The 72,089-nt window shown below is 46.0% G+C and overlaps 1 protein-coding gene across 1 annotated transcript; it reads left to right on the top strand.

Moving 5' to 3' along the window:
* The first annotated feature begins 48,946 nt into the window (after positions 1 to 48,946).
* Positions 48,947 to 53,115, top strand: LOC142768340 (uncharacterized). Its single transcript, XM_075870310.1, has 4 exons — positions 48,947 to 49,038; positions 49,815 to 49,965; positions 50,294 to 50,485; positions 53,101 to 53,115. The coding sequence occupies exons 1-4, from the start codon at positions 48,998 to 49,000 to the stop codon at positions 53,113 to 53,115; spliced, it is 399 nt and encodes a 132-aa protein (XP_075726425.1). The 5' UTR covers positions 48,947 to 48,997.
* Positions 53,116 to 72,089: the final 18,974 nt, after the last annotated feature.

Here is a 72,089-nt window from a genome sequence, read left to right as displayed (position 1 = left end):
AAAGAGCTCACCCATGGTGAAATACTTGGTATTGATGTAGTCCGTGCGGTTTTATGCGTCGACTTGCACAAAAAGGCGCTCACAAACGCACAAAAAACTGTACAAAAACATTTTCGAACGCGGAGCCGTAGTTTTCACATCCACACGAGACGGCGTTCCCCTGGTGAACCACCTCGAGGTAAAGGTTCAGAAAATTATTTACAAGTTTTTATCGACTAATGCAATCATCCTCTTGAGCCTCATTGCTCATCAGGGCAAAAGCATTGTCTATGTTCTGTGCCACAAGAAGAGGGGAATGTCAAGTTCGCGTTCTGTATGCAAAGCATCTCTTGTTCGGGCCTAAGTCCCACGGCGTCGGCGGTATCTGCACTAGCACTACGCATGCGCAAGTCTCCTCGTTCCTTCGCTCCTGCAGGTGCGCGTTGCTCTCTCCACTTATTTCCTCTCGTCTGCTTGCGTTCGATCCTGCTCTCTCTCATTGAGGCATCCCTCGCAGCGTCTTTAACACTCCTAATGCGCAGGTGCGTCCCCTCCCCCCTATCTTACAACCTACGCTCGCTCCCCGCTCTGCTGTAGACGTTCCTCCCCACGGAGTTACACCGCCATTTCATATGCTGGTCCCCTGATTCTCTCTTACCTCGCCACACAAACACCGGCAGCGTCTGCTAGCAAGTTTCGTTATTGAAAAACCGACTGCTCGCGCTGTACAACCGTTCACTGGCCAGCCCTCATATATTGGCATTGAACCTTGATCTCCGAAGTAGTGCCGGTGGGAGGTTTCTCCTGTGCATTGTCGAGCAATAAGAATTCGCATCGTGCGCATTAACTGAAGTCGCACTATGGCTCTCTGTGTCAAATCGGAGTCTTCTGTCTCTCACTGCGCATTAGCAGCGATTGCACGTTTCAGTAGGTTCATTACCGCGTGCTTTGTGCCTCCCGAGGTTTCTCTCTTGCGCAACGCCGCGAGGAGAGCCAGCGCCAACGACACCATCAGTGTAAACGTTAGCGTCCACTGCTTCACGTCTACACATCATTCCCTTCAGCGATAAATGGCGTAATTATTACGCAAGTATGATACTCTTGAGTTGTACACTACGATCACCCTTATTTCTTGACAAGTGTACTCCACTAAAAGACGGCAACAAAATTGGTATTTAAAATGATAAATAACAGTGCAGTTGGTCGCTTACTGTTCGGTATTTTACCCACTTGGGCTTATCAGAACTTATTTTTTATGAAATATGCACGCAGAATCCTTCATTATGAGGCCTCACGCTGACTTTGTGTGATACCTTTAGTACGGTTCAAGCCATTGATGTGCATGATGGACTTGACTATCACCGCAAGCCCATTCCCGACCACCTCCATGCTTCTTATAAAGTCTCTCCTATTCCCCAAAATATGGAACACCAACCGCATCAAGGCGGGCAGGAAGCCATAATGTAAGCCACACCGAAAACTCAAAAAATAGGAATCCGTCAGCTGAAAGCATATTCAAACCGGCGCGTTTCCAAATTTGAACACCCTGAGTAGAATGCATCCCACGGTACACTTTTTCTGCATACCGTGGTGCTCAGCTAAAGCTGCTTTGCGCTACGTCACGTTGGAATGCCTGGCCACTACAGTTTTATCACCAATACCGCATACCAAAGCGGACCGATGGAAAGAGCTGCTGGCCAGCCAGAACACGGAATACCAGCCGAGTCTGATCGACCAAACCTGAAGAGCGGCTGCTGCAAACCGAACTCTAAACTGAGCCTCCCCTTCACCACCGGCTAAGAAACTCCGACTACTCGAAGCTTTTCTGCAGAAAACGTGCCCTAACTAAACAAGTTGTCACCAGTACCAACTCTGTTTTCGAACACCGGCCCCCACACAAAATTGCTTCTTTTTGAATAGTTCTTCGTCAGAGAATTATCGTGGCCTACCGTGGGAATGAATATTTCAATTGACAGACTTGCTGGCTGATGACGGCCAAAAATTTAAATATTAAAAGCTTTGTTACCTTTGAAAACTATTTCGTTTTCTCAAGGATTCCAAATATTACCTTCTTTTTCTTTTTGCTTGGGATCCTTTCTTTCTTGCAAGCACCTGCATTTCGCGCGTAAGCTAAAACTTGAAAACCACAGTGATTGTTACTTGAAAACAATCTCAAACTATGCATTGATTACATTTAGGTGTTAAAATTGGTCTTCTACTACACGCGAAGCTTTCTTCAGAGTTCTGCTAATAGGAATCTATCTATCTATCTATCTATCTATCTATCTATCTATCTATCTATCTATCTATCTATCTATCTATCTATCTATCTATCTATCTATCTATCTATCTATCGATCTATCTATCTATCTATCTATCTATCTATCGATCTATCTATCTATCTATCTATCTATCTATCTATCTATCTATCTATCTATCCATCTATCTATCATTTTTTTATGTACGTACTTCACGTCATTATATGCATATGTCTTTCTTGGAGTGCCAGTAGTCGTTTCATCAACACGGCGAACATGAGCTTCATGTGATGACTTATATAAAGGAATATACATGCTTCGACGTCATGACCTTCACTAATAGGCCCCATAACGATGGCAAGGTTATCATTTCGTTACTTTACTGCACAATTAAATGTGCACAACACGACGTTAGTGGATGTCTACCGTGAGGAATAGATGAAGTCTGGAATTTTCATGTCATTCATGTCAGTCACAACTTAACACAAATAAATTTAAATCACGAAGTTGTCACAATCGTTTCATTAGCAAGGCATACGCATGACATAATGTGCATCTATGACGGTCATCATAAAGTCAATGAGTTGCCATACAGAAAATACATTCATCTGACTTAAAAGCAAATTGTTCTATGATGAGACTTTTCACTGGTTACTTCACATATCAGCAATCCCTCAGTGAGTGAGATCTTTTGTTATTTTTTAGCTTCATTGTTTTTTTTTAAATTTCAGAGGTTCATTGGTCCCGCTACACTGCCTCACAATCAGCGTCTGCTTCGTCCTCTGTTTTCTCATCGGCATTACCACCATCATACTCGTGACGGAAAGAAGTAAGAATTGTGTTTGTGTCCTTTTCTTAATTCAGGGCTCGACTGAGGCTTCATTTTTTCAACAGCAATACAAAATAAAATAGCCGCTGGAAATTTTGTTGTAAATTTTTCAGTTTGATACAATGCTCAACAATTGTGTACCTCATATTCAGAGCAGAATTCTTCAAACTACTCATTACTAATTATTTCGACAGATGCTGGAGTACAACTGTATTTTCTGGGACGCCTTCTTATGATGCAACAAAGCTTGGGGATGCAATGGCAAACTATCTGGTCTCTTCATCACAAATAGCGTACACTCAATAGCCAAATAAACTGATAAGGTACAATGATGTTCAATCAATTGGGAGCACGTCAGAGAAACTACTGCTCTATTTTTCTGAGTTTCTAAAACTGTCACTCAAATCGGCAATGCATGGCAAAACAGATCATGGCGAGAACTGTTCACCAACGTCTCGAAAGTGCTTTAACCTCCAACTTTCTGCTTAATAAGGCATAAAAATACTTTTCTTATCCGTGCACCATGCCTGACAGGAATAAGTTGCCCTAGCAAGGTCGCACTTTTTCGATGTCGCAGGTTCGGCTTCCGCCAGGTCCAAGTTATCTTTTCTTACACATTTATTTCTTAGCATTTACAGCACAATTACTCCTGACATCCCAAGTTGTTTCATTGGCGTGTTAGTACTCAATATTATTCTGTGTAACAAAAAAGCACCCTTTAAAATACAAATAATTCCATAAGTCATAGTGGTATCACGTTATGGCAGACCAGGAGCCTTTATGTAGTATACGAAGGATTATTGGGCTGCTGCCAGCACGTATACCAACACATTCTTCGTTACGCTAACAGGCAGAAAAAAGTGTTTCGCGCTCGTCGTCACGTTTACTAGCGGCACTCACTGACACTTCCTCGACTACGTAGACATATGTACCCTATAAACTGAATAGAGGGATGACTGCCGCCTTATGACGGTTGGTAGAGCATCGGACGCGTTATTCGAAGGTCATAAGTTTGGTCCTTGCCAGCGGCAATTTATCTTACAGTCCGCTATGCTTTCTTCACATTTACAGAACAATTACTAATAACAAAGATTTTTGTAATCTTCTTAGCATTGTTGTCTGGTGATTCTCATTTACACATCGTCTAACAAAAAAAATGCGCCATTAAATGTTCCCTTCCTCTCTGAATAAGTGTTGTACATTTAGTCTGTATTGTTTATTGTTCCGGTGTAGCTTCCACCACTGTTTTGCTTTTTTGATCGAATGCTGCGTCTTTGTGTATGCAGAATGCATATATTTAATGCCAGCGTATACAGGCGCTGGTGTGACAGCTCTCGAATACTTGCCAAAGATATCACATCACAATCAACAATAGTTTTCTTCCGTTTTACTTGCGACATTTTGATACCCTGGCTGCCGCTGGCTACTTGCCTACCTGCAACGAATGTATTGGTCTTGGTCACAGCACGAATGATGCCTTGTATACTGGATCCTTGCGCACGTACAGCCATTTAGTAGAGTACACAATCCTGCTAACCCGCAAGTCACGGGATTGAATCCCGTCTGCGGCGGCTGAATTTTCGATGGAGGCAAAAATGCTGTGGCCCGTGTGCTTAGATCTGGGTGCTCGGTAAAGAACCCCAGGTAGTGTAAATTTCCGGAGCCCTCCACTACGGCGTTTCCCATATTCACATGGTTATTTCAGGACGCTCAACCCCACATAAAAATCAATCAACAGAGTACACAATCGTCGTCGTAACAATCCTCAACCTATACTGTTCTCGCTGTGTTTGGCCGCACTCTCTCCTTTGACACGGTCAAGCTGTGGCTTCCGTTGGCATCTTTTGTTGATGATGCCTCTAGCAGGCCCACCACCTTTAGTTTATCGCCCTAGTCTACTTCATGTTGCAGCAGCCTGACGTTGGCCTAATACGCCTTCACAAGCAACACCGTCGCGTTCATTCGCCGTATTTCCCACAGCTATATTTGTTCCTGTAGACGCGCTGGGTCCCCGTCATGGCTAATACAGGCACGAGCCGCCGAGCGTGCATTGTGTGCGAACGCACATAGGAGATTCATAGTGAGGACAGCGCAATTCAAGTAGGGTCCAATATATTTCAGTGATATTAACACTTAGTAATTTTTTAACGTATCGTTCATACTTCTGGTCGGTCACCAGTTATCTCCGCCTTGGATCAATTTTACCATGACGCTGCTTTCTACCGCCGTAAAATCCTTGCGAACATTGCATACTGCGTCAGTATATATGATAAATGTGAATAATTTTTATTTGGTTGTGTCCTTCTTGAACTTCACTCATGAACGGGTAAGCTTTCTCCGAACTGTGATCTTAAAAATAGCTCTCCAACTGTTACTGTTTCATGAATACACAATATAAAGCGGCAGGGATATTATTATCTTCGTTCATAAGTATGATTTCTTCATGTGGCTTGCTTCGGTTTCTCTGACAGAAGGCTGCCACCTTTCTACTTGTTTTATGTAAACATTTTCACGAAGTTTCATACTGGTTATACTATCAGATGCAATACTTCAACAGGGACAATTTCAGCCTTTGAGGCTATCACTCTTGTCATTATTTTTTGTGTTATTTTTCTCTCTCAATGTCTCAGTGTTTTATGTAAGCACATTATTTGCCCTGTTACATTACCTATAATTCTCATTACTGCATACAAATTCACTCTATTGCTTTTTCTGTCATTAGCTTTATGTCCTTAGCTTCTACATAATTTAATTTATCCCATTCTTTTATAAAGGCATTCGTATATTTATCTGTATACTTGTGGAAGTTGTGTTGTTCAAGCTGGTTATTTTGCTCTATAACAATTGATGTTGGGAGACATCGTTGTTCTTATGAATCAATACTCGGTTAAATTTACCGTGGCCTGTGTTTCTCATGCAATTATTTTTGTCCCATAGTGTACATTTTACCTAAACTGTTTGCTTTGTTCTGTATCGTTTGGGCCTTTTCAATGATCTAGCCGGCCATGCTTTGATTGTTCAAAAGAACAACCTTCTCAATTCTAATCCCACCCCTTCATCACACTGTTTTTTTTTTCGTTAACCCGTCTGGATGTCGGACAGTGCTACGCCGCTTTAAGTTAACTTATTTTTACTTAGTATCGCTCACGTCTCGTTAAACTGTTTAGCACATCGATCAGCTTCCACAAAGTTTGTGGTGCCCGCACGAATAAGAGCCACCATGTTCGGCTTTGTTTGTTTTTTTTCTCGCGGGGCATGTTGTAGCGGGCAAGCAGACATTAATTAGTCAGTAATATATGTATCCGCCTTGTATGCTGACCACGCTAAGATCAATCACATCTTCAGCAATGTAATCTTACTTTTAAAGTAATTGCGCTAGTCAGTATTCACCGGACAAGGGCAACGCGCTCTACCAACATATAAAATACGTCAAGTTGCGTTGTTTAGACCCGCCACGGTGGTATAGTGGCTATTGCACACGGCTGCTCGCCGCTGGTCGAGGTATTGAATCCCTGCTGCGGCGGCTGCATTTTAATCGCACACGAAATTTCTTGACGCCAGTGTGCTTAGATTTAGGAGAACGTTAAGGAACACCAGAAAATTGAAAAATCTCAAGCCCTTCACTACGGCGTCTCTTTATTCATGAACTTGTCGAAACTGGCATTTTTTTATGGTTATGTATAATTCATTGGTTCCTATTTATGATTGTTTTATTTCTTTTCGTTCAATTTTTGTACTCTTATGTTTTCTCTTTAAACTGGCTGCGCCTCCTGCAAAGTTTATTTTTCATGTTCTCTTCAATCTGTTTTAATTGTACAAGCGCTGAACTAGTCTTGTGCGTCTTCTCTACAATATTAGTCACTATATTACTGTGCCGTGAAGTTATGTGCGTACATATATTCATTTCGTTCTCTTTGTTAATAAGTATTCACTGTGTATGAAAATTTATTTCGGGATGCCCCCCTTACCCATTGCCTCTAAGGAAATCTTAAGGGCTTTTTAAATAAATAAGTACCTCTGCGAAAAACTGTGATAAAGTTTGGTTGTTTAGAGGCAGTATTACGCACGTCGGGCTATAGTTCTCGTCTGAGTGTTCACAAATCTTTTAGAGCGAAAAAGTAAGAAAGAGACATTGCTGTCATTTGTGCTCAAACAAGTTCATTGAACTGAGTGTTATCAGAAAACGCGCCATAACTCGTTTTCCTTGTGCAGGTCCCGATGGGGCCTAATCGATGCTTGTATATATTTTTTTTTCATTAGGTTTTGAAGAGGTTCCCGAGAGAACCGAAGGCTACAGTCGAAGTGGTGGAAGTGGAGGAGGAGGTGGTGATCCAATGCATTTGCCAATTCCAATCGCCCCTGTGCCTAATGCTGTAACTGGCACAGCTATACCTGCAACCAGCGTAAAGCCTGATCCTCACCGAATGAGCTCGCACACCACGCACCAACCGATACCCACTGTTACTCCGAGGGCACCGGCTACCATACCACGAGTGACTCCGTCCCCTTGGAGTCCTACTCCGTATATCACAGATGCTACGACGACTACTACTACCAGGCGCCCGATACCGACTACACCAACTACGAGACCACCTGTGATTACCACACGTGTGACTCCAAGCAGAACGCCTCGGTCGACTATTCACCGCACGACTCCGAGTAGACTACCCATCAAAACCCGGTTGACGCGGAGTACACCAAGTGCCAAATCGCTGACAACCACAAACAAGCCGACTTCGATACCAACAACTCGCACGTCACGGCCAACTACCACAAGGATGACAACCAGACCAACGACAACCATGACTTGGCGAACTACCAGCAGGCCGACAACCAGACGAGCGACTTCAAGGCCATCTACTCCCAAACCACCAACTACGGTCACACGAGGTAAGTTTATCAGATTGAATGATATGTGAAGTATAACTTCCCGAAACTTTGATATGTATATGAGAGACGACGTAATGGAAAGCTCCTGAAGTTCTGACCACCCGGGGTTCTTTTACGTGCACCCAAATGTGAGCACACGGGCCCACAGCGTTTCCGCTTGCATCGGAAATGCAGCCACCATAGCCGGGATCAAATCCTATAACTGCAGGTCAGCAGCCGAGTACCTTAGCTACTAGACCACGGCGGCGGGGCCACGAGCATCAGGGCTTCATTATCTGGAATTGAAATATCACATTAGAGTATGCCATAACGAGGGGTTATGCATTATTTTTACACTTTAGAGAGTGCAACGGGGATGTTTAGCGAATATATGTACACGGGTTGTATTGTTTTCATACCGAGTAATGGGCTACTACTGATGCCATGATTACATCAGCCAACTTAAGGCCGTTAGAGCGAGTGCGAAGAGCACAACCGCAGCCATGAGTAGAATACGAACACTTCGGTCAAAGACGCAGCTGCGTTAGCCATCGTTACAATTTCGAGCCTTCATTCGAAGGTAGTGACCACCACTATAAGAGTGATCACTTCATCCGCAACAACAATTTTTCGGACATCTCGGGTGACACATGTGCAAATACCGGGCCTGTGTATGCCCTCCAAAATGATACAAAGACATAGAAATCTAAAAGAGCCTAATGCAGAAGTATTCTGTGAAAGGTGGCGCAATGATTATATAAGGAAGGCAAATTAGCGGTAAGTACCCACTTGTGAGACTATGGCACAATGAAACCTGTGAAGTTTTTGAAAGCTTGGTTGATGCGGAAAACTTCAACCTAGTTCGGTGATGCAACCCTTGACCAGCGCCTGTACCAACACCTGTAGGTCTGCCCACCCCCCCCCCCCCCCGGCTGCGGCCGCTGCATTTGTGATGGGGGCGAAGTTGCTGTAGGCCCGTGTGCTTAAATTGGGGTGCACGTTAAAGAACCCCTGATAGTCGAAATTTCCGGAGCCCTCCACAACGGCGTCTAATATAATCATATGGTCATTTTGGGCCGCTAAAGCCTCAATATGATCATATTATGAGGTCTGGTCGCCCTGCCGTTTGAGCTAACCAGGAAGGTAGGAATCGGCAGGGAGGGGGTGAATTAACAAACTCGAAGCGCATCGACATAACTTATTGTAAATTAGTTTTGCTGAATCTTTCAGCACGGTGAAAAGGCTAAAAAAGGATTAGAGAGGACGACCCATTTGTTGGACGAAGCAATTTTTTTTCTTGTCCCTTCCTCAATTTAGACTAACTCTCCAAGCTAATTTGCAGTATTCTGAGTCAACGAACTTCTCACGTTACCTATTCCTAGCTTCCTAATAAGAAAGAAAAACGACCACCCAGGTGCGTTGGTCCTGGTTTTGAACCACGAAATCGGACAAGTTTTTAAATAAATATGTTGCCTTCGTCTGAAAAATCTGTATTTACTTGTGCACTTGGCTTCAAACGAAAACTTGAAAATTTTCCTTTTGTAATAGGGGTAGTATACGATCTTCGAAAAGAACAAGCCCTTAGAACACACGCGACGCCTTGTTTGCCTTCTTCAATTATCCGCTCTGAGCTTTGTCTCACTCCGCTCTTTTGACGCTCAAACCAACCAAGTCGAGCACACTAAAACAGAAGTGTAATACGTTGCTTAAGTCTTCTGTATTTTTTTTTCTAACAGTCGCGGTGTCTATCCCTTAGAGCTTTACTCGTTCGAATGGTAATATTGATTCATTTTCTAACCACTGGCTGTAGCCAATGTGGACTGATAGTCGGTTCATGAATCAACCTTTAGCGGTGATCTTAATTTGACCCGATCACAAAGGATCTTAGAGCAGTCAGGTCAATGAGAATCGAAAAATGGTGGGAGTCGTCAACTTGTTCAATTGTTGTACTAACGCAGCAGCTGATGAATAAGCATGACAAGCACGTCACAAATATAGCTTAGTTCTAACTCCAATACAAAAAAATGATTGTGCCGCCTTCTTAAGACAACATCGTTCAAGTTTAGTCGCAAATACATAACCCGTCATGTGGATAGAAGGATAGCCGCCGTGGTTGCTCAACGGCATAGGAAACGCCATTCGAAGATCAGAGATTGGGCTCTGCCCACGGCAAATAATTTTTTCGGCAACTTTTATTTCCTCACAATTACAGTACAGATGCTTCAGTCAACATCTCCTATACTTTGAATGGCATAATTGTCTAAAATTTTATAAAGGTTGTGCCTCCCAAAGAAAAGATGCGCTTAAGTTTACCCCTCTGTTCTTCATTCAATATGTTCAGAAATACGCGATTATGCCAAACTCCCAAAACTTTGACCCAAATAGATCCGCTAATTGAATTTAAAATTTCGTTATGCTTGAATTGAATAGTGAAAACCCGTAATTTCCAATTTTGTTACACAAAGTCGGCCAAATTAAAACTTCCGAATGTGACTGCGCCTTTGTACAAGAAGGCATATACCACCTCTGCCTAGAATGACCAGAACACGATACACCGAGCTGCCGACTTAGATTATCCTTAATGACATTAGATCATTGACCACTCAGTTAAGGAATGTTTTGGGCGTGTGGCTAACAAGAGGTTTGCAGGAATGCGCAGCAAAGGTATTAAAACATTTCTTTAAAACAGTGGTGTTCAGGGCTAGTACTAGTTCATTTCAGTTTTTTTTAACATCACAACGTATATTTATGTTACTGTTATGCGTTATACTGACTTGCATGTTGACAAATATGTGACAGTGGAGTTTATGTAACGGCTGCTCTTCAACTCGTATACCGTCACCGTATGTGCACATATATGTGATCACTAACTACAAATGAATTTTCATGTCGTAAGTGTTATGATAATTAGTCCATGGTATGTTATGTGGACTTGTTACGCTTAGAGTCATGAATCCTACGTGCTCCAAGTTAAACACCTCTAAGTTATAAGCACTAGCCGGTGCTCTATTTGTGCGCCAACATCTCCTCATAATACGTCAATAAAAGAAAAAAAGGTACGCAGACGAGAGCGGTAAACGGCAGTAAATATGTGTAGGTGGTTATCAGTTTCACGGAAGCAAAAGTCTATCAATAATACGCATATAAAATGGAATGAGGCTAAGCAGCAGTGTAGCACTATTTATAGATTGATTGATATGTGGGGTTTAACGTCCCACAATCCCCATATGATAATGACAGACGCCGTAGTGGAGGGCTCCGGAAATTTCTACCACCTGGGGTTCTTGAACGTGCACCCAAATCTGAGCACACGGGCCTACAACATTTCCTCCTCCATCTGAAACGCAGCCGCCGCAGCCGGGATTTGCTCCCGCGACATTATGCATCACAAGAAGGAAGTGTAAGACGTCATATGACACAGCGCCAGCTACAACGACGAAAAAACTATCCCGCTTTTCAATATATATCGACGAAAGACGAGCTCAAATTTGCAATAAATAACTCACAATTAGGGTGAATTTTTTTCATCCTGATTGCGGATGTGGACATAATGTGGCGGCGACACAGGGGATGTTCTTTTTGTGCATCAGTGCATGAACAATATATCCAGCTTAAGGTGTCACCCCATGCCCCTAAACAAAGGAAAACTCGTGTCTGGGCGTACGGTTGAAAACCTAGAACGGGTACCGAGCGAGAATAGCCGTCCAATCAAGCGATTGCAGATGGTAAGTGTGTTATGGGGTAGTAGGACACGTGAACCGTGTACATCTCTTCGTGAGGTTACGGGCGCTCTTCCAGCCTTGGTTCACAAGCAGTCAAACAGACCCAGATGCGAAGGCTTCCTCATATAGGAACCCATTATTAGCATTACATTCCCCATGCCAACTACAATACCCTACATATGATAAGACATTTCAACATTGTGGAAGAGCATGGTAACAGATGATGGCCTAGTTTTCAATAGAGTTTATATGTCTGGTTTGCAAAAATATCTAGTGTGCTCACTATCACTCTGAATTTCTGGGATGATGAGACTCTTGGTCAATGAGTGAACGAGTGAACAGTAGCCTCTTGATATCAATGTTCGATGTACTGTTGTTTGATCGCGACATTATAGTGGTATTAATCCCCGAGAAAAAAGAACACCTTGAGAATTTCTTGATATCCTTTAAATTGGATACCTGCGCAAGTCTGTTAGCAATCCTAAAAATGCACACACATTACTTACAAAAACGTGATTGATTGATATGTGAAATTTAACGTTCCAAAACCGCCATATGATCAGGAGAGACGCCGTAGTGGAGGGGTCCGGAAATTACGACCATCTGGGGTTCTTTACCGTGCACCTAAATCTGAGCACACGGGCCTACAACATTTCCGCCTCCATTGGAAATGCAGCCACCGAAGCGGGAATTCGAACCCGCCACCTGCGGGTCAGCAGCCGAGTACCTTAGCCACTAGACCACCGCGGCGGGGCTTACTTACGAAAACGTGAAACCTATTGTTATCCTGATTGGCCGCTGATAATTAAAGCAGCATCAAGGGTTCTGACGTCTTTATGTTTTTTTTTCGCCTCGCTGTTTGACGACGAGCACAGAACTGGCAGAACTGACAGCTTGATATGAAAGAGTTATTTTCCAGCAACCCGTGTTTAGAACAAGAAACAAAACAAATTTTTATGATTTATTAGAGAGCAAAGATTTTCAGTTGTATCTAAGTTTGTCGAAATCTGGCTACTGAACCCGGGAGCAACACCTTTGCAATTTTTTATTGTTTCATTCCCGCAATATGTAGATTTTTTTCAGCTTGTCTGCGAAATTCGTATATATTTTTTTTTGGTTTCGTTACAGAAAGATATGATTTATTCATTTATTTATTTAGTACCATTGGGTATCAATACATTGCTTACGGGTGGTATACACAGCGAAAACAAGGAACAAACCATCATAGATATTAACTGTGAAATGGCACGGTTAATGTCTTGGGAAAGACATTATGCTTTTCTGGCACTTCCGTCACCTTCTAGATTCCGCAGGACCCACTTGTAGACCTTTCGTTTGGTTACGTTATGTGATTGAGAGAGGGTCTTCAGTGTGAAAGATTACACCCCTGCCGATTGCTTTCGGTTTCTTTGATTATATTCCACTGACAAACCGAATTTCTTGTTGGCATGTACCAGTGCATCAAAAGTCACAGGTGTGACACAGTAAATAGTAAAAACATGATGTAGTTCCCGCACTGAAATGTTTGAAAACCTCTTTCAGCTGCAAGAATGTGTGTGTCATTCAGTGAGAATTTCGTTGCCGTGGTGACGTGAGGCTGGTGGTACTGCAGATAGATGTGGGTGAATGTCTTTCATCCCTTTTGAAAGGAAAGTGGAAGATTTGTTTTATAACGAAAATAACGTTTCAATAATTGCATTCTTTGTGTGCATTCCAAGAAGAACTGGAGCACTTTTTAACACAATCTTCCAGTCGGTTGTTAAGTTGGTTGGAACATGTGAGCCAAACGTGTTTTTAGCTCACTTGCGACACTGAAGGCCGTACGTGAGCTTCCGAAGACAGCTTTTAATCAGTTGCTCTTCTCTCGAATAACTTATCTCGACAAGATAGACGGCCCCAAATACGTTAGATGCGGGGAATGAAAGTTCACAAATTTTACTGAGCCGCTGCACGCGACTTTCCCAACCCGGCTGCCTTGGGCAACGCAGGGTGTCCACGTCTCAGTCTGTGCTACAAGACTAGGTCTAATTTCGCGCTTGTTATTGCAACACTCCTGCAATCGGTAAAAAAATATTTGACGTGATACTGCACTCTGCTGTTGATTTTAGCCCTTTGCAATGTCTGCTGTGTGCCTTTAAGCCCTTTTGTTGAAACGAGAGGGAGAGTAAAGCTAGAGACAAATCTTTCTTAATACGCTGGCACTTGACAGATTCAGAAGCGTTTTACACCATTCCATTGATATGATTACTGCTGAAGGATGCAGGGCTTTTTTAGAGCAGCCAAGGGATCTCTTTGTGCACTACTGATCTTGCTTGTTCTTCTTTTGGTCGTAGATGTCCTGACGACCAGCCGGCCATTTGAAGGTAACTAAGAACTACGGTTATCTGAATTCTCAACTTTGTGGTTTAGGATATCAGAGCTGCATGAGGCAGTTCTTTCTGTGTGCGGTAACTGCCGCTTATAATAGGATGTGCCTCAACGAGCTCCAAATGTCATTTTACTGTTCAATTTTGCATGCTGAAACGGGAGAATCCATTCTTGCCTAAATGAAATTCTCAACAATGCATAAAAATAAAATTAACGTGGAGTGGAAGCAACAGAACACAACATTCAATATACACGAAGTTAGGATGAGAAAGAGAGCAATACATATTCGTGGAATACATGTAAAAGTTTTATACAAGGGTAGTTTCTCTAGGTAATGTGTATTGTGACAAATGGTGGTGTCTTCCTCGAAGCAACAATGGCCTATTGAAGTGCGTGTATGTGCAAGGTTCGCACCTTATCCTAGGCAGAAAAGTTCAAAGAATATGGCAAGTGAAAAAAAAAACAGTGCCGATTAAGGAAGGAAGCTTGGCGACCAGTTTTGTTCTCACGCTTGGCGGTGGTGGGAATGCCACCCATCTCTTCGCTTCGGCGACCTCCACTTTCCACTGATCACCCTCCGCAACTATTTAAACCCTTGAAAGTCGTTCACCAGGAGCTAAAAAGAGGCAAATGTGTGCTCAATGCTCGTGAGGCAGTCCTACAGCCATGCGATGGAAAAATAAAAAAAACACCAGGCTTGCGCAATAAAAAACCACCAGCACTGTTGAAGTGAAAGCTGAAGCACCTTCGGTTATTTATCATGCAAGTAATCTTAGCTGATGAGACCTTCAGTATGTCGGACTTCATCGAAAGCCCGGCCACCGGCATTCGATCGCGCGACCTTCACCTAGCATTCGAGTGCCATACACACTCGATGTGTTATTTCTCATGTGTTATTTCAAACGGAATTTCCACAGGAGGCTCTGTTGTTTTAAAATCGTCAACTCAAGTGTCAGCGCTAGAACACAAGCGCCCTTTCTTCCGTTTCCTATGTGGGTTGTAGATGCCAGAAATGTCCAGCTAGAAAAAAATTGAGTTTCCGGTGGAAGATGCAGTCTGAAAAGTTGAAATTCCTAACTTTAGTACCTTTCCGCCGGCACTCTCATCATAAAAACGTCGTTCACACCTAAAAGAAATAAACATATAAAGCGCACACTACCAGTGACACACAACCTGTTGGCTGATCTGGGCAAACTCAAGCCAAACAAATTGACGTCAATGTCGGCACAGGTGTAATTTTCAGTATTTGAACAAGGTCAATAAAGAGAGGTGACGCAATCGACAAAAAATATTGTTCCTGGTGTGAAGCACTACGAATGGTAATGGTTTCAAATAACCATATGCTATTACTGAATGCGGATGTGCTAATTGTGAGTTGACATGTTTGCTCGATTACCTGGCTCTTCTCAACAGCGGCCAAACCCATGCCCATGCATACCTTCGTGTGCACGGTGAGCGAGCCGGTGCGCAATGCGCTACGCGTCCCGCTTCCCGATGGAGTATGCGACTTCATTTTCTTCGACTCGCTCTACAAGAACGGCAAGAACCGCCTTCTCGGTGGCCTCGGTGCCCTTGAGCTGGGTGCTCAGGATTTCATCGGACAAGCCAGGAAACGCAGAAGCAAATTCGGCTTTTCATTTGCGCCAGAGTGAGTAAATTTGACAAATTCTACATTTGTCAAGTGTTTAGAACTAACGATACTCGCGTGGCCGAAACAAACCAATATTTCCTTTATTAAGTGACTTACGATGATGATGATACATGGGGTTTAACGTCGCAAAAGCACCATTTGATTATTAGAGGCGCCGTAGTGGAGCACTCCGGAAATTTCGACCACCTGGGGTTACTTAACGTGCACTCAAATGTGTGCACATAGTCCTAAGGCTTTCTCGCCTCCATTGAAAACGCAGCTGCTGCAGCCGGGATTCTATCCCGCTGTCCCACGACCTCATGGACATAAACCTAAAGCAGGGTAATACGCAATGCAGTGTGGGCAGCTGCAGTGAGCACAAGTTTTATTGTTCACTTCGCCAACAGCACCTTTCCTCCTTATCATGCCAATCAATAGGGCTGATTTAGCACCCCCCTCCCAAATATATTAGGTATAGGGTCGACTTTCCACCCCCCCTTCAGTGACAGGGAGAGGGCGCCTCTGCCCCCACGTGTGCATGCCTATGAATCAATGCGTCATAGGACATAGCCAACGATGTTTGCAGGATCGCCAATACTGGCGCGATTGCCTTGTTGACGCCCGTTGACAGCCTCGCTAACAGTGCTGAACAGGAATATCATTAGGCGCCTTTAAACTGACCGTAGTTCGCCTACCACCCTGCTCAGCCTGTCGATGGTTGCGCCAGTGCGCATGCACAGACGGTCAGACGCTGGGCGCGTGAGCACACCGCCACTGTCGGTGTGGACTGTGGCGAGCAAGGAGAAACGTCTAAAAAGGCAGGCTGTTGCACCTCACAAAGCAGATGTTGTGAGCAAAAAATGCAAGTTCCGACAGCAATAAGGGATACACGAGCATATTCACCCTCTCTGAAAAATAGTCGCGGCCAATCTCTTTGAAAACGCGCGCGTGTGGGGTGACGTTCTAAGAAAATGCGACATCGAGAACTGACACTTTGGGCCTTAAGAGAGCGTCTCGATCTGCTTGTCTGGTACTTCCGCCAGTTGGACTCCGCAAACTTTCGTTTGTGAGCGATGTCGTGTACAATAGTAAGAATGTAGTTCTTAGCAGCAGTAGCTGTTCCATTTATTCACAAACGCTGTTTAGTTTGACTTGCCACAAGGCAAAGCGCAGAACGTGCTTCATCTGGGCAGCGCGTTGGGAAGGCGTTAGTGCTACCTTGAAGGCTTAGAGTGTAGCACAGCTCCAAATCAAGCTGACAACAAAATAAAAAAAAACACAGAATATCCACCGAGTGAATGATGATAAGTGGGGCCAAGCATCTGTTCAATAGCACGTGCATCCATCCATCTGTGTGTTCGTCCATCCGTCCATACACTCATTTGCCTATACTACCATCCGTCCGCCCCTACGTCCATCTATGCGTCCGTCCGTCCACGCGTGCGTAAATCCGTGCGTCCGTCTGTGAGTCTGTGTGTGTCTCTGTCTGTATGTGAACCTGCCTGACTGCCTGTCTGTCGGTCCGGCTGTCTATCCATCTGTTCGTTCATCCATCCTCCTTTCTGTCTGTTCGTCCATCCGTCCGTTTGCTCCTATCACACTAGAACGTGCATCGTATGGACGGACGACCGACCAGGCGATATTGTAAGGAGTTTTACCCCTAATAAGTGGTCATGCATCTGCCACTACCGCAACGCAAACCGATTCACTGTTTGAAAGCAGATTTTGCTTTCTTATTGCAAGATAAGAACAGTTTTATTGTCCTTTTCAACATACTTTTGACATCCATGCACCGGTGGCGTTGCGATTGAGCTAACCGAAAGACGCTTGGCTAAAATCAACAACGCATGTTGCGCTTCTGTAACGGTGAGCGTATGAGCGGAACAAGGAACAAACTGCAGAGTCGGTAAGGAGAAAGCGCCTAATATTTGTTCATGGAAATGAATCAAGTTCTGTTGCTGCTAAACAAATGTGGACGGTATCAGTGTACCACGCTCCGTCGATGGGCTCTGCGTTGTCTCCTGGTGCATACTTTAGTTGCGAAGAAGATTAGGAACAAGGAAAACAGAATTATCAGTTTCTGCGCAGTCTAAAACAGGTGCCCAAACATTCTGTCGCATAGCAACTAATACTTTCTACATTAGGAAAAAACAGCTTTCCGTACCTAAGGTGCTGTAATTTATTAAACGGACCAACATTGTGAAGGTCGAATCCTAGAAGATGTATACATAAGAACTCTTTTTTAATAGCATGAACACAAAAAAGAAAGAATACTGAAAACTTTAGCTTATGGCTCGCAAACGACAAAATGCAGTTGAAATGTGGCACTTCAACTAGGGCCCGACTTCCATGTTTTCTCATAATCGAACATGCCCAGTTCAGCACAATGAAAGTACTCATCAAATGAACAGTCTTTTCGCGAGCTCTATATAGTTCGAGGCAGCACACAAGACGCAACTGCTGATTGATTTCTTGCAGAGTGTGATGTTTTAGGACAGAAATTAAAGCCTGTAAAACAGTATTTATAATATAGACTGGTTTATAGCATTCATGTAGTGTGAAAGTGCCAATTTCTCTCAAATAAATTGAGGGGTGCAATGGTATGAGCACAGAAAGTAACAATACAAGGAATGGCTTAGAGAGTGAATTTTTGAGCAGTTTTTTGTCCCACCTGCTACAAAAGCCTTTAACAGCAAAAACAGATTTCGGAAAATATGAAAAAAAATCAAAGTACCATGAAGACTTAAAAAAAAACAGATTCAAATGCCTTCACTACAAAATTTGTAATAATATCGTGATTATGCTGGTACTGTTTCTGTTCATGTTTACACTTCATACTTTGCAGCACTCAATAATTGATTAAGTCATCCCTGAAATCTCATGATGTGAGCGATTTAGGTCATAGGACTGCAACTAAACCTTGTGTAGAAGGTTTTAGGGTAATGTTTGTGGCATAAATATTCTGCATCAAACCACACCTGGCTCTTCAATATGCAACCAATATTCGTTACAAGGTAGGAACAAAGCTCCGCTTGGAATGCTTTTTAACATTTTCTTTAGTTTAAATACAATTTAACGAAGAGAACCGAACCTGGCACTTCATTATATGATAGATATTAGTCATAAGACAGCAATTGCATCCTGTATGGATACCTTGGGCGTTGTCTGTAGTGAAAATACTCTCTAAAGTGTCTAACCAAGCTCAACACTTCATGAAGTCACATATATCGGTCTTAAGATTGCAACTGGATCCTGTATACAATGCTTTAATGCTGTCTGTAGCCTAAATACCCTATAGCGCAACAAACCGCATCCAACACTTCATTATGTCACAAATATTTGTCATAGGATTCCAACAAAACCCTATAAGAAGGGCCGTTAGACTTTTTGTCTATAGCCAAATTATCCCCTAATGCCAAGAAACACACCAAACTCTTCATGATGTGACAGATATCAGTCATAAAGTGTGAACTGAGAACTGCGTAGAACGCTTTTGGACGTTATCTTTATTATTTTCGAATACTACAGCCCAATGCAGGACTCCTGCTGTATGTTAACATGAAAATAATATGACATATAGAAACATCAATATCAAATAAGTGCACCAATGAAGACAAATGTTGCTACCGCCTGAGTGTGGCCCGGTGAAAAAGTTAGAGGAAAAAATTATATAATAAAATAATTATATAATACAAGTGCCTTCGAAAACTAAGACGCCCTCATTTCATGAGCCGAACTAGGTAAACCATTTCAGTGTTCGATTGTTTTAGCAGATTAAAAACTACTTGAACGTGTCAACCAGCACAAAAAATGGCTCTAAGTTAGATTGTGTTTGCATGTGAGTGTTGGGTTGAAGGCTTTTGCACTTTTTTGGCAGTTTAATTATTCTTTCACAGTTTCGAACCCATCTGAAACACCTTGACGCGAGAGATATTGCTTTTAAGATTGCAGTGAAGCGATGAGTTGAAAGCTTTCGCATGTAGTCAGTAGTCAAAATACCCTCTAACCTTATCAAGCGTGCTCGAAACCTCATGATGCTACACAAATCGAGCACGGGATAACACAAGGGCACTGTACAGAAGTCTCTGGCAAGTTTTTTAGGATCGCTTAACTGAATATCTTGATATTTCCAATAACCAAGTCTATCCCCCTTACATTGGAGAAAGTGACATCGTTCGATATGAACCCAAGTCATAATCCCTTCAAGCTGCCCAAAGATCAAGTCTCCATTCCTTCAGTATTTTCCTTCAGTATCACAAATTCTGCAGATAGGGAAGGCGTCGTCGAAAGATATCAGCGTTTTCTGCTGCGCAGTTGCAAAGGAAAAAGAAGCGTGATATGTTGACGTTTATTCAAGAATAGCGACACCACAGCAAGGGCACCATAATAGTACACAACAAAGAATGCTTTGTCGTCAGCGAAGGGCTTACTTTTTTATATATAGACCAAATTGCAATAAGAGTAACATACCTCAAGCTTCTTTTGATTTAAAACCAAGTATTCCCGCTCGCCAACAGTGACAAGTATAATGGCTCCTGCAGCAATCAAAGGATTGTTTCATAGTAACCGCTGCCTTGACGAACTCCACGTGCCAAGCACAACATCATAATGGGTGAAACCGCGCGACTAATTCATCGAAGTCCGTAAAGAGGTTTGACTCGAGAACTTAAGGTCGTAAAGAAACAAGTCAACGAAATCGTATGCGACATCACCCCTGCCTTGCAAGAATCTATGGCTGTCTCAAGGGATTCTGGTCATGTACTGGACACTACATTGCTGCATCGATTATTGCAACCCGAACAAAGAAAGGCGTGTATTAGCTTCCACAAACAGGCGACGCTCTCAATCGATTGCGCAATGTGAAGTATTTTCATCAATAGACCTGAAAACCAGCTACTGTGACAAAGAAGTAGACCATAGGTACTGAAAGAAGATGGGCTTTATATTCATATTAGACAGCCTCATGAAGCTAAAGTCCCACTTTTTGGTCATTGCATGGCACCTTCCACTTACCGACGAGTAGGCGATGAAATACTGGCAGTATTCTGGAGTTCACTCAAAGCCATAGAAAGCAGCTGCCACCGTTGCTTTTTTGCCACCCATCGACAAGAAAGCTGTACGCCAATTTCTTGGTTTGTGCGCTTAATAGAGAATCATTGTCAAGGAATTCGCGCAGATCTCCGAGTGAAAAACTCATCCTATGAAAGCCGACGTTGAATTCAAATGTGAAACAGCACAACATGAACCATTTGAATCACTGAAACAATACCTGTAGACGCATCTGATACTTCCACATTCCAACGAATACGCCACGGCTGAAATTTACACCGACGCAAGCAGCATATGGCTCGGAGCCGCTTATGTGCACTCGACTGATTGACTATAAATGATTATCACTAGCCCGTCGCTAAAGCGCAAGCATATTATTATGCTACAAACAACTGTCTTGCCTTCATCATGGCTCCATGAAAGTTACGCCCGTATTTTTACGGTAGGCCCTTCAAAGTTCTGAGTGATTGCTACGCCTTCTGTTGGGCAGCTAAATTCAGGAACAGTTCAGGCCACCTTGCACCATCAATTATGCGACTTCATGAAACTGACAACATGGTCGTTTACAAGTCCCGATGATTGCACTCTGGCTCCAGTGCCTGTCTTGCGTCTGCGTTGGGCCACCACCGTAGGATGAGCAGTAAGGGGACTCATTCTTGGTGATCTTAAATGTCGACAACTAGGACTGAACGGAATAGGCTATAATGTTCGAGGTATAGTGCATCCAGGACGGGACGGAGAAAACACATACACGGCGCTAACAATCCCGCCGTGCAACCTTAGTGGAATAAGCTATAGAAGTTAGGAATTGTCCCGAAAACATAACAGAAGTTTCTCCTCGACACCAATAACCAAGCTTGAGAGACAGGCATTATTCCCACACAGTGAAAAAATGTCACGCTTATTTTCATTCCTAAGCGCCATAACGGACAAAATGAAATTGGGAATCTTCGTCCGATTTTCCTGACGTGCTGTCGAAGTTATGTAGTGCATTGCACTTACTTCGATACTCTGGCAGGAGAACACGAACATTCTGGTTGACTCAAGCTTCATCAGTTTTCGAAAACACATGTCTTTGGAAAATGCGATACTTGCTGTGTGGTACACGTACTGAATGCAGCCCGTCCCTACGGCGAACCTTAGTATACATTGATATCAAGGCTCCTTTTGACCACTTTTTCCAGGCAGCGCTGCTAGAGGACCTCAGACTGATCTGCCAGGTATACAACTACATCAAACATTTTCTTACTGACCTGGTTGCGGTAACAGTAGACAAACTAAAAGCACGGGTGATTCTGTAAAGAAAATGCCCAATCAACTAAAATTGAGGCTGAAACTTCCAACGAGGCTTGACGTAAGGGTCCATTCTGTCATCAACACTCTTCTCTCGCACTCCAGATGGTCTGACGCGTCATCTTAGAGCTACACTGTACCTTCAGTTTACAATATATGTGGATGACGTTGCTACCTGGGCCGAAAAGAGTTCCCCATGAGAAATACAACACACGCTACAGTCCTCCATGGACCCGACTGCTCTATACCTTGAAGGGTGCTCATTCCATGCAGTGCGAAATTCGATTATGTTGTCGAAAACCGGAAACTTCCAAACGCTCAAGAAGACCATCAATCCGTGCCACTCTCCAAACAGAAGGACCCCATCCAAACAAGCCCAGCATAAAGGCTCTATGTTTTCGGTTGCAAGACGATGGGAAGTCGAAGAAGCGGTTTGGACATTCAACTGCTGCAGCAAGGTCATCGTCTTTTGAAACACACAAAACGCAAGCTGACAGCCATCAAAGCACACAAACTGAGGCACATCACCCTTGTTCTTGCCATTACTTCCGTCGTGTATCAATACCGATATATTGAAATCACCAAGACCCGAAATCCAAGCTCAAGGCTCTGATTCGTCAGATTTAACGCACTATATTAGGTACCCTCAATACACCAAGTTTATTGGGGATCGAAGAACGGCTATCTTTTCAAACCCCAACCACTCCACAAAGGGATACGCCCTGCTTCGTGAATGAATCTACAATATGACTCTACCTATGGCATTTGAAACAACCCGGCCTCTATGGGCAATTGTTGGCCAGATCAAGGTCCAACCTGTTGCGCTGCACGTGGATATTCAAACAGAACACCGCAAAGCGCGATCACATCAGGAGAGCGGATCTTCTGCAAAGATGTATATCCGTCTCAGACAAGGCAAGGTCTTTTAAACTGGAAAAGTTTTCGATGAACTGCCACTGTCATTGGGCTTCCATTATAACTGTAGTCGTCAGCGCAAGGCGGAAAACACGGCCTTAGAAGAGATAGTTACTCTGTGAAACCTTAATGCCCGTTGTTTACATTAACTAATTATTTCAAATATAGAAAACACTTTTCCAAACTTCAAAATATTTCTTGTCCATGTTTATAGAGTCACTGCGAGTACAAGTATTCAATAAAACACTTGAAGGTGTAGTAAGTAAATCAATAATGGCATGTTCTATATGTGCAACAATGGGAAGTAGTGTAATAAAAGTGGCCAAGCCAAGTGAAAAAACCTTTTTATCGGCCCTATTAATCTTACACATTATTGAATTGAACATCAATCAAGCATGGCTGTTTTCCACCTACTGATAGAAATTTACAAAACAGTTACGGTCTTTGTTCAAACATAAGATCACCTTACACTTTGAGCAGAAAACATTGGTGTAACCTCCTGGACATGCCTTGCAGAGGTTCTGTTTGGCATTCTTAAGGGCCAGTGCACCCTGCTGTCTCTTCTCACGTCATGAGGGACAATTAGGCACACTTTCTTGAGCGGCGTGACATTCTGAATTGAAGGGCTCCCCGGTGGTTGTTTGTTGAGCAAGATGAGACTTGTTGCAAGCCCGGAGAGAAATTTTCTGAAAGGCGTGGGCAGCAATTTGTGCTGCTAGAAGATTCTCTTGTGCAGGAACCATGCATTAACAGCAGCAGTTTTGAGCGTGTGCCAAAACAAATACATATATCAGCGTTTAGACCTGATAGAAAAACAATACGAGAAGCACATTTTGTCAAGGCCGGAATGATTCTGGACAACCGGAAAAAATTTGCTTCTTTTGCTTACTGTCCCACCTAGTGACTGATGTAAGCGCGTCAGCACCAACGCAGTTCGAAAGGAGAGTAACAGTGTGGTTGTCGTGCCACTTCACTGCCACCATTGTATTTTTTTCACACGAAGTGACTGAAGTATCACAGGTGCCCCGACTTCGCTTTTCGACCAATTTTTCGTCCATGAACTTGCTGCAGGCTAGTCTGTTTTCACGGATGGTGCCGATAAAGAAAATCCTCATCTGTGAACGCTCTCTACAAGCTGAGGCTCTCTGAAGAAGTCATCAGTGACGACTAGATTGTCGTCTCACTTTGGAAGTTTGGTAATCAACTGAAGCACGACATCAGCTCCCAACCCAAGCTGGTAGCCATCCTGGCTGCCATAAATACCTTTGTTGCAGCGCTGGTAGACATTGAAATCATAACACAGACCTGATTCCGCAGAACGTACCAAAGTTTCAGACCCCATTTACAAATTAGTTTATAAGGCTTGTACTAATGAAGTAACACCGCCATGTAACACAGCCCACGCTAGTGGATCAATATTTTGTCCTCTGCAGATTTCTTTCTTGGGGCAAGACAAACATGTTGCTGTGCAAGGATATGAGCCATTGGTGCACTTTCTAGCACTTGTCTTTTTTACTTTGTCAATGGCCGCTTCATTATTGAAAAACGCAGATGGCTTGTTATCTTTTTGAATCAGTTACGGGACATTATCTGAGCTACTAATTCATACCTACTTGCATTTTTTCAGTAAGCACAACCCTTGTGCATGTTTACGAGTCCCATCTTGAAAAACATACGCAGCACACATGTAATTTCTTCCAAAATAAGGTTCGATGTTTTTGGGAAGTAGTATTTGTTGCTTTCATCGACGACAGCCTGTAGCATGGATCGAGAAACAAACATGTCAAAGTATTCCAGGGCACTCAGCGGCTCTGCAGGTGGCAGTGGAAAGTTTTTCTCGAAAATCCCTGCTTTGATATCAAAATCTCTTTTCACACATGTGTACCGCCTTTTCACGTTCCGCGATTTCCAATCGCCCAGAAGCACATCTGTCGAGGTAGCAACTTCTTCCTCAGCTTCTTCAAACTAAGTTTGGATGGCCTCTTCTTCATCACTGCTGTCTCTAGACACATCGTTGTCACTTTTTTCATCAGCAGAAAATCGATCTCATTAGTGTCGATAACGTCAAGCAGGTTTGCATGAAGAAGACGTTTTGGCCTTCGTTTGGAACAGAATAGAATTTTGAGGTTTAAATGGTAGTATGTCACTGAAAAGTCTTTGAAAGAGCAAAATTAGCAAAAAATATTGGCTCAGACACTCTACATGAATACGCGTCACGATATGTAGGACGAGTTTCAAGAAGAAAAGATAAGTTGCATGTCTGCAACAAAGAAACTTCTGGCGTTTAGTGCCCACTGTTGCATATGTGCAAACCACCACGTGCAAAAATATTCTACGAAACGGAGCAAGCACAAAGGCACCTTTTTTGGATTCTAGATTACTGCTTACGGGATTTTCAACACATGTTCAGTGAAATAGGCAGCACAGGTAAACTTGAGAACTCACCAAAATTGTTTACATTACCTTATTTGCGGAGCTCTACCACCTGCCATGCCTTGTGTAAGTAACCTAGCCCTTCTAATTTGGTGGCCGAATCACTGAAGCGAACACTGTCACTTCGCGCTGTGCGTTCAGAGAGCTGCGAACTATTAGAAGATATGCGCAAGAACCACATGGTTTATTCTGATGCATCTCACTCATGACGAGACGTGACGCTGCTCTTATGAGGCATGTCGGAACTCGCACTTTAATGACACCTCCCCCAATGCAACACTACATACAAAATAAAGACGGGCCTGCTGCCCGTGGTAGCTTTCCAGTTAACTATAAGTGTTCAAATACGGGCTTGTTGGTAAATCATTTAAACTGTTTTTTTTTTGTAGCGTGTAAATTCATGGGGACACGAGAATACACAAAGAGACACCGCAAGCACTACTACCAGCAAGAAATTTACTTTCAAAAATACAAGCGGTCTGTTTTTTTTGAAAATAAACTTGTTATTGCTAGTATTATTGGTGGAGTATCTTCGTGCCACATTTTGTCCGTGTGTATTTTTGTGCTACAAGAAAAAAGCTTTTTCAGGATAACGCTGACGTTAAATAGGATTGCATTAGTGCTCGTGCACTCACGTGCGATAGCCTCGAACACATACCTAAAACCTAAGACCTGTGGCCCTAGAGAATTGATTGGGGAATCCTCTCTAAGCATCATAAAGGAAATGTTGTTGAGTACTACTCGGACATGAAAAACCACTATGGCTCTTTCATGTCTTGACCTTGCATTCTTTAATAGTTGATAAAGACTGGGGTTCCTTTGTTTGAATGAAGTTGTCCTCTCTCTTTTTCTCCTTGAATGACAACCTGTCGATCCGATACTCAAGGGCCTTGCCGAATACTTGAACAGTAAGGCCCCTACAGTTTCAAAGTCATTCAAGCGAGGACTGACAGATGTTTTTTATGTTTTTTTGTGCAAGTGCGTTTAACGGAAACAATTTCGCCACTTCAGGTCAACTATATTTAGAGGAGCCTTCAGCATTGCGATACATGTCGTCTAAGTCCTACGCAATGACCCGACGTCTGGTCCCTTCTGTGTTTTCTGCGTGCTCATAAGTAGACAGTAAACGTACTACTGGCCGCGTTTCACTGCCGAGATTACTCATTACGTAAAGCTTTCCAATATTTTCAATGACAGAAGTAAGTGCCATCTAGGCTAGCTGAAATTCCGCAGCTTATTGAGCCAACTTGCCGGGAATTCCAGCAAACAGGAGTTGACTTACTGGGGCAGTTCCCGTCGACGATTTTTGGATTTGGGCGGACTGTTCGAACTCCGGATTGCTTTAATCACTGTGTCATAAGGGCTCTGACGAAAACCAGTGCCACTGAGGTAGAGAAGTTCCTTTTATTTTATTTATATTTTATGACGACAGAGTACAAGATACTAGAGCAGCATTTATTTATCGCACTACTATAATACACTCCCAAAATTCAGATTTGGGTGCACGTTAAAGAACCCCAGGTGGTCGAAATTTCCGGAACCCTCTACTACGCCATCTCTCATAATCATATGGTGGTTTTGGTAAACCCCAGATATCACCCCGCCACGGTGGTCTAGTGGCTAAGGTACTCGGCTGCTGACCCGCAGGTCGCGGTTTCGTATCCCGGCTGCGGCGGCTGCATTTCCGATGGAGGCGGAAATGTTGTAGGCCCGTGTGCTCAGATTTGGTTGCACGTTAAAAAATCCCAGGTGGTCGAAATTTCCGGAGTCTTCTACTACGGCGTCTCTCATAATTATATGGTGGTTTTGGGACGTTAAATCCTACATATCAATCAATCAAACCCCACATATCCATCGTCAACCTCTACCGAAATTACCATGTTAGACGTGATGCATCTCAATTGAAGCCTAATATACTTCGGTACATTTGTAAACTCTTTACCATAGATCTACATATTGTAGCTGGAAACATTCATGTACGAATTGGTATGATAAATCTCCTAACTACTAAAAAGTCAGTTTGGCGGAATAAGTGTCAATTTATCGAAAAATCTTTTTTCTTGAGTGCAACAAAAAATTTATATATTGATTTCCTGAACTACGTAACATAACACATGTTTATACACAGTGCTGTCAGTGGTTTTTGTGTGTGAATTGTTTACTTTATGGGCGTCGTTGCTCTGCTTTCTGGCTAACTAGTGGGTTGGCATCTTTTTACGGTAACGTTCATAAAAATTCTCACTACGGTACGAATACCTCTGTGCAGCTTGTCCGCAAATGTACCAACATTTTAGCTTTAGCCGATCACCTGGCGGCTATGAAGCAGCAAAAACATTATTAAGACCTATTGCACATCTTGTGCACAGAGATAGCTTAGTTTCGTGAATTAATTTGTGTATAATTATTCGTGCTATCAAGCGTTCTTCAGCAACACATTCACTATAAGCAATATTTTCATATTTTGTTTCAGACTGAATTGGCATCGTCCATAAATGTCGCGCACAAACTCTTTTGACACAAAGCATCGCCGGATGCATCTCATATTCAAACTGTGGGCAATAATGCTTAGATGACCAGTTTATTCTGTGACACTCAAATCTTTACTGTAACTTGAAGAAACAAAACAAGCACATCTGACTGAACTAGAGAAGTAGTTCTGTAGGAAAGATTGCAATGGATAACTATACCGAGTGTTTCTCTAAACTTGATACAAAAATTTAAAATAGTTGGTAAGCGCTTCCAAACTATACCAACGGCATGTGGCTTATCACTTTGTAGTGCTCGTTACGCTATTTTTGTTATCGCATGGTGTCTCTGACAACTAATCTGTTGTTTGTAATCTGTCTATAGGCCCGCTTTCCTGCAAGAGTCCAAGGACCCTACATTCTTCGCACGCATTGATGCCATTTGGTACTATAAAATTTATCACTTTGGCTTTCTGGACCTCTACAGAGAGTACGCGGAGAGTTCTATGGTCACACACGCCCTCAATTCACTGAAGGTATATTTTTATTTGAAGTCGGTTTTATTAGTTCACCTCTGATTTTAGCGTTGAACATAGTGAAGTATGGCTCAAAAACGAAACGATACTAAACGAAAACGAAACATAAAATGACCATAATCCACTAACTCTAAACCGGGAGGGGGAGGAGCAGGGTTGTGGAACGAAAACAGAACATGTCATGTAGCTAAAATAGTGAATTTCACTTCATTTGAGGTGTTTTAGGCTGGCATTTTATCCGCAGAATGTGTGCGAAACGAGGGCATGTATAAGTCACAGACTAGAGGAATTGGGCAAGCCATTCTATCAAGTAGATGTATTCGCGAGCGAAAGCGAATACTTCAGTGGGAGCTAGTGTAGCGTGGAAGGGTAATGAACAACGCTGCGTAAGGAACAGGGAGCCTGGCGTGGAAGACATTGAAGCATTGTGAAATGAAAAGTGCTGAAGACACATTGTGGAAGTAGGCCAGCATCAGGACAAGCTGAAGCTCTGCTCGGCGAAGCGGGAAGTGGGAGGGATATCAGAAGATCAAAAGAAGATTGGACGAGCAGGAAAACAGTTCAATAAAGTGCAGACAATTTTGGAAGCGGGGTTCTAACATGGGTACCATCCTCCGAAGCCCAGTGTCACATTCACTCGACTATACTGGCACCGTAGCTGAAGAAGAATTTAACGGAAACAAACGATGAGGGTTCCCGTTGCGTTAAAATAAAAAGCATGAGAACCCAAGCCAAATGTAGCCTAAGTAGCCGTAAAATTAATTATTCTCGCCAAACAGACTGCCCAAAGGAACAGGAGCGGTAAAATGAAAACAATGTAATTACTATTGATGAGTAAATTAAAGCAATTTGAAACAGTAGAACCAGAAGTTTAAAAGCAGCCAGTAAATTTTGCGAAAGTTACTTAAGGGAGTATATCATCCCAGTTCTTGTGATCAACGGCCACATACCTTGACAGCATATCTGCAATGGTATTGTTCAACCGTTCCGCGAGTCCGTTTGTTTGGGGGGTGATAACCCGTGGTTTTCCGATGTCTTGTACCACTTAAGCTCAGCACTTCTTGAAACATTTCTGCGGTGAAAGCTGTCCCACAATCAGTAATTAGCACAGCTGGCGCTCCATGACGAAGTACAATGCTGGTGACAAAAACTGGGCGATTTCGGCTGCGGTAGCTTTGGGCAGGGCGTTTGTTTCGCTGTAACGTCCTAAATAATCGGTGGCAACCACAATTCACCTGTTTTGAGACGAAGACGTGGGAAAAAATCCGAGAAAGTCAATGCCAATTTGATGGAATGATGTTTTCTGCGTGGCGATAGGCTGTAGTAGCCCTGCTGGTCGGACAGGTGGAGTCTTATGGCGTTGGCAGTCGCGGCATGTACGGACGTACTGCTTGAGTGTCTTCGCGAGGCGTGGCCAGTAGTACGAGCGGCGAACTCTTTCCAAGGTGCGCGTGTAGCCAAGGTGTCCGGATGATGATTTGTCGTGACAAGCAAGTAAAATATCGTCCCGAAGCGACGTCGGCGCAACCAGTAGGTAAGTAACCTGGGTATGGTCGAAGTTTTTCTTATGGAGGACTCCATTCTTGATGCAGAACGAGGCCAGCCAACGTGTGAAGTTTCGAGGAAGATTGCTTTTTCGGCCTTCGAGGTAGTCAATGAGCGGGCTTAGCTCCATGTCGTCGCGTTGTTGTTGAGTCCAGGCGGTTGCTGATACAGAGGAAATTAATGTATCGTACTCTTCAACGTCCGCTTTCATACTTCCGATTGGCGCACGTGAGAGACAGTCAGCATCGGTGTGTTTGCGTCCCGACTTGTGAACGACTGTAACGTGAAAATCTTGCAGCCGAAGGCTCCATCATGCTAGGCGACTGAAAGAATCTATGCGGTTGGTGAGCCAGCAAAAAGAATGGTGGTCGCTAACTACCCTGAATGGTCGAGCGTACAAATAAGGCCGAAACTTTGTTTTATAGCCCAAACAACGGCCAAGCATTCTTTTTCAGTCGCAGAGTAGTTTTTCTCTGCGGATGATAGTGTTCGACTTGCATAGGCGATCACGCGCTCTACGCCATTTTGTTATTGAACCAATACAGCTCCAAGCTCGACGTTGCTGGCATCCGTTGTAGCTCTGTGGCAGCGTTGTCGTCAAAGTGAGTGAGTACAGGTGGGGCTTAGAGATGGTTTCGTAGCGGGTCAAGTGCGTGATGCTGATCCTGACCCCAAACAAATGGTACGTCGTGTTTTGTAAGTTCATTTAGAGGTTGAGCGATTTTATAAAAGCCTTTGACCAAGCGTCTGTAATATGCCCAGTTCCAGAAATTGGTGGAGGTTGCGCTTGCTCGTTGGGACAGGGAATGCGGCAACAGCTTTAGTTTTCTCAGGGTCTGGGTGTATACCGGCTTTGCTGACAACGTGACTACGAAACTTCAGTTTCTCGAAAGCAAAGTGGCGTTTCTCAGGCTTGAGAGAAAGTCCAGCTGTTCGAATCGCCTGCAGAACTGTCTGTAAGTGCTGGACGTGCTCTTCAAACGTGCCCGAGAAGACGACCACATCGTCAAGGTAGACAAGACACGATTGTCATTTTAGCCCAGAAAGAACCGTGTCCATCATTCTTTGAAAAGTAGCTGACGCTGAGCATAAGCCGAAGGGAAGGACCTTGAACTCGTAGAGTCCGTCAGGAGTAATGAAGGTGGTCTTTTCGCAGTCGCGCTCATAAAAAAAATATGCCAATACCCACTGCACAGATCCATGGAAGAAAAGTAACGAGCGTTGCGAATGCGGTCAAGCGAGTCATCTATTTGTGGTGAAGGATACATGTCTTTCTTCGTGATGCTATTCAATTTCCGGCAGTCGACAAAAAATCGCCGGGCACCATTTTTTTCTTTACTAACACAAAAGGGGACGCCCAGGGACAGGTCGATGGCTGGATGACATGGTCCTTGAGCATCTGCTGAACCTGTTGGCGTATAGCGTCTTGTTCTTTTTTCGAGACTCTGTAGGCGTGCTGTCGAATGGGTCTCTCAATAGGCTCGGTTATGCTATGATGCTTGGCAAGCGGTGTTTGGTTCACTTTCGAAGTCGTAGCGAAGCAGTCCTGAAATGAGTCGACTAGCTTTAAAAGACGTTCCCGGTGTGCGGACGGTAGACCCTGGTTTACGTCTAGAGTGCTTGCGAATGTCATGGCGGAATGGTCGCACGACCAAAGGGCAAATAACGTTTAAAGACCATGGACGTCGGCAAGATCCTCAAGGTATGCGATCGCAGTGTGTTTGGTAAGATGGCGATACTCCTCGCTGAAATTCGTGACTAATAGGCGAGCCTGCTTTTTCCTGGGCTGAACAATACCTCGGGCAACGCATATTTGTTGTGCAAATAGTTGGGACAAATTTCTTTCCGCAATCACAACAACGGGGATGTCTTGGTCACATTCAACGCTGATAAAGAGGCTGCTGCAGGGAGGCAGAGTAACAGATTCGGAGGATACACGTAGCGCAGCCATCGATAAGCAGGTGTTTTCAGGTTCAGAATGAAACGGGTCCTCGAACGACACCTGCAAGTCTCGGAGGTCAATATTTGCGCCGTGTTCGTGAAGACAGTTTAGTCGCACAATGAGTGGACGGGAGCACACAGGCAATACGAGGAAAGACCCTGTGAACGTCGAAGCATGGACTCGAACACGGCCTGTGCACATTCCAGTCGGCGTGACGAGGTGGCTGCCTGCCGTGCGCAACGGGGGTCCTTGCCAAGGGGTAGCTACCTTCATCAATTGGGATGCCAGGGCGCTGCTCATAACCAAATAGTCGGTGCCAGTGTCGACGAGGGCAGTGACGACGTGATTATCGACGTGCACGGTGATGTCGACGGAAACAGTCTCAAGACTATCGGAAACGACTGATAAATCAGGACGGTCTTCGTTGGGCCTTTGTGTCGAGGGAGGTTTATTGACAGTTCATTGGGACGCGGCTTTAGCCCCTGGAGCCGCGGTTCCTACTTTCCCCTGTGGGGACTTGGTCATCGGCCTCTGAAATGAGCATAAGATGACGAGGGAACGCTAGGTGACGTGGGCGGCGAGGTGATGGTGATCGTGATTGGGGGCGTTGACCAAGGTGATGAGCTTGCTGGCCCGTAAGGCACGCTTTGATGTCGCGGGGACGCTCACCTTAACGCGGGCACCGAGCATCAGGGTGAAAGCCACGGAGACCAAGTTGGTGTTACTGGCAATTGCGGTAGACACGACCCGCTTCGCCATGGTGGTAGCAGAGTGGACGGTTATCTGACGTACGCCACACGCAGGCCTTTGTGGTGTTCTGTCGCGATCCAGACGGATAAGTGGGTGCACTTGAAAACCTTGATGTGGGTGGCGAAGTCAAAGAGGTGCTCTGGAATCGATTGCTAAGCTGATCCATTGTCCGCAAAGTGGGATCAGGAGCATGTGGTGCAGGAGATCGCAGGGTCGCCGAATAAATCAGCACAGGGGCCTAAGGATTTGTTGGTGCGAGTGGGGTCACCACCTGTCCAATCTCATTTCGGATTAGGTCTGCGAGAGCATTTACGGTTGGTTGGGGTACCGCTGCTTGGAGTTGGCGCAGCTCGTCCCACACGACGCTTCTTATAAACTCTGTGAGGGCATGCCTCTCGCTGTCAGCCCCGATAGCGTATGGAGCAGTGGTGACGTCGTGACGTTCATACTGTGACGACCGATGCTGGAGAGTACGCTCCATTGTGGTTGCCTCATTTATGAACTCAGCCACAGTCGTCGGTGAATTGTGCAAGAGTCCGGCGAAGAGTTGCTCTTTTACACCACGCATTAGATGCCGCGCCTTCTTTTCCTCAGACATTGCAGGGTCGGCACGCATGAAGAGTCGAAGCATGTCCTCAACAAACATCGATACTCTCTCGTTAGGTTGTTGCTTCCGAGACTAGATGGCCTGCCCCGCTCTCTCTTTCCTTTTGGCGCTGCGGTATGCATCGCAAAACTGTCGGCTGAACTCTTGCCATGTCGCATAGGAACCCTCGTGATTCGCATACAACGTTTTGGCAGAGTATTCTAACGTAAAGTAAACTCTCCGCAGCTTGCGAGCTTCATCCTATCCGTTGATGTTGGCAACTCGATCGAAGTGGTCGAGCCAGTCATCAACATCCTCATAACTGTCTCCATGAAATGAGCGGGACATTTGCGGCAAATGAAAGACATGCGGGAGAAAAGAATAGGCGTCGTTTGTCTGACTCGCCTGGTTGGTAGTCGAGGTTGCCATCTCGTCTTGAGAGAGAGGACCGTATTCGGGAGATAGTCCTCGGAGGCAGTGACTGCTTCTTGCCGTGGGAGCTGTAGCTGTCGACATCAAAGTAGCTCGGTGTGTCGGCTGAAAATCTGCAGCCGAGGCGATTTACCCAGCACCTCCACCAGTGCCACGAACGAAATAACAGACAGCCAAGAATCAACATCTCGCTCGCTCCCAGACCAGGAAGCAATGTCCTCTTCTTTCTCTACTTCCAAGTGATTTCACGCCACAGTTATGGCTCCTAACCATTACTTGTGACAATGTCCATGGTACCAGCTTGAAATTCGTTTCGCCAAGTTGTTTAGAAGTAGACACTTTGGCACAATACAGCCACCAACGGCAAGCCCGCACAGAATTGCATAGATGTAAATGTAAGACTCGAGTACCATGTGACGACACCTGTCCTAGCCGTTTTGGAGAGTTCAAACTCCGATGCCCTTGCAGAACTTGCTGTGCGATCAGGTGTAACTAGCGAGTGTGAAACAAGGAATGAGTGCATTATTGAGTGTATTTGCGCATTGAACACTCAGAAAAACGCATGCTTTCGCTGCCTCGCAGGTTTGAGGCTCGCTTGCCGGCATAGCCGCTTACGTTCAGCTTCGCGAGCGTCCGTAGCACCCCGCGAAGCAGAGTGCAAGGGGAGCGAATACGCGCCGTATTATTTACGAGCACACAGCCATGGCGAAACTAGAAAGAGAAACGGTAGGGAATAAACGAAGCGGAAGCAGTACTCACCCCACCTCCTCGTGCTCACGCGAAGAGTTATAGGGTAGAACCGGCGCATGTGCAATATAAGTGTGGACGCCGCAGAACGGACACTGCCTCGAGCATAAGATTTCTCATCTGTGAGGTTCTTTTTACTAGTCGGACGCGCCACCGAACCACCATGAAGCGCTTGTAGAATAATGGTGAAAACAACAGGCGATGCCACAGCTCCACGCAATTCGAGAAAACGCTACAATCGACGCTTGTATTGCGTTGTGAATCGGGTCAGGCGTAAATGACTAAACAACAGCGTTCAGTAATACCAATTTCAGTAGCTGTCGTACGAAGTAGAATGGTCAGAGTGCTCAGTTACGGACTGTTGTAAACGTGTTGCGTAAGCCAGTTGCGCTTTCCACAGCGAACAGCTGTGTTTTTCACAGCTCGTCGCCTGAGAAAGTGTAATAATATCGGCCTTCTGTAAGTTGTTTTTAGCAGCCTTGATGCGGAATCGTGGCAACCATGCCTATTAAACCCAGCAGTGCCTTCCCCAATGGTGCGTGGTGTGTTAGCCTTAAATTGAGGCTGGGGAAGCGCCCCATAAATATCGCGCGCGTACGTTTCCGAGACTCGAAGTTCTGAATTAACTTGCATATGCAAACCGGTGCGCCGTGCAAGTCATTCACAGAGGGCTCGTCATGGCTACCTGTAGGTGTTTTTTGCCTGTGGCCTCCACCTCTGCTGTGCACTGCCGTGGTGTTTTAGTGGCTAAGGTACACTGCTGCTGACCCGCAGGTCACAGGATCAAGACGGAATATTGCGCACTACGATGCAAAAAAAAACAGGTTCAGCATAGCGGAAACGAATGCTTGCGGCTGCATGTTGGGTGGAGGCGAAAATGCTGTAGGCCCATGTCTTCAGACTTTCGTGCACGGTAAAGAACTCCAGGTGGGAGAAATTTTCGAAGCCTTTCACTGTGGCCTCTCTCGTAATCATATGGTAGCTTTGAGACGTCAAAAGCCACTTATTGATCAATCAAGTCCGCTACCGCGTTATCGAAGGCCACGGCTTTGCCTTCTGCTGTGCCCCGAGAAAGCAGACACGCACACATGCCCAGAAAATTCAAACTAAAAACAACCAACAGAACATTACAGGTTCTGTAATGGAACAGTTGAACTGACAGAATCGAGAGATGAACGGAAAATGCAACTGGAAAGATGAAAATCCCCGAGCTCAATTGGGCCTGATGAAGCGACCTATCTACCACTCGTCACAAGATACATTGCTCGTTTATGTACGTAATCGCTTTCAGATTATGTGTTTGTCCGAGTGTGATGTATTTAGGTGTGACAAAATTCATATTTAGGTGCTTGCCTCGAACACAATGTCATGTGATGCACGCATCAATGTGTGAGTTGAAGCGCGCCGAAATAATTGAAGCATCTTATGCATTGTTTCTGTAGTCGCTTTTGTGGGCTCCCTGTCACTCTGAAATGTGGGTGGATTGGCCTAAGAAGCTTTCGAGGTCCTTGATTTTCAGGAAACCGTGCTTCAACAACTAAAAAATGGGTGGTTCTTTTTCGGCCTATGGGCACACTGGCTTGCAGACGGCTCTCTTTGCACTTCACAGTTAGGACCAGGACGACGATACGAGCGCTGGTGACAGTGTTTTCCGGAGTGCCTCCTGGACAGAGTCGGGCATGTGTGGGCAAAAGAACCAGAAAAAAATACAAGGGGAGAAAGGTACGACAAAAGAGAGAAAGAAAGGACACGAAAGATAGAACGAAAAAGGATACGAAGGCAGATTATAATCGTTTATTATATAATATGGTATAGAGTCTTGTAGAGTACAAAGAGAGGGTAGGGGTGGGGGCGGGCTCGTCTCTTCATTTACTATATTCTTAAAGGTTCTGTATGGAACCTTTTGTTCGGGCTGGGTGACAAGGAGTTGACTGAGAGCTGGCTTTCAGCCGAAAAAAACATCATCTCGCCAACAGCTTTGCGGGACAGCGGTACCACAGCTATAAAACCTGGACATGTCCCGCCTGAATCGGGATTCCTGGTAAATAAACTTTAAGATTAGCTCTGTGCGAATGTGAAAACAATTGTGATTGGAATCAAATTATGGTTGATTATTTCCGAATAGGAACAGTTACAGTAAACTTCGCAACAAAAATCACCAGTAACATAAGGTAAATTTGACCTTTTTTACAGCAAATGATAAGAAGTATTTTGCTAGATTTTACAAATATGTTCTTTGAGAGTATGAAACGTGCAGTAGTGTCATGCAGTCATGATGTAAGAATAGCTGCAGAAAATTCTTGGGCCGCAGCCACAAAAGTGGGACATGTCCCGCATAAGTGCGGACGCTTGGTCGCTTATGTTTAACATTAGCTGTGTGTGAATATAAAAAGCAAGTGCGAAGGGAATCAAATGATGTTCGAGTATTTCCGAATAGAAATATCAGCGGTGACGTTCACAAAAAGTTCACCAGTCACACATATGTAAATTTGAAATTTGTTTGACAAATGCCATGAAAAAAATTTTTCTGGATCTTACAAATGTATTCCTTGAGAGAATAAAAGTGTAGTAGTGTGATGCTGTCATGATGCACGAATAGCTGCATAAAATTTCGCGTGGTCATAAAGTTGCCTGAAGTAGCTGTCGGTGTGTCCAAGATGGAACTCAATTTGTCCATAATTGAGGCCAGAATACAGACGTCAAGCTGCAGCAATGAACTCTTTACGTGATGGTGGCCAATAGAGCATCGGCAACTAATAAAACTGATAAGTCCCAAGGCACACTTGGTTTTATGCAAACGCCATCGCAGGTTCTAGCATTATCGCTGACTATTGAGTGAGCTGTCGAAAACTGTACTCTTTTAACACAGTGATTTTGCATAATCGTGATGCTTCACGAACAGTGCATTGGACGAGCGCTGTTAAAAGTTTTTGTTGGTGAATCTCTGACGCGTAGAAACAAAGTGAGAAATGAGAGTGTTTATGTGCTCGTGATACATTGACACTGTGTTTTCACGTCATCATTCCTGCAATCAACGAAATCTTTACGCGTAAGGCATGCCACTTCTCATGAGGTGATTTTGTCGTCATTATTTATTCGTTTAAAATGCTTTCTGGAATGAAAAAGTCAATGACAGCGGCGACATCTAACCGACTTGATATTTGCTTTAGGTGGCTCATCTTACGGTAACCTGGAGTAATGAAGCGCTTCCTTAATTTTAGTTGCTTATTATTTTAAAATAGCTCCTCGTTTCCCATGGTGGTTTCGTTCCGTGTAATATTGGCGCTTAATCCTAATATTGAGCTCGACTTCATTCACACTTCATGCAGTGGCCAGTTCATTTAAATACTGGCAGTGCCTTGTCATGGACACAATTGAGCGGTGTCGAAATCGTTCCTTGCTAAGATGTCTCATAATGCTTAAATATTTGGAACCAAAAGGAAGTTTTTGGTATGAGAACGACTACCGTGCTATTCCAAAAATTATTACATATTATATACAGTAGCACGGTTTTTCATAATGCCCTCCGCATTCAATCCTTCGATCACCCTGTCAACTGAAGGAAGTTTTTAAATGAAGCGTTTACAGCTCTCATGTTTTGGTCAAGGAATCGCAATCGAAAATCATGGTTGCGTGAGTAGACGAAATGTGAGCATTAAATGTGCAGTGGTCACATGCGTATTAGAAATTGCCCTTTTGCCATAACTGATGCCATCTCGCTCATGGGCTTCTCAGTTTTTGGCTGTTCCTGATATGAAAATTTGATCTTTTATTGCGGTGAGTGAAATCTCGCGTTGTCGTCTTCCATTCATCAACTCTATATGAAGACACGAAAATCGTTGTCACCTGTTGCTTTATAACTGTTGAGCTGCGAAGCGATTGTATTAAATACCCATTCCCGGAATGAAGAAAATAAACAGCATAGGGCCACGACAAATAAAAAGTGAAGAATGAAAAAAGAGGAAGAATGATGGTGTACATTCGACAGGCGCCAGACTTCCCATGCTACTACTTCCAGGTAACTCAAGGGCTCCAATTGTTGGTACTTGAATTGGTACGGCGATCAGACGTGAACAAAGAGTTGGCGAAAAGGGGATGCGACAGAGTAAAGACTGATGCAGTAGCATACAACCTAAACAGTACGCTCTTCGGCATTGCCACCACAACATATCCAGACACTTCTTGCTTACCGCATTGAAGATGCCTCTGTTCCGGTGCCAAAAATTTCACAGAATATTAAGATTTTTCGCGGCATGGTAAATGCAGGCTTTTAAATGAAATAGCTGTTCGAAAATTTCGGAAGGAGTTTTATGTTGGTGATCTTTACTGTCGGAACATTGACATGTATAGTAGTGATGCGAGTAGAGGTTCTTGAACAAAGGATAAAAAAACGTTTAATTTTAAAGGGCGAAGCAAATGACATGATAAGAAAAGTGTGCGGCATTTTAAGAATGAAGGCTGCCCAAATGCTCACCCTTGTGGTATTAGATCTGACGTGATAGCATGCAGAAACCCACCCACTCAGTGGGTGAACCGATCTTCACACTAGAATGCCATCGAACCATAACGTACTTTTCAGGCAGTTGTGTAGTGAACACATCTTGTCAAACTGCACTTGCAGGTGCTGATTGTCGGTTCGAAGAAAAAAATAAAGAAAGCTTCTTGCTGACTGCTTTTTGACATCGATTTCCAAACTGCATGAACTCTGCTGGAATTTTTCTTAGGGACCATTCTGTTAAACAATGACAGGCACTCTTTCCAACTAAATGAGGATGGGTATTCTCTGTTTTCTCGGTATTTACAATGCCTTTTGAAATACTGTGTTCTTGGTTGGGTTCACTCACGTCCTTTGAGCTACAATTCCTAAATGTGCTCCTGTCCAGCCCTCTCAATCAGCCAACTTAAGCATCTCGTATTGCATGATGCACTGCTTTCAAAATTTTGAATTCAATGGTCAGTCGTTTTAAAGCAAGCCGGCGACTCACGATATTCAACCTAGTTGATTTCTCCAATTGTATGTGTTCCACACTTTCTACGGTTCGCATGCGCTGTGAGTGAGGAGAAAATACGCAGCTCTTGATACCCTTCTAAAATAGTTCCTGTAACTGAATTCGTCTGGTGGTTTTCTGTAGCGATAGCTTCATCAGGAGTCCTGAAAGACATATTTCAGTGGTATATATAATGCATTTGAGTCAGGTGCAGTGCTAATTGTACTGCATCAGGTGTGCACTTGGCAGGGAGCGTTGAAAGTAAATAGAACATGTACATTTATTTATAAGGCTATGCATTTGTTGCACCTTGAGGTGTCTTCGAAGACGTCGTCCTTCTGGTCTGTACTAGGTCTTTGGCATCGCGTTATAGAAACGATCGTGGCTAACGGGAGGGGCAAGTGTTGCACAGTATAATATCACACTCTTCTGGTGTAGCAGGCATTGAACGCTGGTGCTCGCGATAATTTTTAGTTGTGTGCGCATAGAAAATCGCATGCAGAGGCACACAGTGCAAACACGGACAACATGCCTCGCGTTATTTCCGGCACGCCACGTTAGATACGGAGTCAAGCCCCTTTTGTGAACTCGTTTTCGAAGCCTGTCTTTTATGGCAAATATAGTTCTTGTCTCAGGCTTCAAGGAGTGTGTTGCAGATTGTTTTCCTAAAGCGGGCCAGACAATCTAAAAAGAAGAAGTGGGGACAGGCACGCTTTAGAAAAGGACAGCTTTGGCTCCATGGCGAATCAACGAGTTGTCTGCGATTAAGCCTGCGGACCTGTTATTTTGTTACATTTGATGCACAAAACCACGGAGCCGCCCCTCAGAGACTTCCCTGATCAGAACTGGTGTCACCCGAGCCCTAGCAGTGTTATTGGACTTTCTGCAGCAACCTGGTCCTGATGCCTTCCAGATTAACGGCCACATAGCTTTCCTGAAGGATAAAGAAGCAGCACTTTCAAGGCTCGACGGCGTCATTCTGGCTGCAACGGACGAAACAAATATGGAACATTTAGTAGAACCAGCAAGCCAGTACAGCCCCGCCACGGTGGTCTAGTGGCTAAGGTACTCGGCTGGTGACCCGCAGGTCGCGGGATTGAATCCCGGCTGCGGCGGCTTTGTTTCCGATGGAGGCGGAAATGTTGTAGGCACGTGTGCTAAGATTCGGGTGCATGTCAAAGAACTCTAGGTGTTCGAAATTCCTGGAGCCCTCCACTACGGCGTCTGTCATAATCATATGGTGGTTTTGGGACGTTAAACCGCAAATATCATCATCATCTTCATCAGCAAGCGAGTGCAACGAATAGATTCTTTACGCCGTGTCACGAGCCAAGTTCTGGCTACGAGAGTGTGAGAAGGCAACCAGAGTGCAGGCGCGAGCCACTGGATCTGGGCCAACCAACCACGAACTTTCACACTTCGAAGAAGCAGCAGGGCAGGTGAGAGCGCACCACCCGCTTGCGGTTCAACTGCTCGAGCTCCAAATACCACCTTTTGATGGCAGTCTTCGTAGATGGCAGTCCTTTTGGGACCAATTCGGTGCTACCATCCACAGGAATACCGAGCTGCCACGCGTCGAAAAATTCAAGTGCCTCCTTAACTACTTAACCGGGAGCGCGAAACGAGCTGTCGAAGGCATCCGTCTAAAAGAGCAGAATTATGACCTTGCAATTGAAATCCTACCAGATCACTTTGGACGCCAGGATCTGCTTGTGAACTAGCATGTTGATCATCTGCTTGTGCTAAGTTCCTTCGAAAAAGCTCGTCAGACGTCCTAAGGCTTCGTCTGCTGCACCATAGTGTGCAGTTCTACATTGGTGCCTTGGAAGGCCGAGGAGTTGTGCCCAGCCAATACACTGTGGTCTTAAACCATGTTCTGAAGCGATGTCTACCGGAGGATCTCGCCATTACGTACAGGCAGAAGTCGAAATATTCGAACGGCGTCTCCAGCATCGCTCAAATGTCTTAAGATCGAACGCGGCTAGCCAGGTATTTACTAACATTTCTCTGCATTCAGGTAGAAATTTGTGAGGAGGGCCGGTTACAGTCACGTCGTGCGTCGCAGGACGAACTCAGGACCCCACATCCAAAACAATGTATGGCAAGCAAAACGTACCGTCAGCGTCTGCCTTAACGGGGTCCACCTTGCCTCTTAGATCGGCGTGCCCACTCTGCGACAAGGGTCACCTGATCACTGCCTGCAACGTGAACCTATTTACTGAAGACAAGCGGGAAAGACTACAGTCACCAATAGTTGCTTTCACTGTTATACACAAAACCACATTGCTAGAATGTGCCGGAAATCATTCAATCTTGGGGGTGGCACCTACCATTGACCCCACCTGACGATTTTCTGAGAGTTAAACAGGACAGCGGTACATCCACGACCAAAAGATGAGTCACCCGTGTCGCACGAAACCCCGTCAGGTACCATGCGAACAGTCACGACCACCCAAAACAGTCACATCGAATTATTGCAGACAGGCCGAATTCGGGCAGACTTCCGTGATCGACTTTTTCTGCAATTACTAATGAATAGCGGCTGTCAGTGCTCGTACATTCGTGAAGGCCTGCCAAAATTCTTCAGTGCTCCGTCGCGGGAAAAGAAGAGTTATCTCTCGTCACGTTTGCGGCTCAAAGTCACGCAGACTAATCTGCACAGAGCGTTTGAACATACAACTGCGCGGCTGCTTCGACGACTCCACAATAATCACGAAAGCATTAACGTTTCCGGAAATATGCACCGACACAAGGCCACCACTCAATCGCAACATGTTGCACCGGCTTGGCAAATGCAGGTACAACGTAGCTGACAGCTTTCAACTAAATACGTGGCAACCAGACGAGATCAGTGTTCTAGTAGGACTCGACGCCTATCGGAAGGTCACCACCGGTAAAATCGACCGCGTAACCGATATGCAAACAGCCATAGAGACAAAGTTTGGCTGAATAGCACAGAGACCCTTGTCGTATGATAGCATCCGTCACCCGTCTAGCACACTGTTTGTCTTGAGCCGCAATCCTTCTGCAACGCAGACAGACATATTTTCGATGGGGTGTTTTGGTGTCATCTGGAGAGGTAAAGTGACTTCATGAACGTTTAACAAGCACCGCGATCTTTATGGGAGCAAAGTATTTCCCCAGAAAAGAAGTGCCATCTGCCAGACTACACGATTTCTGCCGGCAGAAACTTGAAAGAGGCGGAGCCGCCGAACAGGCACGTCATTGCTCATCACTGCCGTGTGTGTCGACGTCGTCGGCACCAGCGTGTCCATGGTGACTCCGTACTTGAACAACTCGTCTCAGACCAGCCACCTTTTTGGCGACCACCGCGGCTGGCATCGCCCCTTCGCAATTCTGCATGTCAAGCACACCCGCCTAACGCACGTGAAGTACACCCTCCGTCTTATCAGCATCGGTTCCGGAAACTGGAAGGGGTGCGACAGCCACGAATCAACGGCTGTAGTGCACAGGTAGCAAAGCAAGTGCATTTTCACACAAACTGTGCTGTCGGTGGGTTCGATTATTCTTGGCCCCTGGGATGATGTTGAGTAATAATCCGGATCGGAGCAACCTGGAGTGGTCCAGATTTCTTCGATGCTTGAGTCATCTTGGTTCTCCTGGTGGGCTGTTGCAGAATATTCTTTTGCAGTGGGCCAGACTATAGAAGAGGACGAAGTGGAGACAGGCACGCTCTAGAAAAGGACAGCTTGGGCTCCATGACGAATGAATGGGTCGTCCCGTATCAATCTCTGCGGACCGGTTGTTTTGTTACAGATTGTAGACGTGTTCTTTTTGCTCCTACTTTGGGTTAGCGCGCTACAAAGTGGTAACCTGCGACGTTTGGAACAGTCACGACAGACAAGGAAGGCACTTCAAGCTCATCCTAAGCCACCACCTCGGAGTCAAGGCTTCCTCATTTTTGGCCTGAAAGCCCTGGAGGGTGGATCAGCGAAGCAGAGGCCGACTTCCAATTTCGCCGCATCATTTCGCAGGAGATGAAATATATTTACACGCGTATACAGTAGAGAGACTTGGTTTTTCTGTTCCGACGTGGGAGCGGAGCGCCACGTGCTAAAGCACGTTCCGAAGGACGAAATAAAGTTCATCTTTTCATCCCTTCATTCATTCATCCATCCATTGCAGCACTGCCACCTGACAACATTGCTGGCGCCACAGACAATTTGCTGCCTCCACTCTATCAGAAAAAGCAACATTCTGGAGCGCCTTGAGGTGTCCCAACAGAAAATGCTGCAACACCTTTTGTCTCATTGAGAGCTCCGTGATCAGCGTCCCTCGTAACTACTCAACCGAATGCGTCAGTTGCTGCCCCAACAAGCGTCAGAGAACTGTTAACAGGCATTGTTTCGCCAACTGTGTTTGCGGAGATTTATCGCTAGCTCAGACGACGTCACTCTCGAGCTTCTCGCTCAACGCACCGACCGCATCCCCGTTTGCACCGAGCCATAAAAAATGTGTGTTGCTGCAGTGGGGATGTCTGAACGTGCATACCGGTTAGGCCACTTAGGGAACAAAGTTGACCGACTGGTTTCAGGAGTCAAAAACCTCACACTGTCCAACAAACACAGTCACGCACGGCATTCGTTAGTTGTCCCGTGCTCGAACCGCAGCACCGCGACCACTCTAAGCGAGACAGAGCAGAGTGTCTGCTGTTCCACCACCACTTCAGAGAGCATGCTACTCCCTGCATACAAGACCCAACCATGCTCGGGGACTCGTGTTCAGTGGCTAACGGCAGAATGTGACAGGTACCAGTGTTGAAACCACCTTCTCGTCGTGGTCGTCCGCATCACCGGCACACGCTTCTTTGTCGATACCGGAGCTGAGTTATGCATCCTACCAGTGAGTTCAACATCGCTGCCACAGCAAGTCCAGTTGCAGCCAAATCGCAGTCAATACTACTATTGCACCATGCGGAGTCGAGTTGATGATGATAGACATCGGACTCATTCGCACATATCGATGGATCTTCGTTGTAGCCGGTGTCACAATTTCAATCCTCGGAGCGGACTTTTGAGCCATTAGCATCCCTGATCATCGTGTTTTAACAATATCGCTTTGTTTGCGCTTGTCTGGCCTGTCCTCGTCCAGTAATCGCACTTTCAACCTAGAGTCAAGCTTTCAAAAGACTCTGGCCAGAACTCCCGAAATCTTCAAATCTTGGAACAATGAAATGACAATCAATTGATTGATTGATTTGTGGGGTTTAACGTCCCAAAACCACCATATGATTATGAGAAACGCCGTAGTGAAGGGCTCCGGAAATTTTGACCACCTGTAAATGACAATCAAGCATAATATGACGCATGCTATTGTTCCTACCGGAACGGCCATCTCTGCTAAGGTTCATTATAAAAAAAACACAAAGTCGCCCGTCACGAGTTCGACCACATGCTCCAGCTTGGTATTCGACCTTCTTCGAGCAACTGGTCTGCGCTGTTCATAGTGCCAAGACAAGAGCCTGGTGACTGGTGGCCCTGTAGTGATCAGTGGGCATGCAATGCTGTGACAACAGCAGACTTTCTTCCTCACATCCGTCATTTCCGCGTTCGCCTTGCATGAGCGGCCATGTTCACTAAGCTGGATCTGATGGCTGCTTATCACCAGATTCCACTCGAACCAAGCGACATTCCAAAGAGGGCCTTGGCATCACCTTTCGGTCTGTCTGGGTTGGTTTGTATGCCGTACGAATTGAAGACGCTCAGGCACCTAAGAATACAGGTGACGCAGCGGCTCATCACCGAATGCTTTGTGCGACCAGGCATTCGTCGACATTCGATGCTGGGCTAAGACGTGCCGAGCCTGTCAAGCAGTCTGGATGACTCGTGTACGTGCACAGAACTCCAAGCATTTGGGCCACCAGAGTTTCGTTTCAACCAACTACACTTCAACTTGGTAGCACATTTACCTACTGTTCACCCTTACTCATGGTGGCCAGAGGCGAATCCCATTCTGGATATCATAACCGCGACCATCACACAGGCGTGTGTGGCCACATATGTTTTACGCTATGGCTGCCCAATGTGCATAACGACTGATCATACACGACAATTCTTGAACAAACTATTCTCTGCGCTGGCAAGGCTCCTGACAACACGGCTTCAATATAGCATGGCTTATGACCCAGTGAGAAATGGAATAGTGCAGCGGCTACACCGTCATCTGAACGCATCTTTAACAGCCGAATTAGGTAGACAGCACTGCGTAGACAAGCTAGTTCTCTTACTCCTGCAGACCTCGGATTTACTGCAGCAGAACTGGTGTACGGCTCTGCAGTACGACTGCCGAGAGAGTTCTTTCGTGAAAACCGACGGTTTATGCTGACACATGGAAAGACAACATTCCTGGTTAGAACACCTGCAATTTAACGCGCCACGGGTCAGATGACACCAAAAAGTGTTTTCATTCTCAGGCATGAAGGCCGTAGCCCATGTGTTCGCGCGATGGGACAGAGTGAAGGCTTCATTGAATACTGAGTACGACAGGCCCTTCCATATGGTGTCGCAATCGTAGAAGACTGTGGCCACTTGTGTTCGCGACAAAGAGGGTGTCGTTTCTTTTGACCGCATGAACCCAGCTTACCTCATTGACTGACTGGCACGTTAGATTTTTTTTCTCGCCCCGTGGTTTAGAGGGAGAGAGAGCGTAGTCGTTGTTAGATGTTGGTGGTCGCAATAATTATAGTTGGGTGCGTATACCAATTCGTATGCAGAGGAGCACAGTGCACACGCAGCTGACGTGCCCCCCGTTGCCGCCAGCGTGCCGTGGTAGATACGCAGCCACGTCCCTTTTGTGTTATTGTTCGAGATGCGAAGCAGCTCTTTGACTAGTATGTGTAACGATGTCTATCAGTGTCTCCGTACCAACGCTGTGCACGAAGTTTCTCCCACTGCAGTTGCTTGAACAATGCCAAGTAGGTCAAGTCGCAGCTGGACGTTCACGTCACTCTTTCACCCACAGCAGTTTCTGGCCCTTGCGCCTTCTAACTCGCTTCAACCTCTGCACTGCTCGCAATGTTCGACCACATGTCGAGTGCAAACACTCTTCAGGCTCATTTATCTGCGATTAAACTTACATGAAACCATACCGCCTCCCATGTCTTAGCGTGTCAAAGAAGCGTTTACTCGAGTGAAGGCTACACCGAGTTTCACTTCAAATGTTTCTGCCACCACCCGCGTCCACGCACGCTTCAGCCGGGTCAAAGGCGTGCGCGCCGCTACTGCTAGGGATTTCATCATATCGTTTTCTTCGGGGAGATGGCTCCCTTATTTAGGGTGAGTACGCCACACAATGTTTTTCAGTGATCTTATCAACTAAGAGGTTTTTATTGAAGCCGCGATATAGAGATTGTTGGTAAGCACCGGACTTACTCACACCTTCTTCTTGCTCTTGCTCCTGTACTGTTTCTTGTCGGGCGGATGGACCCTTAACTGTAGCACGCACGGTGGAAGCAGTGCGAGGAGAGCACAGGCGCATTGCACATGCGCGGCATGAGCGTCAGCATCCAAAAAAGCCACGGGGGGCGGTAAATTGGCAGGCAGATAAGAAGGAATGTGAGACTGGCCCAGAGGCTTTTCGATGGCAGGCGAGCGATGGAATGGGGCGTCGGTCGCGCTAGGCGCGAGGGGTGTTTCCTCCGTGGGTGCTACAGGGGCAAGGCCTCGTGGGTTTTGGGGGCGTCGGTTATAAGGCGAGTCGATGGCCCGTATTACACGGCGAATTACGTGGGAGTTATATGTCATGCTCTTATATGTTTAGTGATGGCTTTCCTGCCATTTTTTTTCACTGCGTATGTTATATTGACCAGCAGTCTGCGGAGATTGTTTATTCCGGATTTTTGTGTGCGTTAGTGCCGTGTTGAGCCGGTCTGAAAGACTTTTCGTGATTATTTTGAGTCGCGACTTCAAGGTGGTTCTTGTTCTCAGAATTGTTGGCTCGACCCTGCAAATTTTGGCTCACTGAACCTCTTCAGCGAAGGGGGGGGGGGCTTCATTCTATACTATGGTATCGCAATCAATCCCCTGTTGGTAAAGTTGAAAGATTAGACAGATTTCCTACAGCTGCTATTCATGCTTAAGATTCCTCGTTCTTTCAACGTTTCCCGAGTGGCCGTTACAGAGCTTGCTCAGCTTTCGTGAACCTGTCACCACTTTCTTTCGGCCACGAATGTAACAAGGATTCTTTCTTCTTCGTATGCTTTCAACCAACACTGTGTTGCTTTGTTATTGTTGATAAACACCGGCGTCTTCGTCCTGATTGCTCTTTGTAGTGTTTTTCACTTCGCTTTTGTCGACACAACACTGAGACCATCTCTCTGTTTTCCGTTAATTTGATTTATTTTTGCACGCAATCTATGGGTAAACATAACTTCAGGAACGCGACCAGCACTGACAGCTAAGCATGCCTATTCGTGTCGCGACACGTTGGCGCTCTGTTCTTTCATAAAGTTCAAACTCAGGTCGCACCATGCCAGATTTCCCAAGCGAGCTCCACATTTCACACTACAGGTGTTCTATGATACCGAACACCACCGCTGTCATCGAAATTGAGGGTATAGTGACAAATAGTGATTATTCGTACTCAGATAAGGCACAACTTCATGAAATGCTGGAATTTTTTAAGTGCTGAAAAGTCAAAATTGCGGTGTCGTTGAAAATAACATTTCCACATTTTTGTTGTGTTCTTCAGGCAGCGGTAGCTGCTACCCTAAAGAAGACATGGTTAATTGAGAAAAAGTTGACTCCAATGACACACCGTATTTAGGGTTTTCTTTAACGCGCAAGCAAGTAACATAGGCTGGGTACTTTTTAAACTCTTTCATGCACAGAACTACACTTGTGGCTGGAAACAGAGTGTTAGTGAAAAAATACCAAAATATTTTGCTGGAAATGATTTTATCACAAGAAAAAAAGGGCAATATTAGTTCAAAAATTTTCAGTGGTCAACGTAAGTGATCACCATCAAGTAAGAGTCTACCGGTCACTTTCGGTGCCAGTACAACTCTTTATTTCTGTAGTCGTTAGCGTTATCTACTTACAACACGCTTTCCTGCACTATAAATGTGGTGGGTACAGCACGTAATTTTATCTACATAAAAATCCCTCTTCTTTACAGTCAAGTACGCCTCAAGGAGAACAGCAGCTTGAAGAAAGCAAACCTAACATGTCAGATTGAAGCCCTTAAGAAGTAGCGTCATATCTGTCTGAATGCGAAATGCTTTAAAAAGTGCCAATAAAATCTGACATGTGGAGTTCACGTGTTTTAAGAGAAACGAAATGAAAATATGGTGGTCACCTGGGGTGGCCATCATGCTAGAAAGAGCTAAACTGGTACTCGCTAGAGCCCACGAAAGTTTGTAAGCCTTTCCCAAACTCTGTCCTTGAGCCTTTCCCTAAAAATAACACTCTCCTACACGTAACAATACAATTATTCCACATACCTTTGGTCTTGTTAGTTATCACATCGGCCGCAATAGCGTCAGGTAGAGTTTGCGATGTACTATTCGGCGACCTTCTACAGCAACTTGCATTCATTTATAGGTACAGGATGCGCTTACCGAATTTCTTTTTTTACGGGCGCTGTACCTTCACCTGAAGCCGAGAACAACCTCCACAAGTTCTTACTACGTCGTTGGCTTGTCCATGGACAATCCAGCCAGTAGCCAGGTTCTCAATTTGATGAAGTGGGTCTCCTGCATTATGGATCACGTATATTTGTTCGCTAAGTGCAAGCCTAATATTCTACCACTGAGCCAAGCCGGCGCTTTCGTGTATTAGTGGTAAATGGCAAATATTTCATTGGACAAAAATAATAAACGCGTACTCTATGTTCGGTTATACCAGTAAGTGGATCCTTTTCTAGCGACGATGACGGGCAAGTGTTCACATCGAGGCAACAATGAAATGTGATAACGTGAATTGGAAATTCAACTCGATAACTTGCATACGAAGAACTCCAGCTCGTCGACAAGCACACGATCGATGCTGCTTTTTCATATAGAAGTTTTCATCGTAGGCATGCGCAGGGCACCCCGTCAGGGTCCACTGTCCTTGCCAGACTCTTTTGTACATGTTTTTCGGTACTCTTGAACAAAACTTTCGAACACGAACGTAACCCAACTGACTTAATTTTCCATTTTCCTCCCCGTCAGGGGCTACAATGGTAAGTCGCAGGCTAGTACCCACCCTAACATGTAAACGTATGGGGTTCAACCAGTGCCCCCTCCCCATTATGTCAATGTGCGGGGCTGAGTTCATCCCCACAAGTCGGAGTCTCCTATGACCCCCCTGCCCCCCTTCTCCCCTAGGTGCGCTAACCTTGGTTCCCCACACGAACAGTAAGTGTGGATGGAAACCGAGAGCATGCCATTTATATTCAAATACGTGACTTTATATCTATCATTCTTTGCCATCAGCAAAGTTCATTCGCTGTATTATTAACTGTTGCTTTTTTTTTCAGGACCGTGTTTGCTCCATCGATGTTCATCGCCATTTCGCACCTCAGCTACCCGGTGAGGAAGTTCAGCGACTGCCGCATATTTCCTGTGGCTATGGACGCCCTACCTCCGAACCTCGTGCGTGGAAGCGACTACTCTTATGGACATACTGTTGTACGTATTTGCTTCAATTAACACTTGTGTAAAGGGGCCTTAGGGTAAGTTGGGTTATGACCTCGCTATTGAATATAAAAAAGTTCCATGATCGAGTTAAAAAAAGACACTTGCGCGTCTAGCCATTCACTATTCTATTTTCCCGTGAGTGCAAGCGGTGTTAAATGTAGTATTGGAAAGATAGCATGTTGGTGTTACGTGAACTTCGTCATGACGACCTCCACCACTACAGTGTATTTCATTTTTTCAAGCATCCTCGTGATGCTTAGGTTAGTACATGCGTGAGCCAATCCTTATGCACGTAATCCTTTTTCGCTTACATTTACAGAACGAAAGCTTGGCGGTACTTCGAGAAGTGGAAAAGCTGAATCTCTCAATCCCTCTAGCGATCTCTTTCAGTTTAAAAGGAGTGTACTATGTCCCCAGGCTCGCTCAGCCTGTATTAACACAGGACCACCAGTATGAATTATTCCAGCCTTGCCAAGACCACGAGATGCCCTACTACGAGGACCCCAAAGGAGTGAGTGATATGCATATTTAATTCATCCTAAAAATAATCGTACCACCAGTGCTCATACGGGGCTTTCAAAACTTTAAAAGAAACATATAACGATTATTCTAGTTGTCCGCTTACTATAAACGTCCGCTACCTGTTGTAGGAGACGTTCATATGTTTCACCGTGCTTCCAGAGTGGACATTTGGGGATAGTCGTCTTGTTGTTCTATGGTGGTCTGAAAAAAACTTGACATCACCACCACATATTGGCAAGCATATTCAATGAATATGATTTTTTTAATGAACAAATAAACATAAACTAGTAAAGAGCAGTATGTTATGCACATAGGCAATAGCACCTCATAACACACGTATCACTCGGGGTGGCATCTTTACAAGTGGTGACATGAAGCAGGTAGTAGTCGCCCATAGCTGTTATGCTAGTAAAACGGCACCACAAAAAAAGACGAATGCACACGAAAAAAAGGCAACAGAAAAAACAAGCGCCAACTCTCACCACACGATTTGTTCGCACTTGGAGCACATAAATATGTACCCATTCGTGGCCTCACATAGATAACATCAACGCACGTAAACTTCTGACAACAGAAGTGAGCAACCAATAAAAATACACGAAAACTATATATCTCCCATTCAAACATAAAAGTCTTGCTTTGCAAAGCTACAGACGGGAATCTGATGTATGATTCAATTTCTTGTTGTATGTGCCAATTAACAGTAATCTGTCGAGCTGTGTGGTTAAGATACGGCGACACTTTGCTGGTTTCACTGAATTAGGGTGTACTACATCCGCACTGTCGACAACGCGAAGCCACGCGCGATAGGCCATCGCTACGCACACCCGTGTTATGTTCTCTTATCCTAACATTAACACTCTGCCCTGTCTGTGTACGTGCCCCCACATGACATAGGTTCAATGTAGACAGCTGCTTCTTTGTCAGGTAGGATAGAGACATCTGGAAGAAAAAAAGTATTTTTGGTTTAAGTGACGGTTCCTTTGTGACGCTGAAGCAAAAGTGTACTCATCTTTATGTGTTGTTTCTATAGTGCGACTGCAGTAAATGCGCGTATGAATTTCATAGTAGGTAAATGTTCGGCGTTCGGCAGTGTCCGCACGTCGGCAGATGTTATCTCTCTGCTTTCAATTTATCTCCCATAGAAACAGCAGTGGACGCGCGTGCTTATCATCGCCCTTAGCAATCGCAGCACGTGGCGTGGTCGGAGTAGCGGAGAATAAAACGAAATAAGGAGCGTGCTCTGACGTGGGCCCTGCCGTGGTGGTCTAGTGGCTAAGGTACTCGGCTGCTCACCCGCAGACAGCGGGTTCGAATCCCGGCTGTGGCGGCTGCATTTCGGATGGAGGTGGAAATGTTGTAGGTCCGTGGGCTTAGATTTGGGTGCACGTTAAAGAACCCCAGGTGGTCGAAATTCCCGGAGCCCTCCACTACGGCATCTCTCATAATCATATAATGGTTTTGTGACGTTAAACTCCACATATATATCAATGCTCTGGCGTGGAAGGGCGCTCGTAACGCGGGAGCTCGGTGGAGCCAAGGAGGTTTTACTGAAGCTTCTGGAGTGGCAGAGGGGCTCCTTGGCAGAAGGCGACGCGCCATCATATTGCTCAGGGCCGAAAACGGACGGCGCATTGTATCGTACGTGGCTACCGCGTTGTTTTGCACTCGCTCGCTGGATTCCGTGCCGACTGGTTGTGCCCTCGCGATCTCCGACGACAGTGTAGCTATGACCGACTGGACTTGCTCTACGCCATCTCCTGACGCCGACAAGAGCTCTCGCAAGTGGTGCCCCATCCTGTGACCATGTTTCCATCTTTCCTATCTCTCCTATCCCCTCGATATGTCGTCGCTCTCTGGCTTACAACCTCACGCCTCCTTCTCTCTCTCTACACCTTTATTCCTATTCGTTCAATCCCTCCTCACCCCCATTCCTTGTGAGCTACTGTTGGGGTTTCGCTCGCTGCAGCAGACAGTTATGGGGCTCACTTTTCTTTTCCTTTCTTTCTTAGAGCCACTTAGTAGTAGTTGTTTTGTGCTATTGATGTTGCGTGTGGTGCATGAAGTATAACAAGGTGGTTCTCAACACGACTGTGATTAATTTTTGAGAGGATTCTGATGGGCTATTGCGTAGCATTAGGCTGCACGAGTCGTGTGAAGCGGACACCAAGCGTACCTTTTGATGTGTAAGTAGGCGTGCTTCCCTCGCTTTCACTCACATATTATTGGGACTACGACAGCACTCGCGTGAAAAATTATTTCGGTTGTACACGCGAGAGCATGGGCGCACGGAAGCATGAACAAACGCATGGACGGGTGCATGTATGAATTAAGAACGCACGAACGTACGCACGGACAGATGGACGCTTCACCCCGCTCATCATCTTTCACTCTGTGGATATGCTGTAATATAAGTTAGTACTCCATTATGCAATTCAGTGTGCCGCGGGCTTGAAAACTTTGCCCTTGAGACTACGACAGAGAGATAGTTTTGACTATCTTAGTTTTTTTTGCGCTCTATTTGTCTCCCATTTGAGGGGAAGCGCTTAGTGTGCTCCAATAATGCGTCTCTATTTCTGAGCCTCGTTAACCATTGTGTTACAGTGTGAGGATGACTGAACGAATGCCGCCAACAGCACCCTATCAGAACACCAGCTGAAATACACTTAGTTTCTGCCTGTTTGAGCAGTTCGAAAAAGGGGATCTTGGTATGGTGAGTAATCACACAACGCCGTGAGACAGCTTTACTATTCGTTGGCGCTACAACAACTTTGAGGCTCATTCGCGTTATGTTGGTTTCTATTAAAATTCTGTACTTCACGTGAAGGTTTTGAAAAATAGGTTTCCTTCTAGCAGACATGCTTCACAAAATATTCGTAGGTGCTTTGGTTTAATTAATATTGGCTTATTTTACAGCTGTGCGGCAAGAAAAACTAAGCTGCGCCTGCTAATCTGCCTCTGATTGCCTCTAACCTGGAAGAAAAGAGGGCATTGACGTACCTGCCCGATGCAGCCATAGTCACACTGGTGAATAACATACCTTTTTCAATACACTAGCAATAAACAGCTCATTTTGCAGAAATTCTGGTATCATCACCGGCGTGGTTCATTTTGAGCGAGAAAGTTCTAGATATGTTCAAATGAACCAGCAATGTAAAATAGACTTCGAGCGAGTCAGACTCAAGCTCAGGACGTCTGCCTGGTAAAGAATTGCTCACCACAGAGCCACGTCATTTCTTTGAACTGCATGCTGCCGCAGCAAAATAAAACACTACATTACGATTATTATGCAATGCAGGCAGTCTCCTTAACGCATGTGATGTTAGAAGTTGGACCATGCGATATCGTACAGAATAGGCGCATGTGTGAACAGGTGCATCTCTGTCCAGCATTACCTCGCTTTGTCTAACAAATACTCAGCATGTATTGCTGCGTGAGAGAATCACAGAAGCGCATCAAACGTCAAGAATGTTAATTGCACTATGAAAAACGGGTTTAGAAACCCACCCATAGCTTTCTGATTGACAACGACATCATATGCCCACAACAGCACGGATTCGTTCCCGCTAGGTCTACTTCATCAGCCATTCTAACCCTCTCGCACAATATAATCACCGCGCTCCACAACGGTCAAATCGCACTAGAAGTCTTCCTAGATATTAAAAAGGCATTCGATACAATTCCCCACGACATACTATAACAAACACTTGAAAGTTATGGCTTCAGTGACAGTTCACTCCAGTTCTTCTCAAGCTACTTGTCCTCGCGCAAACAAAAAGTGGTGATTAACAATAACGAATCTGCATACAGCACAATTGTGTGTGGAGTGCCCCAAGAATCCGTATTAGGCCCAGTACTTTTTTCTGTGTACATAAATGATTCCCCAAAACACTAGTGTACTCGAAAGCATTAATGTACGCGGACGATACCGCAATAGTATTCACAGGAGATAGTCTCTCAACACTGCAAGCCAACATAATGTCTGAATTGACACACGTAAGCAACTGGTTTATACAGAATGAATTGACACTTCATTCGGGGAAAACGAAGTATGTTGTTTTTCGATCAAGTCGAAAGGATATTGACACGGCGTCTACGTAACTTTACCTGAACAACAGTCCTATCGAACAAGTGGTTTCTTTTAAATATTCAGGAGTGTTTTTTGACCAGCACCTTCACTGGGAAGAACAAGTTCATAGTGTTTGTGGAAAGGTGGCTTACGGTTGTTATACCTTAATCAAAGCACGCGAATGCTTTCCCCCGAGCGTGCTTCGAACTGTATTTTTACGTCTATCATTCACATATTAGCTACTGTATTGAATTGTGGGGTGTAACGTATACGACCTACCTAGAGCCATTACTACGACTACAAAAGAGAGCCCTAAGCATAATAGGTGGAAACCATAGCAATTCATATAAAACTACATTTCAGGAACAACAAATCTTATCAGTTTGGGCACTTCGCGATAATAAGGTTGCCCTTGTTTTTCAGAAAATTATAGGCACAAGCTTTCCCCTCTCCTCCCTCTATTTACAATACCGTCACGAAACACTAGACACGCATCGAATGGCAATTTTAACTTACCTACAAGCTATAACTTATATGAAAAACGCTTATTGGAATTTCATGGGACTAAAATTTGGAACCGACTACCCTTAGAAGTTAAAGTGGCAAGAAATTTTAAGCAAAGTGTGAAATTAGTTTTGCTTGCAGCATCAAGACATATAAATAGCTTTTTTTTCTTTTTTCTTTTTTTTCTCACTTTCTCCTGCGTTAATTAGTGCTTTTACCCAGTCACTTATTATATATGACGATGATGATGAAACAAACTATATTTAGTTATGTTGTGAAAATGCATATATGTACACGCGCTTACGTATGTAGTATGTATGTGCATATGTGAATAGCTATATGTATAAATAATTGTGTATATATGTGTTTATTGCTAAATATGCTCTGCTAAGCTGCTTTTATGTACTCCGATAAGGACCGATCACAAGCCAACGTAGACTAACGGTCCAGATATCTTGTAATCTTTTCTTTGGTTTGTCAATAAAAATCAGATTGATTGATAAAAAAAAGCGCTCAGACATATTTAATCACCATCACGGTAAAAACAATTAACGAAGTGAGAAGCTTCGCAGAAATAAATGTTGGTTTACCAACTCCTTGCGCCAACTTCGCCAATATTGCAGGGGAAGAGTTATGATGTAGGGGTTTTGTCAGCTGAATTTGCACTATGCATAATTTTCAAGGATCAATGTTACATGCACAGACGTTCCTTCTCTCGCATCATGGTTGAGGTGCCCACTCAGAAGCAAAGCTGGACTGGCGCTCGAGAAGACCATAGAAATAGGGCCACATTGAGCTTTCGCGATTTGTTATTGAAGAAAAAGCTCAAGAATCCTCCAACTTTTTAGATACGAAGCAGCTAATGGCATTGAATTTAACCCTCCCTCCTTTCCGTGGCGTCCAAACCTCCGCTGCCCATCGCGCACCTCCTCCTTTCTTTCTCCTTTCCTAGGCTCCCCGTCTCTTTCTAAGTCGGCGTTGAAGTCTACGAAACGCTTCTTCAGTAGTGCGGCGTCCACAAACCCACTGCACCTGCGCCTTCCCATTTCTCTCTCTTCGCTCCTACGCTTCCCCTCTTTCTTTCTCTCTCTGTAGTGGGCGACGAAGGCAACGAAACGATTCCCAAGTACACACGATCAGTTCCTATACGCTAATGGTCAGTCTTGCCGCATTGCGCGCTTCTGTGAGACAGAGCATGCCTCATTCCTTAGCACGAAACCACGCTCCTTGAATCTCTAGCATGTGCATTGAGAGACCGGCTGTTTAGAATTTCTATAGCCATTGTTACCGGTAGCGTGTACGGCAGCATCAAGCGATGGTCATTGGCCTCGTTAGTCAAAAGGAGGTTGTAAATTATATTGTGTGGTGCCCCATGACAAACGCCACTCGACACATTCTTCTATCGACAGAACGCAAAAAACACTGATTTCCTTATTTCCAGCGCCTATGACAACAGCCTTGCTGCAGCACCGCACGACTCCTTTTCTTCCTTTGTGATGCAATGCTGATTATGCCAGTGGTGCTGCATAGTTCCTTCTCGTAGAGAGCAGCATGGCCTCCGAACGAGAACAGCACTGCCAGAAACTCCTCGGGTTGAAGTAGCACCTGCAATAACGGGAACGCAGACACGTTGAGCTGGTATGAGCCACGAATCTGTCGGGGCAGTCTCCCAGTAGCTGGCTCAGTCGCTGAGTGTGATGGTTATAAGCTTGCCATGAACATCCGAACATCCACGAGATATGTCAAGTTGTGTTTAACTTGTGTTTCATAGTACCGGAAATGGGCTGAGGTAGTGTTGGTGGAGAGCACGTAGAATAGGTCCGAAGCACAAAAGCACGTGTGTTTCATTGGTCAGGTCGAATGTGATGTACGGTGTGCGTTCTGAAAGAGGACCTGTCAGACAAGGTTTAAGATCCCGGAAGAGGTCCCGAAGAAGATGGACATATATGTGAGCCGACAGAGCAACCGAGGGTGGTTCTGGGGAAGAGTCACTTGGTAGACGTAGCGAAGTACCGCAGACAAGCTCCGCGCTCGAGCACCCAAACTCCGATTTCAAAACGCACCGGATACTGAGAAGCTCCAGTGGAAGACGGTGGACCCATTGTGATGGCGTGCCCTTGGCAGTCAGTGCCACTTTGAGTTGCCGATGGAAGCGTTTCACGAGTTCATTAGTCTAGGGATGGTAGGCGGACGTGCGAAGACAATGTGTACCGAGCAAACTGAGTAGCTCGGGAAAGAGGGCAGTCTCGAATTGCGGTCCTCAGGCAGTCACCATCCTAATAGGGCAACCACAACACGCAACCCATGTTACGAAAAATGCTGCCGCCACCAAAATCTCGATTTTTTAGAGTGAACTGTGGGAGTGAAATAACTAAAAGAATAAGGATGGAGGGGAGTACATTCGGCAAGTATTCGAATTATAAATTCTGTTCTACCACTATACCTGAAGAGTGAGGTATATACAAGCCGTATTTCACTTGTACTTGCCTAAGGAGCAAAGACGCGAAGGTTTACAAAAACAATTTAACCTATATTGAGGATAGCGCAGAGAATGATGGAAATGTCATTGATATGCGTAACCTTAAGAGACCAGAAGAGAACAGAGTGGACTAGATAACAAACAAGGCTTGAGGATATTATAGTTGAAATGAAGAAACAATGGACATTGGCTGGCCATGTAGTGCGTTGGCATGATAATCACCTGTCATTTCGGTAATTGACTGGATCCTAAGAGAAGCGAATTGCGTGAGAGCGAGGCCTAAAAGTAGGTCGGCAGATGAATTTAAGAAGCTCGCAAGTATTGTGGCAGCAAAAAAACACAGGACTCGGTTCACTGGCAGAACGTGAAAGGGGCCATTGCTCTGCATTGGCTGAAGGCAAGCTGATAATAGAAAGCTTTTTTCTATTAAAAACGTCCTTTTCCCTGTTTCTCACCATCTGTTTTAATAAAAGAAAATTGCGAAAAGTTACACCATACTAACTACCTCTATACGATCTTTGTGACACATGGAGTGTTTTTTTTTGCAGACATGTGACGGCAAACAATTCAACTTGAAGCTAAACTTCACACTGGCTGCCTACGATGTGGACTTCGACTACAATCGACCGTGCACGGAGCTAGGCTTTGATCCCTTTAGCAGCCAATTTAGCCGTGTGAAAGTTGCAAAGGTTGTGTCCGACTTCTTTCGGAAAAACTACACTAGTACTACGATGAACTCCAACTGTCAATTGCTGGCGCTTAGTTTCTCATTTGGTTGACAGAAAACTGGCAGAAAAAATGAAGCCACCTGCATAAAATCTGTATTGTATGTTACACGACGCTTGAATTATTTCGTTAAACATCCGTAGGAAACTAATAGCACAGAGTTGTTGTGTGCCTCAGGCTCTGCGTCACATGTTCATTTCTTAGTGAATGGCTTTTTTAGGCTACGTTCACACTGGGCTGTGTGGAGTGTGCATTACAAAAATAACGATTCTGTGCAGTTAATATTGCTAGCTTGACCACCGTACTTGCTGTAAAAGAAAAATCTCGGATGTTTAAGGGTGTGAGCGCAATGCCCTCGGTGGCATTATTGTTTTCAATGTTTCGAGGGAGTCAACAGCGCACAAAATATATTTGTACGCGTACGTTCACCTCCAGTATCTCATTGTGGTGTTTGCATTGGAAAGAAAAAAGATGCTGTGCAGATCATTTTGCTAGCGTTACCATCGTACTTGCAGTAACTAAAACACTTCGGATGTTTAAGGGTGTAAACGCAATGCCCTTGGTGGCATTATTATTCTCCATGTTTTGAAAGAGTCAACGACGTAAGAAATCTATTTTTACACGCACGTTCAACTCCAGTATCTCAATGTTGTATTGTTCATTACTGGAGAAGAGTCGCGGAATAGTGGTAAACGGTACCCGGGAAAATTTCAGCCCCTTCACGAAGGAACTGATTCTGGAAAAAAGGAGGCAACTTTATCGGATGCGCGTACCCAAAGTAAATGACCTGCTTCAATCATGACGCACCCTGGCACAAATATTTCTCATTAACAGTTGGAAGATACTAACGCTTCAACTTGAGTGAGACACCGTTGCAATACCGGGCCCAGTTCCCATTGTCCCCACATTCGATTGCAAAGCGTCATTTTGTATGTGGACACCACAGTCATACTTCGAGGGAAGAAAACCCCTCGTGCCTACTGCGGGTACAGTTAAGAAGCACCCGCCATGCTGCAAATGCGTTTCACTACGGATCTGTGTGTCAATGTGTGCACCTGAGTAGCAGACCTCTTGGATTATGTTGTTGATTAGGGTAACAACTAATTTTGCATCAGGTGCTTCCTAATGCATAGAGTAGCTCATAATACCGGTTTGAGGAAAGTATGGCGTCAACATGAATGCGAATTTCTTACGGGTTGCCGTGGCCCTTATGGGAATAACGGTATGTGCGTCTGAAAGGCTCGCGTTGCTACATATACTCATGGGTTCCTACAGACATGTATCAAACCATTCCCTCATTTTCAAAAGTAATAATGATGAATTAGTAGGCACTTCACAACTGTGCTTGCAGTTAGCACTCAATCATACTTTGAAACAGCTGATGTTACGCGCGCAATCGTTGCGTTGGTTGAGGCCTGCATCAAGAACCAAAGCAGGCTATCAATTCACAAGGTGATGAATATGCGCCCTGATTAGACTATCGTGATTCGCATTTGAAGGTGAAGCTCATGCACTCCACGCTTGTGATAATGATAAATTAAGCATCCACAGTTAAGGAAAGTCGCTGCCCAAGCACCCTGTAAAATGGGTAACCAGCGAAAGCTGAAACGCACAGCCCCGGTGTGTAGCAGTGGAATTAACTTGACGCTGCACTGAAGCATTTTACTAATATTTGTTACATGTTCGCGATTTATAATGAGGTCAAACACACGTTTTCGGCTTCGGTTTACTAAAGTGTCTATTTCATATGCTGTACATTGTGCTTTGATGATCATGGTCATGGGGAGGGTAAAGAGCGGGTAAATGCGTTTCGCAATGCAATAATCACAGTGGTGATTCTCGAACTACAGGTAGTCGTAGACATTGCAGCCGAAGCCAGAGTGTGCTAGAGAAATTGTCGCCGAAAGCGGGCCTTTGAACGTGCGGCTCGCGATTGTCACTTCGACGCTCTCATGTCTCCAATGGCAGTTGTCCAGCGCGGCGTTGTTTCAAGCATGTAACATCGCGAGATAACTCGGTGGCGTGGTTCACAGGATCTGCCCGCCACCGCCGCTGTAAATGTGAGCTCTGTCCCGGTACCATCGGCCCTGTAAATGTGAGCTCTGTCCCGTTAACAGTGTCGGTGTTTTTCCAGAGGAATCTATGTCTTACCCATGTGAAAAGTCTCAGTAGAAACTGATGCTCGCCGGCTCGATGTCCCGGCTGCAACGGAATGAACGACGTCACTCACGACACACCCAATAGCGTGCGTGCTTGCGTACTCCGCTGAGAATGACATAATTGATGGTACAGCCAATGGAGACCACTTGTGCACGATGCCGATGCCGAACAAATTTTTTCTTCTGCTGGCCCAAGAAAGCTTTTGCTGTCAAGTTCCTAATATGAGTTTTTATTAGATACATTAATTCACGTGGTAATATGTCCACCTTATTTTCGCGGGCACATAGGCACCAGTGTAGACCAAAGGAGTGTAAAAACGACGGAGAAACTCAAGAACAATGAACAACACCAACATAACAACATAAAATACATCATGCTGCGTCAGGTGTTATCGGGTGCATTTGAAAATATGAACACCGAGCTATGCAGTCAGCGTGATTCGCAAAGCTGATGACTGCTGCTGTATGAACAGCACATTAGAGTACAAACAAAGCTACCTTCAGATCTAAGCATAGTGCAGTAAAACTGGTCACGCCATGGTAAATCATGACAAATAATTCGCTAGGTACAAATTTTTCACCACATCTTTGAATATCCCATGTGAATTACGGCCATAAAGTTGGTGAGAGTGTTATGAAAAGTACAATGCAATGTCCCATTTGCTTCCCAGACTTCCCTTTCTAGGACACACCTCAACAGTACGGAAAGAAAATGTTTGTGGGCGTAGCATTGGCGGTTTGAAACTGCATAAGAATGCATGCCAATAGCCAAAACCTTTTCAAAAATTATTTTTCATATTAGAAAACAGTGAATAACGCACTACTTGAGGAATACGCTCGTCGGCACACTTCGTTGCTGGCGTTGATTATAAATCATGCTTTATGTCCTTAAAATAAAGGGGTCTTTATTCTTTTCACTCTTTGTGCAATGAACAACGGTTGATGCCTTGTACGCTTCACGTTTGCGGAATAACAGATGTGTTGACGGGACTCACCACAATAAATCAAGCCTGTGTCCAATTTTTGCTTCGAAGTTTTATGCTAGGAAACACACTTTGGTTCGACTCCGCACGCTGTGGTTTGATTCTACTTTTTTAACATTAAGAACAGACTTAGCATCAGCCAAGCAAAGCATGTTGTCTCGATAAGGTTAACCCGCTTCGCGCTCTTTAGGTTTCACACAGTAGCGTGAATTTGCCTTTTTTTGGGAACAATAGAGTTGTGGAAAAAAATGAGACATTTTATTTCATGACATCGAAAAACAAATATATGATCTGGAAATTTTGTTGTATTCTTGCTTTTCATTATTCATCCCAGTCTCACTTTGTCACGCTTTAGTTGTACGCCACGCACTGATGCCTGCGGCATTCACGTTTTACTCCCAAGATATAAACTGACTCGGGCATTGTCGTTTTGCTCATTACTTAAGCACTGCATCAGTGGAATAAACGGTAACGTTTCATTCACGTTGTCCTGAATCATTTTCTTAGACAAGTATGACGGTAATGCAAGCTGAATGCGAGCGAACATAGGAAGGATAGAAGTTTCTTTTTCGACTTCATTAAGTACCTGAACACCGCAAAACATGGTATTTCTTTTTGGCGCAACGCATGCGGCCACGTATATGCCCACTTTTCTGCCATTGAAAAATTTGATGATGATGTGTGGTGGTTTCTGGTGCAAGAACCATTTGGTGGTGAAAGAAGGCGACGCAATGAAACAAGAGATGTTGACAATGGTTATGATAAGTCGATAAGGACCTCAAAATAGGTCGCGATACGGTGGGTAAAGCGTACAAGTAATAAAATAATGGTCGATTTCTAATGTGTCGTGAGAAAGAATAGCAAGTATTCATGGTAGTAAAACTATTGTGTAGATATTGTCACGGGGTCGTGATGTGGCCGAAGACAGGAGACTTCGTGTTGGGATTTAACTGTTTATTTGGGCGAATCTGTGCCCGGTAAACGGAAAGTCCAATTACAGCAGCAGTCTCGCACAGATAGCAGTCTCAGACTGATAGCGGCGAAGGGAGCGTCGGCCTTCGATCAACAACTGACAAGCGGTGAAGCGCGTCGGCATTTATACTCTTGCCGTCGAATGTTCTAGCGTTATCGCTGGCAGTGGCGTAGGTTCCAGAACAATCTGTACCGTTCGCACAGTGGGCGTGATCTTATCGAAATGATCTACTACAGTCCGGAACCTTCTCGAAAACTGCAGGCGCGGTTTGCGCTGAGAATCGTGTGGTGTTTTGGGACGATAACAAAAACTTGGTAAATGGAACGTGGCATTGCCCCCCTCTGAAAAAAAGGCATCGTCCCGATGCTTTAACAAAAAAGGAATGTACAATAATAATGCAAGAAAGTACAATGAATAAATTACGATACAACAATAATACAAAAAAACTGTTTCAGTTTGTTAACGCGCATGAAACGGCTTGAGGCGCGCGACATGGACGACTTCAGGTCACGATCGGCGTCGTTGAGAGTTCGTGATGCCGTCGGGGACAACCTCGTAAACAAGTGGGCCGAGACGTCGAACCACCTTGTACGGTCCGAAGTACCGTCGCAGAAGCTTTTCACTTAGTCCACGTCGGCGTATCGGCGTCCACACCCAAACACGTTCACCGGGCTGGTATTCCACGAAGCGTCGTCGAAGGTTGTAACGGTGGCTATCGGTCGTCTGTTGATTCTTGATACGGAGACGTGCAAGTTGTCAGGCTTCTTCGGCGCGTTGAAGGTACTCGCTCACATCGAGGTTTTCTTCGTCGGTGACGTTGGGTAACATGGCATCGAGCGTCGTTGCCGGGCTCCTTCCGTAGACCAATTTGTATGGAGATATCTGCGTCGTCTCCTGCACCGCCGTGTTGTATGCAAAGGTCAGATACGGAAGAATGGCGTCCCATGTCTTGTGTTCGACATCGACGTACATTGACAGCATGTCGGCGATCGTCTTGTTAAGCCGCTCGGTGAGGCCGTTGGTCTGTGGGTGGTACGCTGTCGTCCGGCGGTGGTTTGTTTGGCTGTATGCCAAGATCGCTTGAGTTAAGTTGGCAGTGAATGCCGTTCTTCTGTCGGTGATAAGGATCTCCGGGGCGCCGTGACGTAGGACGATATTTTCGACGAAGAACTTAGCTACCTCGGATGCACTGCCTTTTGGCAGGGCTTTTGTCTCGGCGTAGCGGGTGAGGTAGTCGGTAGCTACCACGATCCACTTGTTTCAGAAAGCTGACGTCGGGAAAGGCCCCAGTAGGTCCATACCAATCTGCTGGAAAGGTCGGCAAGGTGGATCAATTGGCTGCAGAAGTCCCGCTGGCCTTGTCGGTGGTGTCTTGCGTCGCTGACAGTCCCGGCATGTCCTCACATAACGAGTGACGTCGGTGGTAAGACGTGGCCAGTAGTACCTTTCTTGTATCCTCGCGAGCGTGCGAGAAACACCGAGGTGCCCTGCCGTCGGATCGTCGTGCAGGGCCTGAAGGAGTTCTGGTCGCAGAGCTGAAGGCACCACAAGGAGGTACTTAGCTCGAAGCGGTGAAAAGTTTTTCTTTTGTAGAAGACCGTTTCGTAGAAAGAACGACGCAAGTGCGCGCTTGAATACCTTCGGGACTTCGGCGGTCCTGCCTTCGAGGTATTCTATTACGGCCTTAAGTTCCGGGTCGGCCCGCTGTCGTTCAGCGAAGTCGTCGGTAGTTATCGTTCCCAAGAAGTAGTCGTCCTCCGGGTCGTCGGGTAGCGGTTGGTCGACAGGCGCACGAGAGGACAGTCGGCGTTGGAGTGTTTTTTTGCCGGACTTGTAAATGACAGTAATGTCATATTCTTGAAGTCTCAGGCTCCATCGTGCGAGGCGACCGGAAGGGTCCTTCAAGGTGGCTAGCCAACACAAGGCGTGGTGGTCGCTCACAACTTTGAAGGGCCTGCCGTAGAGGTAGGGGCGAAATTTAGACGTAGCCCAGATGATGGCGAGGCACTCCTTTTCTGTTGTGGAATAATTTGCTTCTGCTTTGGATACCGATCGGCTGGCGTAACTAATAACCCTTTCAAGTCCATCAGCCCTCGGCACAAGAACGGTACCAAGACCTACGATGCTTGCGTCAGTATGTATTTCTGTCTCGGCGAATTCGTCGAAATGGGCAAGTAACGGAGGCGTCTGGAGGCGATGTTTAAGCTCCTGGAAAGCGTGTTCCTGTGGCGTTTCCCACTTGAACTCCACGTCGGCCTTAGTAAGGTTTGTGAGAGGATCGGCGATGTGGGCGAAGTTTTTCACGAACCGCCTATATTAGGCGTACAGGCCCAGAAATCGGCGCACGGCTTTTTTGTCAGTGGGCGGCGGGAAGTCGGCGATGGCGGCTGTTTTCCGTGGATCGGGACGAACTCCAGACTTGCTGATAACGTGCCCCAGAAACAAGAGCTCCCCATACGCAAATCTGCACTTTTCTGGCTTCAGTGTGAGTCCGGAAGTCGTGATGGCTTGAAGTACAGCTTCAAGGCGCCGGAGATGCTCGTCGAAACTTGAGGAAAACACGACGACGTCGTCCAAGTACACAAGGCAAGTCTGCCACTTCAATCCTGCCAGTACTGTATCCATAACGCGTTGAAAAGTTGCAGGCGCTGAGCAAAGGCCGAAGGGCATCACCTTAAACTCGAAGAGGCCGTCCGGTGTTATAAACGCCGTCTTCTCTCGGTCTCTTTCGTCGACTTCGATTTGCCAATATCCAGTCTTGTGGTTCATTGACGAAAAGTACTTGGCGTTATGGAGCCGATCAAGTGCGTCGTCCATTCGTGGGAGAGGATACACGTCCTTTCTTGTGATATTGTTCAGGCGGCGATAATCGACGCAGAAACGTAGGGTCCCATCCTTTTTCTTCACTAACACCACGGGGGATGCCCAAGGACTCTTGGACGGCTGGATAATGTCATACCGCAGCATTTCATCAACTTGTCTCTTCATGGCCTCACGTTCTCGCGTATAAAACCTGTACGGACTGTGACGGAGTGGCCTGTCATTTTCTTCGGTTATGATGCGATGTTTCGTGATTGGGGTCTGCCGAATTTTCGATGACGACGAAAAGCAATCTTCGTACTGTAGGAGTAGGGCCTTGAGCTGTTCTTGCTTATCGTTCGGAAGTCTGGGATTGACGTCGAAAGCTATGGGAGGGGCTTGGTTCCTCTGAGCAGGTTCCGCAGAATCGGCGAGGGCGAAAGCACTGGTGGCTTCGATAATTTCTTCGATGTATGCGACCGTTGTTCCTTTGTTCACATGTTTGTACTCATTGCTGAAATTCGTGAGCATAACCGTTGCTTTGCCTCCCTGCAGCTCTGCGATTCCTCTTGCGACGCAAATATTTCGGGTGACCAACAGATGCTGACTGCCTTCAACGACGCCTTCGAAGTCAGGTGATTTAGGAGCGCCGACTGAAATAATGACGCTTGAGCGAGGCGGAATGGTGACTTGTTCTTCCAGCACATTCAAGGCATGGTGTCTTGACGGCGTGCGCGGCGGTAGTGCTTCTTCTGTGGATAACGTTATCGACTTTGTTTTTAGGTTGATGACAGCACCATGGAAGTATAAGAAGTCCATGCCAAGGATGACATCTCTCGAGCAACGCTGTAGGACTACGAAGTCTGTAGGATAAATACGGCCGTTAATGGTGACTCTCGCTGTGCAGATTCCTGCAGGCGTTACGAGATGACCTCCTGCTGTGCGGATTTCAGGGCCTTTTCAAGCTGTCCTAACTTTCTTTAACTTCGCGGCGAACGACCCACTGATGACAGAATAGTCGGCTCCAGTATCGACGAGAGCGGTCACACTGTGGCCGTCGATAAGAGCGTCGAGGTCGCTAGTTCGCCGTCTCGCATTACAGTTAGGGCGTGTCGTCAGGTCACGGCTGCGTCGGATTGTTCCGCTGCTTCCATGTTGCGTCGTCAGGCCACCTTCGGTAAGTGAGCTTTCGCCGTCAGGGCTTTGCCTGGTTGGCGTTGTGTTCGGAAAGCTTCGTCGCAGCGTCGTCGTCGTCGGAGGATCTTCGGTAGTTCGTCGCACAGCAACCGCACCTCCACCGGTTGCTGCCCTTAGTTTCCCGGATACGGGCTAGGAGACCGGCCCCGCGTTGGGCCAGAGTACTGCCGGTGGTGCATTGACGTGCGGCGGCTGGTCGACGGCGAACGCGAAGGGCTTCGTGGTGTCCACCGAGTTCCTGTCAGGTAGTCGGCGATGTCACGTGGTCGTTCTCCTGGCTGTGGACGCGGTGCATTGACGGCGAAGCCACGCAGTCTCATCTGTCGGTACTGGCAACGGCGGTATGTGTGTCCGGCCTCGCCGCAGTGGTAACAGAGCGGGCGATAGTCAAGGGTGCGCCAGACGTCAGTCTTCCTCGGTGCACTCCGCTTGGCCGCTGGCGAATGGTATGACGTCGGTGGGGGTGGTGGCGGCGGTGGCGTCTGTCGACGGAAGTGCGATGGGGCGGCGTTTTGGCGTGGACGGGGACGAGCGTTGTGGCGCAGTGCAGCGGCGTAGCTCAGAGCTTCCGGCTCGGGCAGCGGTGCGTGGGGAATTTGAAGCGATTGCCGAACTTCTTCTCGCACAATGTCGGCGATTGAATCCACTTGAGGCTGCGCAGAAGGCAACAGCTTGCGCAGCTCTTCCCGCACGATCGCTCGGATCGTTTCACGCAGGTCTCCGGAGTTACTGGCTTGAGCAGCAGCGCAGTCTGCAGTCAGGCGACGATTATACTGTCTGGTGCGCATGTCCAGGGTCTTTTCGATAGTGGTCGCTTCGGCTACAAATTCTTGGACGGTTTTCGGTGGGTTTCTCATCAGTCCCGCGAAGAGCTCCTGTTTGACCCCTCGCATGAGGAAATGAACTTTTTTCTCCTCAGGCATGTCTGGGTCAGCGTGGCGAAATAGTCGGGTCATTTCTTCTGTGAAAATGGCGACATTTTCAGTTGGTAGCTGAACCTGGGTCTCTAATAAAGCAGCGGCCCTCTCTTTGCGAGCGACGCTCGCGAACGTTTGCAGGAATGCGCCGCAGAAAACATCCCACGTTCGGAGCGTGGACTCCCGATTTTCGAGCCAGGTCCTTGCGGTGTCTTCCAAATAGAAGAACACACGACGCAGCTTTTCGTCATGGTCCCAATGGTTGAGGGCGGCCACATGGTCGTATGTTTCTAGCCAGGACTCCGGGTCTTCGAATGATGACCCATGGAAAATTGGTGGTTCCCTGGGTTGATGCAGGACCATCGTGGGCTGGGACGCTGCGGTTGTCATTGTCGGTGCAGTCGCGGTCATGGCCTTGGTCTTCCGCGCCTTGTCTTGTAGAAGCCCGGACTCCGGTGGTAGCCCTTGCTGTCGGCGGCTTGTTCGCTGCTCCTGGTTGGCGTCGGTGTCTTCTCCGTGACGTGGGCTGGGTTCACGGCTTGACGGGGGCGTCCGGTACATGACAGTCAGTCAGTCAATGAACTTTATTTACAAATTGTTCTGAGGAGCCGATTCCCCTCAAGAGGGAGGGTCGGCTGCGGGCCGCACCCACGTGGGGACAGGAAGAGCGAGCTCCTCCGGCAAATTGCGGGCCCTCTGGACAGCCCGGATTTGGACCTCTCGGTCCGAGCTGGTAATTGCCGTCTTCCAGGCAGCTTCTGTGCTGAGAGGCTCGCCATCGCGCAGCGCCGAGCATTGCCGGAGCATGTGGGGTAACGTGCAACGTCTCTCTTCGCAATGAGGGCATTGCGGCTTTATGCTGTCGATAAACTTGCTGTACACTAAAGGCGACGGGTAAGTACCCGTTTGCAGCATTCTTAAAGTGACTGACTGGGCCCTAGAGAGTTGCGGGTGCGGGAGCGGAAAGCTACGCCTGGCCAATTGATAATTTTTGCAAATTTCGTTAAAGGTGAGGAGCGAATCAAGCTTCCGGATGCCATCCCCAAAATTAGATGCCGATTGCCCGTCACGGTGGGACAGTTCGCGTGCTCGGGCATGGGCAAGCTCATTGGCATTGGGGATAACAGGGTGGACATCCTTGCCCATGTGGGCAGGAAACCAGGTGATGTGGCCGTCGATTTCCGTGCGATGTGGTCTTTTGGTAAGAAGATGGGCCGCCTGCTCACAGACTGACCCGGTCATGAACGCTCGTGCAGCAGCTCGAGAATAAGTGAAAATGCGCGTGCGCATGGGAATCGCCACGGCCATTGCTATAGCAGCCTGCTCTGCCCTAGCCGGCGTGGTATCTCGAAGAGATGCTGCTGTGAGGATTTTACCGTGAAGGTCAGTGACCACAGCCACGAAATTGGATGTGCCGGGATACTGTGCTGCGTCAACGAACGCCACAAGTTCAGGGGTGGCAGCGGCGGAACTGAGGAGCGACCTAGCCCTAGCGGCCCGGCGGCCGACATTGTAGAGAGGGTGAACATTTCTAGGAATTTGTGAGACCGTAATCTGCTCCCTCAATTTGGGTGGAAGCTGTATCTTTTTGTCTGCTACCATAGTTGGTTCGCAGCCCAGAAACTCCAGGATGCGTCTCCCAGCTTTGGAAGAGGACAGTCGTGCAGCTTGTGCTGTTTGTTGCGCTTCTGCAATCTCACTAAATGTATTATGCATACCAAGAGCCTTGAGATTTTCCTCATTTGTGTTGTTTGGAAGGCCCAAGACCCTCTTAATGCACTTTCGAATAATCGCATCCAGTTTTCCTTGTTCTTTCCTTTCCCACCTATGCGCTGCGGCAATGTAATTAATGTGACTCATAAGAAAGGCATGGAAAAGCCTCATGAGGTTGGCCTCACAAAGCCCTCCACGCCTGTTAGACACCCGAAGTATAAGCTTGACCATGCTCTCCGCCTTTGCCGCAATACGAGTCAGAGTATGAGAGTTACTTCCGTGCTCCTCCAGGAACATGCCTAATATCCGAATTTTATCGACACGGGGGATGGCCTGCCCTGACCGTGTGTGAATTTCGATCCTGATCTCTTCCGGCGGAAATGGAATAGTGGTGAACTTGCGTTTCTCCGGCTGTGTGTACAGGAGGAGCTCCGACTTGGCGGTCGACAAGTGCAGCCCCGTGCTATCCAAAAACTCCTCCGTGCACCTGAGGGCCTGCTGGAGGGACTCCTCAACGTCTCCGTGCCTACCCCCAGTGCACCATACAGTAATATCGTCCGCATACAGCGCATGTCCGATGCGGTCGATACGAGAGAGTTCGAGCGAGAGTTTCCTCATCGCGATATTAAAAATTAGCGGTGAAATGACCGATCCTTGAGGGGTTCCCCTAGGTCCAAGGTGAAATTCCTTGGAGCAGAGGTCCCCGAGCCGAATGGTGGCAACGCGGTCCCTGAGAAAAGAGCGGACGAACCCGTAAAAGCGGGCCCGCAATCCCAACTCAGAGATCGAATCCAGTATGTGAGGATGTGAGATATTAAAGAAAGCTTTCTCCAGATCGAGTGCAAGAATCCCTCGGACATCTTTGGTGTCTATGTCGAGAATTTGATGTTTAATCATTTTCATAACGTCCTGCGTAGAGAGCGCGGGACGAAAGCCAATGAGATTGAAAGGGAAGAGCTCGTTTTGTTCAATGTGATGGGAGATTCGGTTAAGGATTGCATGTTCCGCGACCTTACCCACGCAAGACGTGAGCGAGATCGGTCGGAGCGTGCCGAGCCCGAGAGGTTTACCAGGCTTGGGAATGAGGACGACAGAGGCCGTTCGCCACTCCTTCGGCACCTGCCCCGACTCCCAAACCGGGTTGACCTCGTCAGTTAGTAGCTCAATGGATCTATCGTCCAGATTTTTAAGTAGCCTGTTAGTGATACCATCCGGCCCGGGAGCCGATTTTCCATTGAGATCAAAAAGGACCGCCCTGATCTCTGCCGTGTTGAAGGGGGAGTCCAGCTCCGCATCCTCCAGACCAGAGAAATCCGGGTAGTCTGCATCCGTGGTAGCCCCCAGGGGGAGGTACCTATCCGCCAGCTGTTGTAAGATTTGATGATTGGAGAGCCCAGCAGACCTCTCTTTGTGAATGAGCCGATCAATAGTGTGTTTCTGATTAGCTTTAGTTTGCTTATCTCCCAGAAGGTGCTTGAGAATGTTCCATTTCGCCCCTGACCGCATCTGCCCATCGACAGCGTTACAGACCTCATCCCATTGTTGTCTGGCCAGGGTTTGGCTGTACGATTCAATCTCCTGTTTGAGCAGAGCAATTTTCTTTCTGAGCCGCCTGTTGAGTCGCTGCGTACGCCATCTGTTAAGTAAGGAGTTTTTGGCTTCAAGGAGCCTCGCTAGGCGGCTGTCCATGCGTTCCGTTTTAAGATCCGTCTCCACCACCTTAGTGGCAGCTTTAACATCTGCCTTAAGATGCTCGAGTAGCTGGCCAAGGTCATCGTACTCTTTTTCATCGCTTTGTCTGAGTTCCCGAAAGGCATCCCAATCAACAATTTTGAAAACCCGCGGCGGCGGTGCTTTAACATCGAGGGAGATAGACGCGATGAAATCTTCGCTCCCCAAGTTCTCATGCAAGTTCAGCCAGAAAGGGCACTCGACGTTCCTGACAAAAGCCAGGTCCGGCGTGGTGTCCCTTGCTACAGAATTGCCGAGACGTGTGGGAAAGTTGTGATCAGTAACTAGTAACATATTAAGATTGGTAGTATGCTGCAGAAGCGCCCGCCCCTTAGCCGTATTATTGATATAGCCCCATGTCTGATGTTGCGCATTGAAGTCACCAGCAACTGTCAACGGAGCCGAGCCCGCGATTTTGGAGGCTTTGCAGAGAAGCGCATTAAAAGTCTCCCGAGTATCAGATGGTGAGCTATAAACGTTGAGAATGAATAGGTGCTCCTTAAGCCGAGAGTTTGGGATTAACTTAATGAGTATGTGTTCCACCTTTAGGTCTGGACGTACATCGCGAACCTCAAAGGAGAACTCTTTGGATATGAGGGTGGCGACCCCGCGTTTTCCTTCCCCCCAGCAGGCCACGGAGCGATAACCCCGGAGGGCCACCTCTCCTTTAAGGGTCTCCTGGAGGAGTATTACGGCTGGCTTATTCTCCTGTGAGCTGACGAACTGCTGCAAGACTGCCTTCTTCCTGTGGAAGCTCGCGCAATTCCATTGCCAAATGACAAATGTTTTATTTAGCTTCGCCATGATTGCTACTTAGGTTTTGCTCCACCACCACCACCCTTGCAGAAAGGGACTGGATGACAGAGCTGACACCAGCGATGGCCTCCTTAATTTCATGGACCACCCCCATAATTTCCTGTTTAAAGTCACTGAACTCCTTCTCGATATCTACCGGAGGGTCAGCGGCTTTTCGCTTACCGCCTCTAGGTTGTGCCTCGGCCTGCTGCACTTTCACCGCCCCTTCCGGCGTGCGTTCGCGCTGCCTAAGCTCCTCAACTAATGCTTTAATCTCCTGAAGCTCACTCCTCAGAGTTGCATTCTCACGCTCTAGCTGCTGTATTCTAGCCGTAGCTTGCTCTGGCAACTGGCGCTGCACAATAGTGCGAGACTCACGTTTTGGGCCCACTCGTTCAGCCCAGGTAGGTTCCTGCTGAATCCGGGCGTAGGAGGCAGACCTATCCCTCGAGCGAGAGCGGTCACCCGCACCCCGCCCAGGGTTATCAAGGCCACCCCCCTGGTTGAACCCAAGCCCGGGAGCTTGCTGTGGCACGAACTCCGCGCGC

The sequence above is a fragment of the Rhipicephalus microplus genome, chromosome 8, assembly GCF_043290135.1.
Source record: "Rhipicephalus microplus isolate Deutch F79 chromosome 8, USDA_Rmic, whole genome shotgun sequence".
Taxonomy (NCBI): domain Eukaryota; kingdom Metazoa; phylum Arthropoda; class Arachnida; order Ixodida; family Ixodidae; genus Rhipicephalus; species Rhipicephalus microplus.
The sequence above is the reverse complement of the archived record's forward strand: the minus strand, read 5'-3'. Positions and strand labels throughout refer to the sequence as shown.

What these genes read in the sequence shown, in the direction of transcription:
- LOC142768340 (XM_075870310.1), top strand. Translation starts at nt 48,998, where the DNA reads ATGGACAATCCAGCCAGTAGCCAGGTTCTCAATTTGATGAA. An exon ending in CAGGTTCTCAATTTGATGAA is followed by an intron (nt 49,039 to 49,814) that starts GTGGGTCTCCTG and finishes TTTTTTTTTCAG; the next exon opens with GACCGTGTTTGCTCCATCGA. An exon ending in ACTCTTATGGACATACTGTT is followed by an intron (nt 49,966 to 50,293) that starts GTACGTATTTGC and finishes TTACATTTACAG; the next exon opens with AACGAAAGCTTGGCGGTACT.